The sequence below is a fragment of the Protopterus annectens genome, chromosome 7.part1 (genome assembly GCF_019279795.1).
Source record: "Protopterus annectens isolate FY-2018-M chromosome 7.part1, PAN1.0, whole genome shotgun sequence".
In the NCBI taxonomy this organism is placed as follows: Eukaryota; Metazoa; Chordata; order Ceratodontiformes; family Protopteridae; genus Protopterus; species Protopterus annectens.
In genome coordinates, this window is record NC_056740.1 from 411,977,814 (window position 1) to 412,049,902 (window position 72,089).

Consider the following 72,089-nt stretch of genomic DNA (forward strand, 5'->3'; position numbering starts at 1 on the left):
CCTCAGCCTTTTTCTGAGACTTGTTAGCTCTCCTGCAGAAGCCCACAGCTGGAGCACTTTGCAAAGAGTGCAACAAAGAATCTGGTCTCTTCCTGACACTACATTTGAGCCCCACCATCACCTGCTCTGTCGTAAAAGGATATCAGGAAAAATGGCAGGGAATTGGTGCCCCCTTTAGATCTCACATGTACAAGCCCATGCACAATGACAGACAATCTTACTAACTGCATTTGCACAATAGAAAGCAGACAAATGGTATGGCAGAGAATTTGGGTATGATTTCTTCAAAGTGCACTTCAGGTGTGAAACATGGCAGGGATTGCTGGTCATGCATGATGCTCACTGTATTTACTCACCTTCTAGAGTAACTTCATATGCTTTTGCTGATGATTGCCCTGTTATATTTGAAACGACTCATAATGACACACCTGGCCATACTCTCTGGTACTGTGGCTGTTTATCATACATATACTGTTGTGGCAGATAAAACATGACATTTGCAATTATGTTGCTAATAATCAGTGTTGTTAATAGATGCATTTTGTATTAATTGGGACATAATGGGATGGTAGAGCTTACATTTTACAAACTGTGACTGATAGCACATGGGAATTGAACCCATGAAAAAAATGGAAGCTTAACTAGTACGTTCTGCTTATTAACTGTTGATGCCTCAGGAGTACTGACAGCTCCAGGCTGTAACAGTTATACAATAGATACATTTATAAATATATATATATATATATATATATATATATATATATATATATATATATATATATATATATATATATATATCTATATGAACATTAAATTTTACCAATTCCCATCCTGTTAATTCATTTTTAAAAACAGTATAAACCATAAAGATGTTACTACAATAGTAATACACAAAACAATATAAATGGCCATGTATATTTATATTGTTTTGTGTTTTAATATTTTTATAAATGTATCTATTTTATAACAATTTTTTATATAATAAAGTTTTAGTTTTCAGAGGTTTTTTTAGGATTTCTAACATAACAGCTGTTTATATTAACAATTGCTGAAAGCTCTTTTACATATATATTTATAGTCTAATAGTTTTTAATATATACGTTGAGCATGTTATTTTAATTCTATGAATTTTAGTAACAAAGAATTTTTATGTAAGGGACCTTAAAATTGAAAGTGTCCCAATAATTGATTAATTGATTAATTGAATATGATATATATTTGTTTGGTAAGTTGAGTTGAGTTGTCTGAAGAAGTTGGGCATTGAACTCAACGAAAGCGCTAACATTAAAAGTATTTTAGTGAAGTAACAGCAGCCAGCTTGCTTTTTTGTGTTTAAAACTAGGAAGAAACAAAAGGCTTGTATTTATCACAATTAATTTCAAATAATAAGTATTTAATAATACAGGTCTGAATGAACATACATCTATTACTCCTATACTTAAGATAAGGGAAGCTAAACTTTGAAACAAAAGTATGTTCTTATTGATGTACTACATAAAATAAAATTTTCAGTAGTACTATTTAGATATTTTTCTTACCAGTACCAGGTTGGCATTTATGTGATTTTATTTTTTGTTTATAGTTTTTATCAGTCTTTAAATGTTTCTACATGTATTAGCACAAATTATTTTTAGGCCGGTATTTTGTTGAAGAATTATTTTAACTGTTTTCTAATAAAAGTGTTTTAACACAGATAAGATAGCAAACAATTCATGTAAAACATTAAGCCTTACAGAATATTCCATTTTTACTGACAGGTTTACTTTAAGAGCTCTGTATTACTTTATTGCAAGTCATTTCTCATTGGTTGTTTTATTTTCAAAAGTCTTTATAAAGTTTGGTTCTGCTTGCAAATAGTGTTCTGATGAAGTCCTGAATGGTGGGATGAAAGCACTTAACTGTGTTTGTTCCTTCAATGCAAGTTATTTATTTATCAAACTTGCAATTTCATGTTTATTATTTCATCATTTATCTGTATTACAGTTTGTTCTTCGACTCCCTGAGTGTTTAAACCAGAATACATCAGCTAGAAGGGTGTTGTGCTACTACAGCTATTACAGTTATTGCAGTGTAATACCATCACACAAGCTAAGGGGGCTACCATTTCTCTTCAACTGAAGTCTCCTGAGGTACTATGTGAGGCTTTTGCCTCTGTCCTACAAACTTAGTGAGTCATACTTTATTGCAATAAATATCTGTAACATTGTAAACATGCAAGTGGAATTTAAATTAGCTATCATCATTATTATGTTTAACATACTTCGCACAGACTATAGCTAACTTATTTAGCATGCATTGTACAAAGTTGTCTTGCAAGTTTCAGTTGGTAACTTCATAACTGTACTTTATGTTCAGTTCATAGGAACATAGGAGGTTACTAGGCTAATGTCCCTAGAGTATTTTTTCAGCCTAATATTCCAGATTGTCAGTGCCCACAGGTTAAAATGTCTTTGGTATATGCCTGTGACTTACAGCATCTACAAACTGCCCTTATCTGTAAGGACCATGGGCAACAAACCAGGGGTGAATTTGCAATTCCCCATCCATTGCTCCAAACTGCATGTGACTAGACTTAGGGAAGAGCTCTATTTCACATTAATGACAATTATGCTACAGAGAAGAGGTAGTCTCTGAGACAAATGCCAGTCCCTCCAACATGCATAGTTTATGCCATAGACAAGGTTTAGAACCTTGTACTGGATAATTGCACTGCTGTTTGTTTTGCAAATGTGTAGCAGATCCAGCAGAGCTGTACTGGAGAATGCCTTGTAAGTTAGGCATAGTTCATCCCTCAGTAGTCTGTAGGAGACTGAGTACATGGACAGGGTTTTAGGTGATCCACATAGGACATATTACTTACACCCTGTACATTTTTTAGCTAGGAACTCTTGTGGCCACTCCAGCTGTTGCAAATACCTGGTTGGGTACATGCTGAATGGTGCATTGCATTCAATTATTGGTCTAAAGAGGGCTGAGTATAGTGGGGCTATGATCTCCTTAGATCTGGATACCATTCTCGTACTTATAAGTTGCACCATGTAGAAGAAATTTCTCACTAACATGGAGACATGGTGAACTAAGTTCAGGTCACTGTCAACCTTAGTTCCCAAGTCCCTTACCACTTGGTCTGTCTATTCTTAGGGAAGTGTTATCAATGCTGTAATTTGCAGGCATGATCATCTTCCCAAAGGGTATAATTATGCATTTTTTTCACTGAGTTTCTGTGCATGGTTCTTGCACCAGTTATTTGTCTGTGTCAAACCCTCCTGGAGGACATCTACATCTATAGGTGATTCAGTGGTTGCACTCAGCTTGCAGTCATCAGCAAATGTGGTCAGCTAAAGGCACTCAGTGAAGTATATTCCAAACAGCAAGGTCCTAGTACCGGGCCCTGTGGGACAACACTAACAACTGGCCTCTTGGTGGAGGTAGATTCCCCCACCCTAACATCATGTGTCCTATCTAGATCAAACCCTGCATTACTTTTGTTCCTACTCAGACCTTACTGCATTAATATATTGAGTCAGAGAGAAAGCTTTATAACAGATATATTTTCTGCACTCAGTACTGTCCATAGTGTTGACTGAATTGCACCGGCACCAGCCTCATTTGCAATGAACTCAGAAAAGTTGCAGTAAGCAGTAGATTCCAAGCAGTAGAACAATTTAATATAATTAAACATTCTTGTTCATATCATGAATCACAGACTCCACCAAAATATTAAAGCAAACTCACACAACTTATTTTAAATCAAAAGGCATCTTGAATATGTGACATGACCTACCCAATAATTGCTGTAAACAAAACAATCATATGTTAAAATAGCCAATCGTGGCAATATAATATATATATTTAGAAATATGCAAAAATACATTGCTAAAACATTATTCTATTTTAAATTATAAAGCATTAAATATCAGAAATAGGGTACTAAAAACATCAAAAGTTGACTTGCTTTTAAAGTCAAAACATTTTTAAGTGAAACCTTATCATTGAGACCCAAGGGGTGGGTGATATTCAATTTAATTTGCCACTAGAATTTCCTGGCCTCAGATCTTGCTTCTTAATGTCCACCCCTATTTGGTAAGGTATCCTTTCCAAAATATAAAGCATTTTTTTTAAACCATTACAGACCCTTGAATGATGAGACAATGCTTTTGTATTGTCAAATTATAGACAAATGCATATATAGATTTATTTTATATATATATATATATATATATATATATATATATATATATATATATATATAATTTATATATAAAAACATGAGAAATATTAAGAGAATGTTATGTCATCCTAGAAATTATAAGGAAGGTCTTAAGAAGGGGGTCAGTGTGTGTAAAAGCTGTAACTTTTGTCAATATGTAGACACCACAAACAAATTTGTCCACCCAGATTTGGGTAAAACTTTTTGGTTTCATGCAGAAGGCACCTGTGATTCTGAACATTTAGTATATCTTGCCTATTGTGTGGCTTGCATGGCCTTCTATATAGGCAAAACAGACAGGAAGTTTAAGTTTAGAATAAGGGAACATTTATATAATATACAGAAACAGGTCACTACGAATGCCTTAGCAAAACATGTAATGAGCACTTCACATGCACATAACTTTAGGTTTATAATAGTAGAAAACACAAAACTAACTAGAGGACTTGGGGACATTAAGAATAATACAGAACTTAATGAAACTAAATGGATAGCAAGGTTGAAAGCCCATGAAGGTAAAGTGCTTAATGATAAAATACCCATTAGACCTGTTTTAAAAAACAGACCACTAAAAACTTGACTTGAGTGAATATATATGGCACAATTATAGATTTTATATATTTTATATATTTAAGAATGAATTTTATGTATATGTATTTATATATTTATATATATTTATATGTTTTATTATCACTTTAAATTTTTAAATTGTTTAATTGATAAATTGATTGCTCAAGGATATATAGTAGATTAAATAGTGTGTTTGTCATTATGTCTGAAGAAACAGTGGAATACACTGTGAAAGTGCTCACATCTCTTGTTCAATAAAGAAGTTATTCTACAACTTTGTCATCGTTCAGCCACAGCACTAGAACTTTTTTGCTGTACTGCGTTTTTGCATTTGTTGGTGCTTTGGCATTTATCCAGAGGGTACAGGTTTGTGGTTTTTCTGTGTGACTCTTATATATATATATATATATATATATATATATATATATATATATATATACTCACAAATATACCTAAGCTGCCATTCAGTCTTACCAACATAGAACAATGGGCATATCAAACATAAAGTAATATTCACCATACCTTTGGTACAACCTTACCATTATTTGTAAGTACTTATGGAAAGAGATGGAAAGAGGTTGCACTAATGCTGGCCCCATTATAATTAAATAAATTTACATTGGGAACAGGTACCACATATATTCATACCATACTTAATACTGTATTCTCTCACACTTTCAATAATATTTTTAATATTTTACCCTTATTGTAAACTAACCTAGATGCTGTCCACAACCCAGCTGTTATCCCAAAAAGTCAAAGGAAAATTTCCGATTCTTAATAATACATTTCTTAACATTGTTACTTTGGTCCTTGTGACCTCCGTGCACTCAAGTAGCCACATTCTTTACCATTAACACCACTGAGGGGCGTCCATATAGGGAAAGGATAATAAATACACACACAGTAAAGTACAATTTCCCTTAAGAGCACACAGAGATCACAGTCAGTCTGGGGCTGGTTTCTCCCTTTCTCTCCAGGTCCCCAATAAGAAAACCCACCGGCACAGCTATAGGGTCCAGATCTCAGCCTAGTGGGCAAGCTACAACCTCCAGCACGTTCTCTGTCAAACCAGTGCTTCATGCCCCTGCCCAAGTAGCTGACACACACACACACACACACACACACACACACACACATACACACACACACACACACACACACTCACACACACACACACACACTTTGAGATAAGAGTTTATACAACCACACAGACACTCCTGGGGAAGGCTAGCACAGGTCTTCCAGCTGTGCCCCTTTTACCGAGACTATACAGTAGAAATCACTGCCACCACCCAGCTAATATTTATCAACTACTCAAAGGCCCTTCAAAGATTGTCCAATTATTACTCTGCAATATTATTATCCAAATGGTGAGTGCAACCTAAAAGTCAAGACTTATTTGGAGTGACTTGGTACAGTATCACTATATATATGTAATGTACTCTTAGAACTTAAATGATCTCTACACAAAACAGCCACAGTTGAAAGCTTTAAAAATATTTAATAATAAATAATAAAAAGACAAGACAATACTTCATACTACACAATGCTAGTCAAGAGTTGAGAGATCACAGAGAAATACTTAAAATAATACAGTAGAAAAGTTCTGACATCGACACAGAAAAACACTTAGTCTAATCTTCCTAATTCCTAGCTATTTCTAAGAGAAAACACCGTTTTAAAATCTTACTTACATACAGACACAGGCAGAGATCTGGTGAGTTGGATGTTCTCAAGACAAATGCTCTAATGCTTTCATTCTTTCTGTCCTTAAATTGATAACACAGTACCACTGATTCATTTCAGATTACATCATTTCTTTCTGGTTCCCAGGATAACAGATTCTCACAGGTTAATAGCTTTGATCTTGCAGCTGGTCAGGAAGGTAGAACAATAAAATAATTTATACATCAAAATACTAGCCATTAACTCTGGCCTCAAAAGAATAGGCAGAATTCCTTCATCCAGACATATCGGTTCCGAGTTTTCACATCAACAAATTGACTTGTCAGCTTTGTTACAGCAGAGTGCACTGTTGTTACATTTTTGCAGTTTTCCATTTAACACCATTTTTTCCCATTTAAGAGAACAAGCCTGTGGCTTATATTAATATTTACAAATGACAGAATTATCTACAACATACTATCTGGCTAGGCTGGCAGCCTTTACCTATCTTCACAGTCCCTACATGGTATAGTTACGGGACCCTCATAATTCTCCTGCATTAGTTCCTTCTTAGTCTCACCACAATCAATAGGGTTAAAATTTCATAAAATCAGGGGGTACATGTACTCAAGGGGTACATGTACTCACAGGTCATCATCTTCATAATCTCAAAAACAAGATCCTTAGGATGAGCTTCTCAATAAACAAGTTGGAAGGCATATCAGCTTCCCTTAAACAAACTTTGTTGTCAGAGACTAACCTGGACAAACTAAAAATCTGAAAACTGACCCTTGACCAAGGTTTTATTGTGCCATAGGAGGTGAGAGCTAGTAAAATACAAAAAGCTATTTGAAAATATTTGTTCCCTATAGATATTAGATTTGTATTCATACCATTAATATCCTTCTCAACAACAATATACAAATAATTAATGCTAACAAATTCAGACTATGTAAAATGTAAAAATTCCACAATCAGGTTTAAATACAATAAAACTCATTTAATAATATATTGCTACCTTTCTAAAAATCAAAATGTCATTCAAAATATAAGGTACAAGAAGATGAGGTTCCGGAAGCATGGCTTGGTAGCCTATAGTCACTCCCAGTACTGTCCTGGACTATACCAAGAGAAACACCGTGGGGCTCAGATGTGTCTCAGGATGGTATAAGCCTATTGTTGACTAGCATATTATTATCACTGAAAAAATGATGCACTATTAGTAAAAGATGATTGATTTCAGCATATTTTCTGTTGTCATTCTAAAGGGATCCAATATTTATCATCTTGGAAGGACATGGTTAAATGACCACATTGCTTTGCCAAGGATCATCTTATACCTGTCAACTCTAGGCTTTTGAATATCAGACAAAACATTATCTACCCCAGAGTGCCTTTTTAAGCAATGCAAAATTGAAAAACCTACCAACAGAGCAAAATCAACTCAATTGGACCACAAGGTGATACTGCTCAATGCCAGGACCTAAATAAAAAAAGCAATATTTACAGATCAAACGTTATCCACTCACAGAGTGCCTTTTTTAAGCAATGCAAATTTGACCAACTTACCACTACAGACAAAATCAACTCAACTGAACCTCAAGGTGTTGCCACTCAATGCAAGGAGCCTAAATTAAAAATGACCATCCCTGCAAGCCCTCCTCACACTCGGGAATACAGACATCTGTGCAGTTACTGAGACATGGTTTAAGGAGGTAGGGGGTACCCTAGCAGTGCAAGGTTTTGGTACCTTCCACACTTTTAGACCAGTAGCTGCACAAACAAGGGTAAATATGGAAGTGTATTGATATACATCAATAACAAGCATACCCATAGACTGGTCAAACAGTGTGAATTGCTGGAGTTTCTTCATGTGCAGATTACCATAGACAAAATCTTGTACCATATTCTAGCCATCTATAGGTCACCCTCCATGTCCCAAGAAGATCACAATGCATATTTGGACCTTCTGGAGACACTTACCATCCAACCTAACAACCTACTCATGGGAGACTGAATTATCACTTTATAGACTGGGAATTCTACACAGTCTCAAATCTACAGGCATAGAGGTTCCTGCACTTTGTAAATGCAAACATCCTTGACCAAATACTAAATAAGCCCACTAGAGGTTCCAACATTCTGGACCTCATGCTCACAAATATGACAGAATGTTGCACCCCCAATGTCTCATCATTACTGGTGAGATCCAACCATAAAGCTGTCTCCTTTGAAATCAAAATCAACTTCATAACCTTACTAAAACCAGTAACAGGAACTATTCCATAGGATCATAGGAGGATACTAGGCCAATGACATCAGGGCCCGTCCATGCCTAGCCAAATTCAACCCATGTTCTCACAGGTGTCTGGTTCAAGCAGATGCTAAAATCAGCAACAATTGCCCCTGTCCAAGAGGGACACAGGTGGAACCCCTGGGGTAAAATTCCAGTTACCCATTCAATTGTCCAAACTGCACTTAAATAGGGTCAATGAGAGGCTTTGCTTAACATGAATAGGAACCTTGTTCCAAAGATGGGACAACCTCTGGTGAGACAAATCTGTCTCTCCAGCAAGGTCTGTTGATGTCACATACCAGGTTAAGGTCCTTTGAACAAGTGACCCATGTGCCATGACAGAATGTTGCACCCCCCCCCCAATGCCTCATCACCACTGGTGAGGTCCAACCATAAAGCTGTCTCCTCTGAAATCAAAATCAACTTCTTAACCTTACTAAAACCAGTAACAGGAACTATTCCATAGGATCATAGGATCATAGGAGGTTACTAGGTCAATGCCTCCAAGGCCCTTCCTATCCTAGCCAGGTTCAAACCATGTTCTCACTGGTGTCTGGTTCAAGCAGATGCTAAAATCAGCAACTATTCCACCTGTCCAAGAGGGACACTGGTGGAACCCCTGGGGTGAATTTCCACTTACCCATCCAATTGTCCAAATTGCACTTAAATAGGGCCAATGAGGGGCTTTGTTTAACATGAATAAGAACCTTGTTCCAAAGTTGGGGCAATCTCTGTGAGACAAATCTGTCTCTCCAACAAGTTCTGTTGATGTCACATACCAGGTTAAGGCCCTTTGAACAAGTGACCCATGTGCCATTTGACTTACAAATGTGCAGCATTTCCATTAAAGCTAGCTCAGACACAAACTACCTTTTATTAAGTGATAGCTTGTCAAAATTCAGTGCTCCTCCAAACCAAGAACTAACCCCCAAAACAAACCGCCTGAGTGACATCCCAAGTTAAACAGGATATACAACTGAAGGCACAAATCAGGAAGGCTAATTGTCATAAAGATAAAAACTCTCTCTTCAAATGAAATAAGCAACTAAGAGGAATAATTAAGTCAAGCAAAGCCAACTTTGAGGTTAAGATGGCCTCCAAGATAAACATAAGGCCTCCTTCAGGTATGTCAGAAACCTCAAAGGCAGCAGACTGTGATGTGCTGAACTATTGGTTAATGGTGCTACATTCACCAAGCCTGGTGATAGTGAACCTGTTAGTGGACAAATTCAGTTAAAACTTTACCCCTCTCTCACCTCCAACCATCCCCCAAAAAACATAACTTCACCAACTATACCTAGGGAGCATGTAATGGTTGTGCTTGTTAACCCCAAGAACATTGCCTTAATGGGCCCAATAACATCCCAGGATGCCCCCTGAACAGGCTGAAATACAACTTATCAAGACCCCTGGAGTCATTCTTTAACTATAGTCTTAAAAACAGGCTTTGTACCACAAGAATAGAGGACTGTGATATTCATCCCCCTTCACAAGGAAGGACATTCAAAAGATCCTAGAAACTACAGACCATTAGTCTGACTAGTCTTATTTGCAAAACTATGGAAAGAACTAACATGGAAATTATCAACAAGAACAAAGGAGACCTCCAGACACTGGATCCATCCAAGTTTGGCTTTGTCAAAGGAAGGTCATGCTTACTGAATCTGGTGGACTTCTTTAAAAAAGTCACTAAGGCAATGGATGAGGGGAAAACAGTCCATACTGCCTACTTAGATCTGTCTAAAGCATTTGGGATAACACCTCACTCAGGTATTGTCAACAGACTCACAGAAGTAGATATAACCTCCTTTAAAACACTTTGGATAGCTAGCTGACTCATTGATAGGACCTAGGAATTTGGATTCATGAAGCCACATCCAGGTTTACGTAGCATATGTCTGATTTTTTTTTTGTGTATTTCTTCTTTATTGTATTTTATTATTATACTCACAGGTGAAGCTGCCACCAGCACAGTGGAGGTCCTATCACCTTATGTGGGAGTATTGCAGCCCAGCACTGTAGAGATCCTATCACTTTATGTCGGAGTATTATAGCGTCTGATGATGATGATGATGGTAGTGATGAACAGGCACAGTCTGGAGTTGCAAACGGTATATCTGACACTGATATCATGGCTCCTACATCATCTCGTCAGAGTCCGGGGCTCCTACATCATCTCCTCAGAGTTCGGGGCTCCTAAATCATCTCCTCAGAGTTCGGGGCTCCTACATCATCTCCTCAGAGTCCGGGGCTCCAATATCATCTTCTCAAAGTTCAGACATGGTCAGTATGCCTATGCTTACCCGTGACATGGAACCATCTGAGATTGGACACATTGAGGGTGACACAGTTGATCAGGGTAATGTGGTTACCTCAGTTTCATAATTGGCAGAGTCTCCCCCTAGACATTGTGATGGTGAAATACCATACAGGGAGTTCAGTAGAGGTGCTCAGAGGAAGCATGCTTTCCCCCTTCTCCCTAATGTTGGTGTGTCGGTGGGTATCCCCCCAAGGTTTGTGTAGGGCCATTGTGGAGGCACAGGCAAGTTCCACCAGGTTCTCAGATGAGATAGTCAGAGCACTGTATGTCATACATTCATATATGTAAAACTACCTGAACCATGTGTGTGAGTCTTTGGACCAGTTGAATGACACACTGGATCATGCACTCTCTGCTATGGAACATCTGCTAGGGGATGGTCAGCATCCAGGTGGATGAGGAGCCACTACATTATGCAATGGTAGGCAAAGTGAACATGCCAAATCCCAGTCCTGCTACTTCCACCACTCAATCAGTGATTACAGTGTTCACACCCAGATGTGGTAGACCATGTAGTCATGGTTGTGGACGCAGTCATGGTAACAGCTTGTCTAGCAGACAACATTCACTTTCAGGTAGCACCCCGACTTCTAGCCAGGGTAATGGAACTAGCAGTGCACCTCCTGGCAGAGGTGATTCACGTTACTGGGGATGGTGATTGTGAACTGAATCCTGTACCATGCATGGCTCACACCTGTGCAGGATACCAGGGCATAGTGCATGGTGAACTGAATCCTGTACCATGTATGGCTCACACCTGTGCAGGATGCCAGGGCATAGCGCATGGTGAACTGAATCCTGTACCATGCATGTCTCACACCTGTGCAGGATACCAGGGCATAGTGCATGGTGAACTGAATCCTGTACCATGCATGGCTCACACCTATGCAGGATACCAGGGCATAGTGCATGGTGAACTGAATATGTACCATGCAAGGCTCAACCCTGTGCAGGATACCAGGGCAAGGTGCATGGTGAACTGAATCCTGTACAGTGCATGGCTCACACCTGTGCAGGATACCAGAGCATAGTGTATGGTGAACTAAATCCTGTACCATGCATAGCTCATACCTGTGCAGGATACCAGGGCATAGTGCATGGTGAACTGAATCCCGTACCATGCATGGCTCACACCTGTGTAGGATACCAGGGCATAGTGCAGGGTGAACTGAATCCTGTACCATGCATGGCTCACACCTGTGCAGGATACCAGGGCATAGTGCATGGTGAACTGAATCCTGTAACATGCATGGCTCACACCTATGCAGGATACCAGAGCATAGTGCATGGTGAATTAAATCCTGTACTGTGCATGGCTCACACCAGTGCAGGATACCAGGGTATAGTGCATGGTGAACTGAATCCTGTACCATGCATGGCTCACACCTGTGCAGGATACCAGGGTATAGTGCATGGTGAACTGAATCCTGTACCATGCACGGCTCAGACCTGTGCATGATACCAGAGCATAGTGTTTGGTGAACTGAATCCTGTACCATGCATGGTTCACACCTATGCAGGATATCAGGGCATAGTGCATGGTGAACTGAATCCTGTACCATGCATGGCTCACACCTATGCAGGATACCAGGGCATAGTGCATGGTGAACTCAATCTGTGCCATGCATGGCTCACACCTGCGCAGGATACCAGGGCATAGTGCTTGGTGAACTGAATCTTGTATCATGCAAGGCTCACACCTTGGCAGGATACCAGGGCATAGTGCATGGTGAACTGAATCCTGTAACATGCATGGCTCACACCTATGCAGGATACCAGGGCATAGTTCATGGTGAACTGAATCCTGTACCATGCATGCCTCACACCTGTGCAGGATACCAGGGCATAGTGCATGGTGAACTGAATCCTGTGCCACGCATGGCTCACACCTGTGCAGGATACCAGGGTATAGTGCATGGTGAACTGAATCCTGTACCATGCATGGCTTACACCTATGCAGGATACCAGGGCATAGTGCATGGTGAACTGAATCCTGTAACATGCATGGCTCACACCTGTGCAGGATACCAGGGCATAGTACATGGTGAAGTAAATCCTGTACCGTGCATGGCTCACACCTGTGCAGGATACCAGGGCATAGTGCATGGTGAAGTGAATCCTGTACCGTGCATGGCTCACACCTGTGCTGGATACCAGGGCATAGTGCATGTTGAACTGAATCCTATGCTGTGCATGGCTCACACCTGTGCAGGATACCAGGGCATAGTGCATGGTGAACTGAATCCTGTACCGTGCATGGCTCACACCTTTGCAGGATACCAGGGCATAGTGCATGTTGAACTGAATCCTGTACCGTGCATGGCTCACACCTGTGCAGGATACCAGGGCATAGTGCATGGTGAACTGAATCCTGTACCATGCATGGCTCACAACTGTGCAGGATACCAGGGCATAGTGCCTGGTGAACTGAATCCTGTACCGTGCATGGCTCACAACTGTGCAGGATACCAGGGCATAGTGCATGGTGAACTGAATCCTGTACCATGCATGACTCACAACTGTGCAGGATACCAGGGCATAGTGCAGGGTGAACTGAATCTTGTACCATGCATGGCTCACAACTGTGCAGGATACCAGGGCATAGTGCATGGTGAACTGAATCCTGTACCATGCATGGCTCACACCTGTGCAGGATACCAGGGCATAGTGCTTGGTGAACTGAATCCTGTACCATGCATGGCTCACAACTGTGCAGGATACCAGGGCATAGTGCTAGCACAAATGCTTTGGTTGTGTTCCTGCAGCGCCACACACAGAATGCGTCCATCTTCATGTTCATGTCCATGCCACCTCAGACACACTCACACACATACACACACATGCTCACTCACATGGAGGTTTATACATCTTTAATTTTTGACTGTTTTACATCTGGTCCTTCTGGCCATGACAATGCATACTTGCTTTTAATCTGATTTCTCACTCACACATGCAGTATTCCTTGGTGTCAAGCTTGGCCTCCTGGAACACCCCCACATCCAACCTGTGCAAGTGATGTTGACTGTGCCCTGCCATTTGCACATTTCTTTGTGACTTAGGATTGCCAATGTCTGATGCATGGAGTAGATAGTTAATGCTCACTCAGTCAGATGCCTGCTTTTATCAAGATTATGTACTAAGCTGCATTTTTGTGTTATTTTGCTCAAGTGCACTGGTGCTAGTATGATATTCTCCTAACTGGCATTGGTAGTAGTATTTGCATTAATACAGTCCTATTATGATTTACTGCTTGCCTAGCACCTTGTGCAGATGATGCTGAGATCGCCCTTATCACTGTTGGTTTGTCTAACTTAGGTAACTTTTATGTACGCTGCACAGCAGTGAGCAGGCTAAACATATGTGTTTGCATAATACATACTTGGTTTACTCTGTTGGATGGCATATTCTCATTTGTGTCCTAAGTAATTATGCTGTATTTTCTATTTATTAGGAATGCATAACTATGCTTGATCATGTACCTATGTGGATGATGCTGAAATGTAATGAAACATTGTGTTTGACATTGACCTGTTTTGGCTTGACACACAGGTTGTCTATATGTGTAGGGAAAAGCCATTATATACCTTTAATAGCTTTATTATTTTTCTATTTTATGTTGCTTGTATCACTTTTAAGTTACTGTTGACATTCCTGACAACTGAGCAATGTTTTCTCCTAGTGAAGTCTGATAGTTACATATGAGGTTAATCATTTCTCTCTTCTGTACAGATACACCACCTTCCTAGGTTACTGCTGCTTATAAAATGTGTCTGTTGTGGAGATGACTCTGATGCTCACAGAACATAGCCAGTACATGGGTAATTAAAGGCTGATAATTTTCCATGTTCATGATTACTTCATCTGCCATGCACCCAGTGAGTGCCAAGAGACTCCTACACAACCCTGCATTGTATTAAGCAGGCACTCACAGCATGAATGACTCCACTTGTTGATATATATATATATGTGTGTGTGTGTGTGTGTGTGTGTGTGTGTGTATGTATGCATATGCATATGCACATTTATAGGATATTAAAAATGACCTGCATTCTGTCTGAAAGGGCAAGCTTAAGGTGTGGAAGTTAAAAAATTCTGTTACCTGGGTTCATAATGAATAAAATAAGAAAATAAAATTATTCTGTAATTTTTTTAAGATGTTATGTAATGTATCTGTCATGTTTTTTTTCTTACTTTTATTGAAACTTGCTTTTAATATTACCCCCAGAATGAACTTTCCAAATAGAGAGAGAGAGAGAGAGAGAGAGAGAGAGAGAGAGACAGACAATGCCATATAAGTCTGCTGTACATACACTTGCCATAAAAATCAATGGTGCAGAACGGGGTATATACACACAAACACACATACGCAAACACACACACACACACACACACATATATATATATATCTATATATATATATAGATATATATATATATATATATACATATACATATATATATATATATATATATATATATATATATATAGAGAGAGAGAGAGATAAATTGTGTTACACTTTGGAAAAGTGAATGTTCACATGAGCAAATGCTTTTTCATGCTGTAACAAAAAAAATCAGTCATGTAAGCAAACATTCTTCCAAATGGAGTCTCTGCCCGCAGTCTTTTGAATGGGATTACAGTAGATCAAGTAAGGGAATTTGGCCTTACCCCACAGTTGTGCAATGTCGGAGTTAGTATAAATAATTAGCAGGAGATGTGGCGGTGCAGGGGAGGCACCTGCAAAAAAATAGAAAATAAACACATTCTCTCATATGACCATATGAGCATTCACTCTAAAGTAATTGGTCTTTTGAGGTTTGCTCATATCAATGTTCATTCTTTATTGGGGCAGTCATATTTATATATATATATATATATATATATATATATATATATATATATATATATATATCTTGGGAGATTGTATAAACACACACACAAGCACACACACACACACACACACACACACACACACACACACACACACACACACATATACAAATTTATTTTCTCTGTCTTCACTGTATCATACATTTGCACACAAAGCAGCCAAAACACTGAAAAACAAATATCTGTCTAGATATCTATATCTATCTATCTATCTATCTATCTATCTATCTATCTATCTATCTATCTACATATATATTTCTATACCTATCTATCTGTATATCTATATGGGTGTAGTTCTCAATAACAAATGCATGAAATGACCGAACAATGAAGCAAAAATGTTGGAAAATGGAACATCGACAACTACTGCACATGTTCTGTTGCTTAACCTTGGAGCAGGCAAAACTAAATATTTTTGCACTATACTAACTCTAAGATTGCACAATCCCTGTGTAAAGGGCATATTCCTGTACCAAAGGATCATTGATGTCACCCACTTTGATGATCTGTTTCTGTTATACATATGTGGGTCTACTTTGTTTCATTGAATCTCATTTCACCCCGACCACATCACTGAAAACTCATTTCACTGAATCTCATTTCACTCCACTGAACTTAGTATATATGGCACTGTGTAGAGTAAAGTAAGGCAAGTAAAATGTATATTCCCTTTTCTCCACTGTTACAACACCAATGACTGTCTCCAGAAGACAATATATACTCAAACTAAATGAGGGGCTACACTCCCCACACCCCCCAATGTGAGGGGCTGTGCCCCCCACACCCCTTAACTATATATACTAACTCCAGGATCACACTTCAGTGGAGAAAAGAGCATATACTTGCCTTACAGTACTCTACACAGTGCCATATATACTAACTGGACTTCAGTGAAATGAGTTTTCAGTAATTTGAGTTTTCAGCGAAGTGGTCAGGGTGAAATGAAATTCAGTGAAATCAGATTCAATGAAACAAAGCAGACCCATATATAGGTCTAAATGGAGAGATGACAAAATCAGCAAGAAAGGCAGAATAGTATTCTGCAACTGAATTCATCCTGAAGTCTTGGTTAGTACCTTCACATGGTGGGTTACATGTTAAAAGATCGAACATTGGAAACATCGAACTGCATATGGTCAATGTTTCAAAACATCGATCTTTTAACATGTCTAAAAGTAAAGGAAATAAATTAGTTAGAAGACTGTTATACAGGGGGACAAGCCCCCCTGCACCCCCCACACCCCCCTACTTAAATATACCAACTCCAAGATCGCGCTACAACAGGGAATAGGAAAACTTCCTGTTCCACGCTGTATTTTCAGTGTAGCACGATCTCAGAGTTGGTATATTTAAGTAGGGGAGGTGTGGATGTGCAGCCCACCACATGGGGGTTGAAGGGGGGCTTGTCCCCCCAGCATTACAGTCTTCTAACTAATTTCTTTCCTTTACTTTTAGACATGTTAAAAGATCGATGTTTTGAAACATCGACCATATGGACTCGACCATATGCAGTTCGATGTTTCAAATGTTCGATCTTTTAACATGTAACCACGTGGTGTACTCACTTTTCACAAAATCTCACCAAGACAACACTAATATATAGACTGTATTTTCTATAGCAAATATCATGGAGAGATGTAGGTGAAAAAAAAAAAAGACAACTGGGTGTATGAATCCCATAATAAAAAAAAAAAGTTTCCAATCCTGGCATGTACACTGCTGCCTGGACTGGAAAAAAGGACAGTGTAGAATCCTCAAGACTTGAAAACATTCCTACAATAGGGTTAAACCAGACTCTGGGGGAGGATGCCGTACTGTATTGTAGAATGAGGTTGTAGTCAATTAAGACAGAACCATAAAGATGGTGGTAGGGACTATTCGTAGGTTCATAGGTTGGTACTAGGCTATCAGCCCTATGGTCTGCACAAGCCTAGCCATAACAATTCCCTGGCTATTTCTTCCCACACTGTTCACTTCCCTGTTTACTGAGGATAAGGAAGACATGATGTATTGTTATTATGCAATAAGCCCAGAATGTCCAGATAGAAGACATTCATAAAAGGTAAGACAGAAATTAGAGCAAATAAGTAACAAAAACTTTGAATGCAAATATGTGTTCATTAATGTAACGGATCCATGAAGAACATTACATAGATGAAACTCTGGAGTGTTTTGAAAAAGAAGTGACAGAGGAAGTGTGAAAATATAAAGAAAAAACCTAGAGATTTTTGAAAGGTATAAAAAAAGAAACATGGACACTGGAAAGAAAATGAGATCTGATATGGTGCAATATTTATGAAAAGGAGAAAGCCAAACTAATCAATAAAAAGGCAGCTCCAAATATATTTAAAGAGAAATACAGGCAGAGGCACTCAGATATGGAAAATTTCACAATAAAAAACATAAGATCAAAACAGGGGAATGTAGAACAGAAGATCAGTAAAGCAGAAGTTAAACAAATTGAAGCTGAAGTTATGGAATACCTGCAAAGTGAAGGATTTAGTGTAGAAAGTTTAACACGGGTTATGTCACAGCATGACGGAGCCCAAAGTAAGGAGAAACAGGTGGAGCGGGAGATATCTGAAGAAGAAATGTGAATATGGGAAAGAAAGAGAGATTTAATATGGTGTAATATTTATGTAAAGGAGAAAGCAAAACTGGGCAATACAAAAAGCAACACCAAAGATATTTGAAGAAAAATGCAGACAAAGGCATCCAGATATGGAAAATTTCAGAATACAAAAAATAAGAATACAAAGGGGGCAAGTAAAACAAGAGAATTAGTAGTGGAGAAGTTAAAGAAATTGAAACTGGTTATGGAGCACCTACGAAATGAAGGATTTAGTGTAGAAAATCCAACTCAGGTAATGTCACAGCATGATTCCCCCAAATTACAGAGAAACAGGTGGAACAGGAAGCATCTGATCACTTACCACACAAAGATACTCTGGAGGCTTCATTAGGAAACCAGTAAAAAAGTTCAGTTGGAGTTGCATAGCAAGGGAAGGAGCAGGAACCAGTGGCAACTCTGACCCAGTCAGTGTTGTGGAGTGATATGTCAATGAGTTCCCAAAGGAAAGAGCAATGGATGACGCAGGATGCAGCTGAATATGCCAAAGGAAGATGTTTTAGAACTTTCTTTAGAATGCCACCAGGAAGTGGACAACAAAGAGTGCACCTTCCTTTTTGAAGAAAATGATCTAAGGGAAGCGTTGCTTTTTTAATACAGATAGACATTAAGATCAGTGAAAGAAATAGATTACAATAACTAAGACCCAAAATGTTAGAAGTCTGATAAAACAGATGAACACAATAATCAAGACTATTAACAAAAATTCATGAGATATAACAGAAGTAAATAGGGTGTATTACTGTGCAGGTAAAATTAATAGCAGATAAAGTTTTACTACAAAACACAGAGCAATTAAGGGAAAGGAAGGAAAGAATTGAAATGCCATCATGGAAACATCAAATATAGAAAACTGTAAAGCAATTAAGGCAAGAAGTATCACTGTTAGAACAGTATATAAGAGGGAACAGATCAAGAAAAATACCTAAATATTTATTAATTACAATCGGCACATGGTGTAGTTGAGCATAACCTCCATGTAACATTAATTAGGACAGCGTGATTCCACTCATCCTGACCCAGTAAGCAGTGTCCATACCTCCACTCGCTTACTTATGAAGCAGCGTACCACCGCTCACTTCATTTATCATTTATGAAATTACATATCCAACAAAATAAGCAGCTTACCTGTGGATCAATTGCCTAGTAATCCCACCATCATACCCACTATCCATTACAAAGGAAGAAAACAGTTGGCAAGTAAAACCCCTGTTAATGACATCAATACATCCATGAAGCAGTAACGACACAACTGTAGGCCAAATGACCGTCCATATACCAGCCCCAACAACCCACTTACTTTGACAACAGGCAATGTCAGCCAATCTTAACAGTGTCACACCTACACTTCCAGCATATGAGCCACCTTCCAGAATTTAGTAAATTAGTCTAATCCTGTCACCCATGAAACTGCAGTAATTGCAGCTAAAACCTCCTTCACAACTGAAAACACCCTACCTTGCTCACAAGCCTAAAAAACCTTGCTCAACAATCCGACCCACCACTTTCCTACCCCTGGTGGCTGCAATGCAATTTGACCAAGCTAACACCTCCCCTACCATAAGCCTTACTTATAACACTGCCCCATGATCCTGCAACAAGTATCTAATCCTTCTAACCCAACCCGAGATGCCTCGGCTGACAGCACCAACAAACCATACCCTTGTCATATCAACCAAATGCCTTAATCTGCTGTTTATCCCTAGCCTTCCCCTCAAAGTTTACTTCCCATGTGTTGCCTTTATATCTGGAAATAATTAATACATGGCCTATATGTGCCAGGAATCCCAAAACAATGCCTTGCTTAAGCCTTGTATGTTCTGTGCATCCGATGAAGCACACATTTAGTCACATATCTGCAAAACATCTGCAGACCTAGAATGCTCCATTAAAACCTACCTACTCTTAACAGTCATACATATTCCAAACCACCTCCTATCATTCCCCTGTACAAGTCAAATGGTACACATGGTGCCCACTCTAAAGACCATAATCTGGTATCCAACATTAATAGATCCTGCTTGAAGGACAGATTTTTCCCCCAGAAGCTACCCTTCCTTTGGAACAAATTCCACTTCATGTCAAACAGAGCATGTCATTGGGTCTCTTCAAACACAATTCAAACAACTGGACGGTTAGACATAAATTCACCCCAGGGGTTCCACCTATGTCCCTCTTGGATAAGGGCAATAGGCACTGCATGTAATTAAGTGGTAAACTTGGCTAGGTTATCTTGGCTAGCTTGCAATGCCCCTAGAGCCGTTAGCCTAGTAACTTCCTATGATCCTATGATTGTTGCGACTCCACCCCACTTGTGGGAACCCCAGACCCCATAATAATCCCCAAACCCTGTTTACCCTGCCCCAACATACTTCCTCCTCACTTGCCCACATGCAACCCCAACCACACCAAGTCCAACAGGCCTTAATGAGCACCGACTAAAGTAAGTTTACCTGTGATCTCACTGTACACAACTCCAGCAAATGGAACATCCCCCCATCAGAATCAATTACCTATGACATCTACTTCCTTCAGGCCACTGACAGTTGCTCACTTTTGCTCCCTCACTTGAGCCTCTTTGCGCACCACTCTAGTGACCGGGACATCTACTGTGACAAGCACCATCACCTTTCAAACTCCCTTCCATCAGGTCATAGATACCCTCTCTACGCTTCACCCATCTGCCAAAGAAAAGGAAACTTAAATTCTCATCACACAGATGTCCAAACCTTCTTAATGCCAAGATTCAGCACCACCAGGGGCTACCCTGCTCATCAACTGCACAGCCGCTACACTGCTCGCAGCCCACCCCCCACCCCCCTAGAGAGCACAACCTGAGTAGCTTCACCCCAGCTCTGCTTTGTACTACAACCAACCATAATGCAGCAGGGACATGCCACTGATAGTTAAGATGCCTAAAACAATGAGTGAAATACCTCAGTAACATACCCTTACCTTTCGAGTGCACTGCATCCTGAGGAATGTTTATTTAAGGTTAAATAAGTTCATGTTCCTCGAAGTTCCACTTCAAAGAAATAAAAAATCTGTCAAGCCCAGAGCTGTTGGACATGCTACACTTAAAGAAATCCCAATCCCTCAGATCCACATGCTCCAGGGATCTAAATCTTGTCATCACAATAAACAAAACATGCTGGAGGGATAGGTTCCTGACCCAGAGACTCCCCAGACTCTGGAATAAACTGCCCATACATGTCAAGCAGAGTGCCTCTTTGGCCCTCTTCAAAAGGAACCTTAATGATTGGATTGGAGAAAGGAAATTCACCCCGGGGATCACATCAGTCACCCTGCTAGACAAGGGTCCAGGGAAGTAAATAATGTGGGAAGAAATAGCCAGGGAATTGTTATGGCTAGGCTTGTATAGGCCCTAGGGCCAATAGTCTAGTACCAACCTATGAACACATTCCACGTTAACCATCTAACTGGTATCAGTGGCAAACAAAACCAAAGAATTATTTCATTAAAAGGCCAATACTAGAAGTAAAATCAGCACATTTTTAATCATCCTATGGGCTTTCAAGATAAAGTTGTTAGTGAGCCCTAGAGGTAATGGCTATTGGTCTCGTGCTACCCTACAATCACAATTCAACCTCCTTACTGACCCCCCCCCCCTTCATTCAGCTATCCGTTCTTCATCTGTAGTAGTCTTTATATTTAATTATATTCTTTACAAAACAAATAACCAAAATGGCAAAACATGCATTAGTGCTCGGCTGTGCATGCTCATTAAGCACCCATTAATTGCGAGTGCCTCCACGCCCGTGAAAATTGCTACCCAACACTCATCGTACATGCCCATTAAGCACCCATTATTTGCAAGTGGCTCCATGCCCGTGAAAATTGCTACCCAGCACTCACCGTCCAGCTGAACCACCCTCAAGAATGAACCATCTCCAATGGACACAACCAAAATCACCACCAACAGATGTCAGTAGCCACTGATGTCTAGCCAACTAGCCACCACTTCATTAAATATACAAAGCAGAAAGGGAAAAAAATAAATATACAATCCCAGAATGAACCCCAAATACTACCTCTAGATAACTAGTGATGTAGAGGGAAACTGAAGCACTTGCTGACAAAATAGGTTGACACGCTGAACATGACAGTAAAAGTTTCTTACACTACATCAGGGTTTAGGGTAGTAAGTGCCGACTGACACCAACTACCTGACCTTAGAAGCACCAGGTGCAGCACCCCATGAAGTTCCAACAACACATAACCAAACACATCACTCAACCTCTTTGAGCAAGCAATCTGGACACAGTCATAAATAAAAATGGAACAGAAGCACAGAATTATGAGTAATTTTAAAGATTGCTATTACAAAACTGAGAAAATTTATAGGATAACAGGTTTTGCTTTAGCTTGCAGGTGAGTCTGAAACTCAAATGTCTGTCAGCACTTTTTAAATTCTGCCTTCCGATTTCCAATAATTTGGCAGAAAACCACAGGTTTATGGAGTAATCAATATTACCAAGCAACATCTAGACCTTTCATGAAAATCTGTACAATTGAGAGGTATGCTGATGACTGCTCAGGCACCAAATAACCACAGCAGCAACCCAAATCAGCTCCATCATCCTCACACCAACTCCTTCCTAACTGCCAAAATTTCACCAGATAACTCTCCTGTCGAGATGCACACACTTTAGCTCTCCATCAATGCCTGACCACTCTACTCAACCCGCACTGCATATAGCCAAAAAGAGGGGGGATACAAGCTCTGCAACTCCAGTAGAAAACCTTATTCAGCATGCCATACTCTAATTGCCCAAACTACAAACTGAAGGGGATGGAGTAAATCTGGATTGTTAGCTACCCCATCCACTAAGTTTACTACCAGCTACCTCTAACATGATGATGCAGCTGTTAACCACATACACACATTACCCACAATGTTGGAATCAAATGGCACCTGTAGTTTTGCAACTAGCAAACTAACCACCCCCGATAACTCACAAAGTAATAAATGCATGTTTAACATTTCAGCACTGTTTGGAGCAAACATAAAACAAGAAAAATCTTACCAAGACTTAAAACTCAAACGCAAGTAGAATAGGCAGCTGAAGGAAATCCAGAGCAGATCGAGACCTTGTTCTGTAACACAGCCTACAGTTTTGAACAAAACTTTGTAAACAAATTCAATGCTCCAGGCAAAGCCACTAAAACACTACAGGCAATATCAATGGACAATAAACCAAGAACCAAACACAGCTAGTTAACTTAGAACTGTGTCATCAAGTCCCAAACACCCTCTCGTGAAACACCGTAATACTCTCCTACCCCTGTGTCCAAAGGCAATAAGTATGTGACTCAACGCAGCTGCAAGCAAATCTTGAGAAAACCATTGCTACCATTTACTGTGAGGGGCAACTGCATTAGAAACTCTGGTTCATACCTAGTCCCTATGACTTCATCTGCTGTAAATTGCAGTCCTTTGTTCCCACTCTCTGCACCACACTACACAACTGTGGAAGCTGTAAACAGAATAGAAAGTGCTGGTGCATTTTAACTAATTTCAACCTTCAACTAGATGAAAGAAAATTTCATGCCATTTTACCCTTCCAAAGGTAAACTGGAGAAGCTACCTGCGCCAGCCAACTGCAACCCCATGTGCGGAACCCCCCCCCCCCCTTACAACCAGGAACTGAGCCATTACCAGAAAAACATCCTGAACAGTCCTGTGACGAGGATCTCTCTATCACCCCTTCTCCTTCCTCCTTAATATTTTTTTTTTTTGAAACTGAACCAACCCAGGAACTGTAGCTACAGCCCAATCCTTCCTCACAGTTAATATGACCTACCCGAGATAACCACCAAAGCAGAGATAGCAGTAACTCAAAACCACCAACCGATTTTCTCTAAATGGGGTAAAAAAGAGGGAATACTAAATAACTGCCCTTCAGGGTCATATGAAGACTTTCATCTTGCCATCTACACTTATCCCAGACCTACCTGTCCTCCAAGTTACCTAGGTCATCTTGGACATAAACTTGCCTAGCAAGGTCATGCCAAAATGTGATTCCTTCCCCAGTTACACTTGCCTAAGCCCCTTAAGCCCTTCCCAACCCTTACCCCATTTCCTCCCAATCAACCCTCATTCCCATTTAACCCTTTCATCCTCCCACCCTCTTAATTCTTGCTACTATATTTATTGACCCCACCTGAAGATGTCCCAGGACAAACTGGTTTGTTGCCAAACCTCATTTATATCCACATCCCAAGCAGACGATAATGCTCCTTAAAAGTGAACCTGCAAACTATCCTAAAAACTATAGGCCAATAACTTGCCTTCCAATGAAATATATTTGATGTTGACAGAGTTTATACTCATTTGGACCCCTACTTTTCAATATCTTTATTTTCAATATCTTTATTAATGACCTTCACTCTTCTTGCCCACTCTCTACTATTATTCAATATGCTGACAATTCTACTATCATCTCCTGCTCTAGCGACATTACTCACCTTCATACCTTCACCCAAGACTCCCTCCACTCTGTTGAAAAGTGGCTTGCTACTAACCAACTGGTACTAAACCCTAAGAAAACAAAACTTCTCTTATTTCTCCCTTCTACTCTCCAACACCATAAAACTACCTTTTCGGTCTCATCCTTGAATAACATACCCAGCTCTACTGAGCCTGATACAAAACTCCTCTGCATCACTATTGACGACCACCTTAAGTCTGATCATCACATTCAACAATGCATTAAAAAGACCCACCAAAAACTTGGACTCCTTTACAGGCATAAAAAATTCCTCACCCATTCCGCCAGACTTTCCCTTACCCAAGCCTTCCTTCTCCCCACATTACTCTATGGAGACCCTGTACTCACAAACCTCCAATCTAATCTTCTGTCTAAACTGGAACTTGCTTAGAACCTACCTTTCCACACCCATCACTGTGTAGCCTTAAAAAACATGCGGTGGTTGGAATTTCACCACCACATTCTATTATCCCAGCTCCTCATAGCTCATTCTGTCTTACACGATCCTTCTTTTTGCCCCTCTCTCTCCACACACATCCAGCCATACACTCCCAGCCATGCTCTTTGTAGCTCTCAACAAAACCTACTACAGGTTTATATGCCCAACAAAAATATTGGCAAACTACTCTATGGCTACTCCACTGCAAAAACCGGGAACAAACTTTAACCTCACATTAGATCTATCACTAAATCCAACCCCTTTAAAACTGCACTGAAAGCTACCTACCAGAAGGAATGCCTATGCATTTGCAATAACCCAACATAATCCTATATTCCTATCTTCCAAACCTACCTTAATAGTCTCTTCCTATCTGCTGTTTTCTCTGCCTCTCAATCTCCCTGTCAACAGTCATTCACTTAATTCCTATCTACTATAGTCTTTCACTTATATCCTAACTAGGGGTTGGGAGGGTGGCCTAATGGTTAAGGTGTTTGCCTTACAAACGCAAGGTGCAGGGTTTGAGTCTCACAAGGGATAATTGGCTAGGCTTAAAATGACTCACAAGGGCAGTTAGCTTAGTACTAATCTATGAACTACTATGTTTTTCTATGCTCCTCCTAACTTGGACTACTACTCTGCCTCACCTCCACACTTCAGCCTCTCTCTTTAGCTATTTTCCTATCTCATACGGTTGGCATTTTGTTTCTGTTCTGACTCATCTTCATTCATACTATTCCAGTCTAAAAATATATATAAAATTTTACAGTTTTTAGATTCATGCTTAAAAATTTTTTTTTGTATACTTTATTATTGTTATAATTTTTGATCTCCTGTATCCATTCAAATTTTATGTAATTGTTTTGTGGAGCTTTTCTCCTCTGGTCTCCGCTGAAAAAGGGTCTCTACCCAGTCGGACTAACCCAGTTAACAAATGTCAAATAAAAATAAATAAATAAATAGAAGAAAACTCAATCTTGGCAGTATATCAAAAGGGAAAAAAAAGAAAGTCATATGGAACAAAGGATAGTTTATTGTTAGATAAAGTCAGAATGGACAATTGTAAAAAAGTGAAGACTTTAACTATGGCATGGCTAGATTACAAAAAAGCACTTGATAGCTTCCCACATTCATGGATAAAGGAGTGCTTACAGATCTATAAGATACACCTTACATTGATCAATTACATTACAGTGACCATGAAACAGTGGCAAACCAGTTTGCAGCTAAGCCATGATAAAAGATCAAATTATTATTCCAGGGATAAAAATTCAAGGGGACGGGGTTTATTTCAGTGCAATTTTTTTGTCAATGATGCTGCTGTTTTGCTTTGCCCTTAACTACCTAAGATGTCTACTTAACAGATTAGATCATGGCTATAATTTGGCTCCCGGAAAACAGCCAAGTGTAAAGACTTCGCATCTTCTTTTTCTGGATAATTTAAAACTGTATAGTTCATCAGATGAGGAGCTGAAAGTACAACTGCAAGGGGTCAGAACTTTCTCAGTTGTTATAAGAATGTCATTTAGTCTTGATAAATGAGCAAAACAAAATGAAAGCAGGAAAGCTGCAGCACCAAGAAAATATCAGTCCAGGACAGGAATGTGATAAAAAGGAATGTAAGAAGGAGGGAGTATATAAATATTTGTGAACTGATGAAGGATTGACAATAAAACATGAAAAAATGTACATAATATTTTAGAAAACTACAATTAATACTGAAAACAGTCCTAACATCTAGGAAGAAGTCCAGGCTATGTTTGTGTCTTTCGGCTTTTCCCGGTTAGGGGTCGCCACAGCGGAACTCCGGTCCGCTAATGATTGGCAGTTGATTTTTACGTACTGGCTTGCCAGGCCTGATGCACAACCTTCAACAAAGGTACGCCCATTCATGCATATCTCCACGCAGAAGACGCTCTGGCTGAGATTCAAACCGGACAGCGTCTTTCTGTGAGGTGACAACGCTACCGCAGCACCAAGTCCAGGCTATAACAAACCAATTTGCTCTTCCTGTTCTAACTTACAATTTTTGGGTGACTGATTGGCTCCAAAAGGTATTGGATCAGCTGGAAAACAAGTAAAATGCTGCATGCTTATCAAATGATACATAAAATGAGTATATATATATATATATCAACATTATATAGCAACATTACATATCAACATTGCATATCAACATTATATATCAACATTACATATCGCTTATTCTGAAGGAGGTGTGGGCCTCATTGAAACTGACTACATGTATAGATCTGCAGTCATAGGACTGCATGCATATTTAAACATAGTGAATGTTTTAAAACATGAAGACAAGTCTAAGATGACGCTCCCTGCTTAGTTTAGCAGAAGCATATTGGTGTCGAGCAGGAATGGCAATCAAACCAGAAGTAGACAAAAGTCAGAGAGCAACTGAATGTGACAAAAAATAAAAAAAAAAAACAAAAGAAAGAATATAAGGAGAAGAATCAGATGAGAAGTTAAGAAATGTGGAAAAGGAATACGTATAGTTTAAGTACAGGAAATTCCTGGAATAACCTCATGTTGATCATCATCTGATGCAGGAATGGTTAAGGAGAGGTGAAGTTAAACCAAAAGGTGAAAGGTTAACATTGGTGGCCCAGGATAATGAACTACATACATGTTGGTTTACAAAGTCCATTGAACATGTGGGAGAAACAGACAAAAGCAGGTTCTGTAAAACAGAACTGGAAACATTTGTGCATCTTGTTGCTGAGTGTGATACACTAATGGCAGAGGTGATGTATACTGAAAGGCATAATAATGTGTAAATATTGCAATACTGAAGTAGCTGAGAAGCATTGGAAACATGAGCTTAGAGAATGAAGCTTATATCACATGGGATCAACCTTTACCAAGAAAATAGATGCATAAAAACTAGATATAGTAGTCCATGAAAAGAAGATAAATGTAGCATTGATCAATGAAATTTCTACACCGAGTGATAAACAGCGTCTTATGTACAGAGAGACACAAAGTCATAAAATATCAGGATTTGCAGGCAGAAATAAGGGTAATGTGGAAGAAGGACAGTTCCAATTGCAGTAGGAGCAATGGGTCTCATAAAAATAATTTACAGTTGAATTTTGAAATGCTACCAATACATGTAACTCTGTATGAACTGCAGAAGGAGTCAGTTATGGGCACATTGTAAGTACTATGAAGAGTACTTTTTTCTAACATCAAAGACTGTAACAATACTAATTTCATGAACTTTAATCATACTTTGACTTAGGAAATGTGTCCATTCCCATCATGGTATTAGAAACCTAAAAGACATTGGAAAATTAAACTAATATATATATATATATATATATATATATATATATATATATATATATGGGTTACCTTCAGTTCACCGAACGTCCACTTCCCTGACATGCATTTCACCGAGACCAAAACACCGACATCCAGAAAGCCGATGTTTCCCATGCGGTAAGTAATCAGTAATCGTTTGGCCATCTACTTGAACTTTGTCCCTTACCCCCACAGTAGTGCATTCTCGGAGTTAGTATATTTAGTAAGGGGGGTGTGGGGGGTGCAGTCCCCCATATCAGTGGGATTAGTTTTTCTTCGGGTAGTTCCTTCCATTAGGATGGCTAAGTGTTTACTTACCTTGTGGGAAATGTCGGCTTTGCAAATGTCTGAGATCTGAAGTGTCGGTGTTGTGGTCTCGGTGAAATGCGTGTCAGGGACGTGAACGTTCGGTGAACTGAAGGTAACCCATATATATATATATATATATATATATATATATATATATATATATATATATATAAATATATGCAAACATCTATAGTCAACTGCAGAAGCATTGACCACATATGGTCAAAATCATGGAAGTCGACACTGCACTATGCATTTTTTGTTTTTGGTTTGATATTCAAAATGAAATCCTGAGAAGACTATAACAAAATAATGAAAAGGTTTGGCCTTCATAACAATAAAATAGCATGTATAATGGCAATCTAAATCCATTTAGTGACTTCAGCTACTATTTCTTTTTGTACAGAAGACAAGTGATTTTCTTAACTGCACGTTACTCACAGTGTGAGTAACACTCTATCCAACAGAGTAACCCTGGGTGACATAACAGAGCTCTAATGACACTCATAGTTAGCAGAATTAAGTTGCAATCCTAGCTCAAACCAGGAAACCTGACTCCATGGCCTTGACTAAGTAAACTGAGCTAAACCCTACCATTTGTACTGACACAGCTACAGGAACCTTTCTGTCAAGAGGAAGTGTAAATCATTCATGTGTTCTGGTTTTAAATGACACTGAAGCGCCCACTCAGGGAATGACAAATGTTCTAATGCAGCCTTAAGAAAACAGGGAACATGATTTCAGAAAACATGCTATGGCTTAGTGCCAAAACTGTCAATGTCCTTAAAGGTGTAATACAAAGAAACAAAGAAAATACAAAAATATCCCACACACACATACGTGTGTGTGCGTGTGTGTGTGTGTGTGTGTGTGTGTGTGTGTGTGTGTGTGTGTGTGTGTGTGTGTGTGTGTGTGTGTGTTTGTGTCTGTGTGCACAAGACAATGAGATAGATAATTATGGACAGACAGATTGATTGATTGTAGAAACTTCCAAAACAACTGAAATTAAATAGAAGCATTTCCACTGAATCCCCTCTAAATCTACAGGTATAGGTTAATATTTAGCCAGGACAAAAGCTCAAAAGGAAGCCTTAAACAGAAATATATATATATATATATATATATATATATATTTTTTTTTTTTTTTTTTTTTTCATGGTGCAAGGCCTCTGCACCCCACACTTGTATACAGTCTGTGTTCACACTGCTGTTGGAAGAAAGGGGAAAAGCAATGGAAGTACGCCACCAGCTCAAACAATCAAATACACTGTGATAAAGCAAACTGCAGTATTACTTATAAATCTATAAGAAAACTAATGCCAGTGATCAAAAATTATAAACTTTCCTTATTATTAACATTATAACTGGTAGCATGTAATGAAGACTATTAGATAAGATGTGATTAGATCACATGTGATTAGATACAGTGATAGACCACTCAGTATACATCTCTCCCTCTCCAAATATACACATATAGATATAGAATATATATATATATATATATATATATATATATATATATATATATATATATATATATATATATATATATAAAGAGAGAAAGGGGGAGTCACTTATAGGGATATAATAGAAGCAAACAAAAATACGAAGGTTTAAACTTCTCAAAGTGATCAAAATGATACAGTCTATTTATCATTTTAGTATAGTCAACTACATTTTTAAAACAAATATAAATCTGGTATAATTTCAACAACTAAGGAACGTTAATACAGGCAGTGTACATTCTCATACAGTTCAAAAGTGCAGTAAATTCAGGTGATATATTCCTTTCCACATATTAAAAAAAACAAACTTTCCCTTCCTTTCCAACCCATTTCATTTCCTAATAGAAAAGTAAATATGCAAGCAGGATATATGAACATTAAAAAACTGTTACCCTTGAAGAAAAAAACATATTCCTGCTCTTTATAGACATGTGGTGCTCATAAGAATTGTTGATATTTCCAAGGAAAGAGAGATTCATGGTGAAAAGAAGTGAATCACTATATGTTGATGCTTACACTACTAAATGTTTTGTAAATTTTGTAATGATCATTGCTTCTATCAGTGTTGCAGTTAGTTCCACATACATTCTATGTTAAAGTATAAATGTTTTTATATAATTTCTGTTTACTGTTTTAAGTCTGAAAAGCAGCTGAAAGACATGTAGAACATGTAATAATAATTTAATGTGCGCTTGGGGGGGGGGATCCTGCACAAGATCATATTGGGGAGAAAGTCAGAGGGTCATGCTGAACAGAAAGATGAGAGATGAGAGGATAGGGTAGAGGCAGCAGATTATGGTTACTAACTACTGACTTCATCATTCAGAACTTTTTCTCACAGACAGGGTTACAGACCCATTGAATGGACTACAGGAATATGTAGTGAAAATGGACCCCAAATAAGCATGGGGGGGGGGTAATGGGACTGCTGTGAAAGGGTAAGGGAAATTATATGGTTGGAGGAAAGAGAGAATATTAACAGCACTTAAAAGGAAATCCTAAATAAGCGTGTCTTTTTTGCCATGAGGCAGTAATTTCTTCATGCGCTGATGATGAAAGAATATTTCACAAAAAGATTGTTGCTAATGCAACCTATACTGGTGTGATACCTGTTTAGAAAGTAGCATATCTCTAAAGTATGTCACACAGAAAATAAATCTTTGTAAATCTTACACAGCTGTACTAGAAACACTACTAGGAATACATATCAAAGATGAACATGGCAGTCGGATTTAAAAGGGTGATGCTGAACATTCTGTTTCCAGCATGGATAGTTAAACTGAAAGGGACTCTGAAAAGTAAAACTGCCTCTGTAGTGTATACTAGCATTGGAGTGTAGCCTGATTGTAGTGCATCTTGGAAGTGGATGACCTGGTTGTAGAATGCCTGTGAGAAATATGACTTTTTAAAAGGTCGCTTTGTTGAACAGAGTCACTGTAAAAGGGATATTTAGGTACTCAGTAAGGATGTGAGAGCAGGTTATAAAACTAGCAGAGGTACATTGGATAGATACACTGTATCTTCAGCAGTGGTGTGGTACTTTGCCTTTATAAAAACACTTATACGAACTAGGTAAATCACATTTCATTTGCTTTTTCTGATCAAAGTGAAAGTAATTGTCTTAGGTTTTGGTAAACTTATCCTGGATCTATGCATGCTTGTTAATGCAATTTTTGAGGTATGCAATACATATTTAGCTGTTCTTTAATTGTCTGATAAGTGTTTTATGCATTTCTGAGTCACTGGGAACTGAATCATCTTCCACAGTTGGTGGGTAAAAGGCATATAAAACAGTCATAGAAAGGAACACATACAGACACACACACATGCACACGCACACACGTGCACGCGCGCGCGCGCACACACACACACACACATACATACACACACACACACACACACACACACACAGTGTCTCTCTCACACACACACACACACACACACACACACACACACACACACACACACACACAAGCACGTGCACGCACACACACACATACACACATGCACACACATGAACACATACACATGCACGTCTATTACAGGAACACATACAGACATACACACATGCACATGTGCGCGCATGCACACACACACACACACGCACTCACACACACATGCACGTGTGCACGCGCGCGCGTGCACACACACACACACAGTGTCTCACACACACACACACACACACACACACACACACACACACACACACACACACACACACACACACAGACAAGCACGTGTACATGCACACACGCATGCACATGTGCACACACACATACACACATGCACACACATGAACACATACACATGCACGTCTATTACAGGAACCCATACAGACACACACACACACATGCACACGCGCACGCACGCACACACACACACACACACACACACACACAGACATGCACGTGCGCACACACACACACACACACACACACACACACACACAAACTCAAGTCATACATAACATGTATGTCTATGTACATGGTTTGAGAAAATTCAGGGCAAATGAAAAGTAACTGAATAGAGGCGTGCTGCAATGTCCACATGGTGACAGATCACAGGGCTTATGTTAGTATCACTAAATATGTAAGTGTTTATATTTTAAAGGATATACTAACATTATTACTTTAAGATTAAGCTTCTCTTAGATTTCCAAAGTACGTCCATATCTTTGGGTAGCTTTGAGGTGGGAGGGTGGCATAATGGTTAAGGTCTTTCCCTCACAAATACCAAGTACCTGGTTTGATTTTGGCCTCTGGTAAGTGGCAAGACTTGTAATAGCTGAGAAACTGATAGCCTAGCATATACCTATGAGCACTATCTCCCAGTCCAAAAATTTGTGAAGCTACAACATGATTTTGTTTTCCAGTATTAGTTTGAACAATGTCTAAAACTTGAGGATGGCACAAAATTAACTCAATTTCTAATCTTTGTACATCCTTACTAATGAGTGCTAACCCTACCTGTAACCTTAAACCTACACTTTACCTTAAAAAAATCACTTTCCCTAAAACTACCACTATTCAAACAAAGTAAGTTTGAATTTAGTGGGTGTTTTTGGTTAACTGATCATAAAAGATAACTGTGTTTATTTTCCTTTTGATTTTTGATGCCTCTGATGTGTCTTAATTTAAATATTTCAGATCTGCTTTTATATTTCATTATTCTAACTTGTGCAGAGAGTCTTTCGAATGAGTCAGCCATCTCTTTGTCCATTTTACTTTGCCACTATTGCTATGATTTCTCTCTGCTTAAAAGCTCTACTATCTCTGTTAATATCATGACCGTCTAACAGAGCTACATAGTGTTTTCATGTTCTTAATTACTCGTTTGATGTATGATATGAGTTTCTGCATCAATCTCATTGTCTTTTCTACAAGTTCTTGTTTCTTAAGGATATTATCTGATTGCAAACTGTGTTCTGCTACTTGGCATCTATTCCAGTTCCTTTAGAACTAGAGTTATTACTTCCAAACAAGGTTTCATATTCCATCAGGGTGGCTTGTGTTTTGAGTTAGTTCTTCTTATTAATGATGGGTATAGCTGCCTCTTTGCAGCTATTAATGTGCTTGTATATGTTTTTTTGCAAATGGATTTGTGTGGGTAGTAGTGCTCTTGGGATTTGGTTAACAGGGATTCTAGGTTTTATTTTTACTTCAAAGGAGACCATTTTGTAGTCTGACATCACCAGAGATGATCCAGTATGTTTGCACATCTGGTCTGACCATTGACAGTCTGATCCAGGGAGTTTGTGTTTATAAAATCCAGGAATCTCTGTCCTTGTACATTTGTTGCCATATTTGATTCCCAGCTAATAGTTGGGTAATTAAAATCACCCATGAATATGGTATTGGGTTGGATGGTGAATGTTTCCAGTAAGTAAAAATATATGTTATGGCTTTCCTGAGACATAGAGGGGGACCTATAGCTTGGTGATTTCAGCATGGAGAAGCTCAAATGCATCATACTGCTTGATCAGCCTTAAGGAATATTTATTTATTCTGAGCTGCAATAATTAAGGGAGAAGCAGTTACAAGCCTTGCTGGGATCCTTTTAGAGATCTTGAGAATTAGGCTATTTTGAGTAAACATGTTAAAGATGGATAAGATATCATTTTGAAGGGTAGAGTAAACGGTTCCCTATTAGAAGAAGACGCATTCTTTCAAATGCGTCTTGGTCGAACTCAAAAGCCTGAAATGGCAAAATATTGAAGCAGCTTTTAAGCAAATTCTTTCCTTGGGAAAGAATTTGCTTGGCCGCTTCATTACTTTGCCGTTTTCGGCACTGTAGTGCGATCTTGGAGTTAGTATATTTAAGTAAGGGGGTGTGGGGGGAGGTGTAGCCCCCCCACTTAATGTAATATTTAAAGTGTTTTATTTATTTATTTTGTTGGAACAGTGATTTTTTTCCTTAGGAAAAAAATCACTGTTCTGAGAGTTCGAAATTGTAAGCTTTCGCTTACATAAGGTCGATTAATCACCATTCACTTTTTTCAGCATTCAGTGATCTAATATAGACCTGATTAAACAGAGGTGGGGGGAATCACTTATGTGGATAATGTTGTAATTTGCATAAAGGGTCAAATTGTCTGCAGGTAGGCAAGTGGCAATGTCATTCATAAAGAGAGATAGAATAAAACAGGTCCTTGAACAGAGCATTGAGGGACTCTGTTGGACAAGATGCTATGATCTGTTGCAGACTGCCTGAGTTAACAGGAATGTTTCTATTGGTCAAATAGTTCCTAGACCACGTTAAAAAATTATCAGAGAAGACTAGTGTACTTAATATTTTCACAGGGATAGCATGATATGCACTTTTGCCTGTTCTGCAGAGATCAATGGAAATTGTCCCAATGAGCCAGACTTTTTCTACAGAGGAGAAGATTTTGCCTGTCACCTTATAGGTTCATAGGTAGGTACTAGGCTATTGGTCCTAGGGCCTATAGAAGCCTAGCCAAAAAGGTACCCTGGCTTTCGCCACCCAAGAAAATTATTTTCCTGTGCCCCTGTCGAGCAGAGCCACAGAAGTGATCCCCGGGGTGAATTTCCTATTTCCCATCCAATCATCAAGATTTTTTCTTGAAGAGTGCTAATGAAGAGCTTTGTTTGATATAGATAGGTAGTTTGTTCCAGAGTATGGGAAGTCTCTGGGACAGGAATCTATCCCTCCAGCATGTTCTGTTTATTGTGGTGACAAGGTTTAGGTCCCTAGAGCATGTAGCTTGGAGGGATTGGGATTTCTTTAAGTGGAGCATTTCCAACAGCTCTGGGTTTGACATAGCTTTGTATGTTACGCAGAGATCACCTCTGAGTAGGCGGTATGCGACGGATTGTCGTTTGGATATTGCACCCACATGTGAATGCATGGTGAGGGTCTATAAGAAGGCCACATTTGTTCGGGTGATTTTCAAAACTTTTAGTGACTGGGCATAGAGTGAATATTGAATGGAAGCCATGGGGGGGATGATAGCTAAGGGAGACATAGCAATGAGGATGTTGAATGAGTGTTTGAATTGTGTTTGAACAATTCCAGAGGTGACTAATAGTTTCAATATGTGGCAAATGGGTCTGCGTATTGGTTTGCACACATTTTAAGGAAGACTGCAGGTATTCTGCTGCAATTAGGAGTGACTTTGGTGTTGAGTTTTTGAAGTTTTCTGAAGGATGTTTTTGACTGATAGAAATTTCTCTGAAATGGAAAGTGGGTGTTCTGCTGGAGTGTATTGAGAAGAAAAGAGAGGGGATTTGGGGGGATGGGAGATTTGTGGAGGTGGGGGTGATGGTGTTGGGGATGGAGGGTTATTTCCCATATTACTGTTGGTTGCACCACTGTGGTTTGCAGTGGTTGTAAAGGAGATGGGAAAAGAAACGCTGCTGCTTACGTTAGTGGTCGTTACGCTACAGTGGCCTCTCCTAATTAATGAATAGACAGAAGAGCTAATAAGGGTTTTAAAGTCATTGAAAGAAAGAGAGAGAGAGAGAATATATTACCTAAGTTATAGTTGTTATTAGTTCTAGTACTGGAGAAATGTGAAATATTCTTAATAACATTCCATAAATATCTGAGTTGAATAACTGTGGTTTGGAACTTTCAGTGCAGATATGAGGATGTGGTTTTCTATATTTGGAGTTTTTAAGTGTGGCAGAGGGCTAGCAAATATTGATAGTTATCTAAACTTTGAGACTATTTAAAAAGTTGCAAGGCTCTTTACCTGTCTGAAATAAGCCTTTTAGGCTAGTGTCCAGACATGGACATCTTTGACCTTTAAAGCATCTTTTGGTGCTGATAAAGTGTTTACCCAGGACAGCCTTAATGAGGGCACTATAAATATGTAAAGCAGTGGATGGTCTGTATCAGTGATACAAAGGAGACCAGTCCAGTGTGTTCATATCAGACAGAACATCACTGATATATGGGGTAATAACACTGCACTTTAGTTTGATTTTCATCCATGAGCTTATAAAAGGTCTGTTGAAATCTAGAGAGGCTAAGATATCCTCTGATTATACTATTCACATCAACTAATTAAAAGCAATTGTCTCTAGTGAACACTTCACCATAAAGTGCAACTTTCCTTTATTCAAATCAGTGAGAGGGGAAAACTATTTATGCAAAATGGGCTACACATTTTTAATAGCATCCAGCTACTCCCCAAAACATTCTAATGATTTGTAGTGCTAGAAATAATCCAACTTCTCACAGCTTCCAATTTTTCTTCTTCGAGCATAACAATTCACACTACCAATGACATACCCTATACATTTTACCTCTGAGTTGCCTCACTTGCTCTCGGATGCATTGACAGTCATCCTGGCTTGTTTCAGAGAGTCTAGTATGGCCTGTATCTTAGCAAGACAGGAGCCCTCCTCGCGGATTATATTATTATGTCATCTAGATAAGAAGCAGCAGGTTTGACATGGAGTTTTTGGACTCGGCATTAATTTCGGCAAGGTCACAGGGAGAGTTAAGTAACACAAAAGTTAAGACGGTGTACTGGAATAAGGTCTTTGGTATTAAAAAAGAGAAGGAGTCAGAGAAGACTTTTTCAAATTTATAGTGAATCCCAGACTCTGAAGAAGGCATATGGCAAAATGAAGATTTCGCAAAAGGGTCTCTGGAGAGAATGCCTGAATCAACAGGTAGTCCAAGTAAGGAAATATTTGTATTCCTTGAAGTTTTTAAAAGGCAATCACATGAGCAAGGCATTTGGTGATCACCCTTGGTGCAGTAGAAATTCCAGAGGGCAAAGCAGAGAACTGAAAATGCCAGGAAGCAACAGAGAAATTATTTATTTATTTTTTTATTTATTTTTCATTTGTTAACCGGGAAAGTCCACTGGACACTGTTCCTTCTTCAGTGGAGGCCTGGGGAGAAAAGCTCCACAAAATAACAATAAAGTACAAATGCAGTAGATACATAATAATAGTGTCAAGAAAGAAAACAGAATGCACAATAATTGTGAACATGCACAGAAAGAAATCATCATTTGCAAGTAGATACAAGTAAGTTGTAATGGTACATACAGATATATATGTAAGTTTGAAAAGACAAGTTTTGCTATGTAGTCGTCCTACTTTTACCCTTTGTGCAAACACATGAGCTATTAACCATCATAAACTGAGTAGGTGCAAAAACTTCCTGAAAAGAGTAGGGATCAGAATATGGAGATAAGCATCCTTGAGATCCAGAGACACCATACAGGCCTGAGGGAGCAAGAGAGGAAATAGAATCTGACGAGACAACATCTAAAAGAAAGGTACCTTTAGAAAAGTGTTTAGATGAGACAAGTCTAGAATAGGTCCCCAAGTGCCCTCTTTTCTGGGCACTACAAATAGTCTGGAGTAGAGCCCTTCCCCCTTTGGGAAACAGGCACTTCTTGAATAGTACCCTGAGACAAGAGATCTTGAAGAACCTCTAATAAAAAGGGAAGATGTAGCCTGAGGAATGCCCATAAACAGAGGATGGGATTTCCACACCATGAAGTACGCTTGACAAAGGATCATTAGAACCCAAGAATCCTGAGTGATCTGAAGCTAACGTGGAAGAGAGAGAGAAAGGTGACGAGAAAGAGCAATGTGGCTGGGAAGGGACTGATAGTCACACAGCGCCTGGTTTGTCCAGAAAGGAAGGCTTTGGAGTCCCCGAAAATTGAGTAGCCTTAGGAGGAGGAGTCCGCTTGCCACTCTTCCTACCTGTAGTAGAAGGATGGGATTGCCTTCCAACAAAGGCAGGCTTAACAGGGTGGTTTCTCAGAAATTTAGGCACATGAGAAAGAAACACATGTTTAAGCTCCTGTAAGGCTTTACTCTCATCCTGAAGGAACTTAAACAAACCAGCAGCAAGTTCCCCAAACAAAAGTTTATAATCTGAATGAGCATCCATCAACTTAGCTTTAATATCATCAGGTAGAAATTGAAGCCTAAGCCAAGCATACCTACTCATAACTGAACCAAAAACAGCAGTCCTACAAGAGGCATCCACTGCATCGCAACTACATTTAATAGAATGATGAATTACTTGAGAAGAAGTCCCGAGCAAGGAAAGAACAGAAGTTTTACCCTCAGAGTCTGGAAAATCAGAAATAAGTTGACAGGCCAGAGAAATAAGAGCTAACTCATACCTAGACACATGGGTCTGATAACTAATAGCCCTAAAAACTAGGGTAGCAGAAGTGTAAACCTTCCTACCCAAACCTTTCCATAGTTCTGCTGTCCTTGTCAGAAGGCAATAACTTGGACAAAGGAAGCAATTGAGATGGCTTATCAGAGGCTATAGACACTACCAAGGGGTCAGCAGCAGGACATTTATATAAAAAAGAACAATCCTCAGGAATCCTATAAAACCTATCTGGTTTCTTGGGAGCAGGGGGGAGAGAATCAGGTACTTGGGAGGCATTGGAGAAAGCATCCAGTAAAGCAGCCAAGCCATAAGGAATCGCCACAGGTTTAGGAGAATCCAACTGCAGCAACTCATAGTACCTCATACAGATATTAGAGACTTGAGTACAATGCCACTTAGAAAAAAATCCATCATCCTAGAGAGTGTGTCCTCAAAGGAAATTTCCTCTAAAGGAACACCAGAACTAATACATTCCTCCTCCTCTGAGCCATAGTCCAAAGAAGAAGGAATCTGAGTAGAATAAGTTAGGGATTCATCAGTGAATCTGACTCATCCTCAGAAGAATCCTGGTCTCTAGGCCTTTTAAGAGGAGTAGAAGACCAAGGAGGAGCAGGAACTGAAATCCCATGAGGAGGCTTTAAGGACATTAAGGTGGAAAATACCCGTGGGTAAAAGCCTGCCACTCACTTTGTGGATCCCCAGAAGTAGAATAAATATGTTTAATTATTTGTTTCTTATTTAAGGGAATGTCCTGAGAAGGCTCAGATCCAGGACAACAGTTGAGAACCATAGCAGGAACTTCTTCCCCAACTAAAACCTGTGGAACTCCCTTAAGTCCCTCAGGAAAAAATCAACCGAAGTTTCCTCTGGACATCCTAGACAGATGCCTGCAAAGGCTATTTGGACATGCTGCCAGCCAGATCCTCACCAGCCTCCAACACAGTCACTGCAGAGAAATGCGACAACACAGCCACCCAAGCCTCCAGGTTTATAATGACCTCGGGAGAAACACCTGGCAGAGGCTGTACAGTGGACGTTTCCAGTCATACCTTTACCTTTTTCACCTTCTTCTTCCCTAATGGCTGACCCTCAGGGCAGGAGATTCATTCCAAAGTATCTTTAGTGAGTAGCTTAAGATACTGGCTCTAAAGATACAAGGAAAGAGAAGAAAGTCTACAGCGAAGGGTTTTTGGGAAAAAACGCCTGACAACTAGAGCAAGACACATGGTCATGAAAAGCACCTAAGCAAAAAAAAAACACTTATTGTGGCGGTGGAATCTGTCTGCCACACTGGCATTTACCTTTCCTGGATGACATTAACCTCAAGGAACACAAAAACACAAGAAAAGCAAAATCCTCAATGGGGTATGTGATGACCGTGCCCTGGCCCAGCAATCAAGGAGCCTCAATCCTCACCACTAACACTAGGGAGGTTGTCTGGTAGAAGAGGAAAGGATAACTAATACACACAGTAAAGTACAATTTCCCTTAAGTGCACACAGAGATCACAGTCAGTCTGGGGCTGGTTGCTCCCTTGCTCACCAGGTCCCCAATAAGACTCCCCACTGGCACAGCTATAGGGTCCAGGTCTCAGCCTAACTGGGCAAGCTAAAACCTCCAGTACCCTCTCTGTCCAACCAGTACTTCATGTCTTTGCCAAGTAGCTGAATCAACACACACAAACTTTGTGATAAGTATTTATACAACTTCACAGACACTCCTGGGAAAGTCTGACACAGATTCTCCAACTGTGCCCCTTTACCCAGACTATATGGTAGTAATTACTGCCACCACCCAGTTAATAATACCAGCTACTAAAAGGCCCTTAAAAGGGTGTCCAATTATTACTGTGCAATATTAATATCCAATGGTAGTATGACTAACAGTCAAGGCTTACTTTAGAGTGGCCTATTACAATAACCTCTATAATTATGCAATGTACTCTAGAGCTTATCTCTACACAAATCAGCCACAGGTAGAAGGTTTTAAAAATATTTAATAATAAACAATTAAAACACAAGACAAAACTACTACACCACAGAAATATCTAAGAGTTCAGAGATCACACAGAAACTTAAAATAATACAGTAGGACAGGTCTGATTTCAAAGAAAAATACCTAATTAATCTTTACTAGCTTTAACTATTCCTACAAGAAATCACAGTGCTAAAACTTACATGTCAGCACAAGGCAGAGTGCTGATAAGTTAGATGTCCAAAGTCAAAATACTTTGAGGTCTCTTGTGAAAAAAAGTATTTAAACATTACTAACAAACATGTCTCTAAGGCCCTCCCAAAATTACATCATTTTTGACACTTAGGTTTTCCCAGTATTCATATTGCATCATCTTAACACATGGTCTGAGTTCTCAGGCCACAATCTGCATTATTTAGCAATCTAACACCTCCTCAGAAACTTGCAACAATGCAAGACATTTCACATGTATATGCTAGCAGAAACCAGAGCAATAAAGCACCTTCCACATCTAAATTCTGGTCATAAGCTTTAACCTTAAAACAATGGGCATGAAATCTTCATCCAGCCACCCTGGAGCCAAATTCTAACATGAAAGGGTACAACATGCTTCACTGGGCCAGTAGAGTGCAATGTTGTCACATATTTTGCAGTTCCACATTTCACAATATTCTTTTACATTCAAGAAAACATGTCTGTATTTTACATTTATTTACAAATTCCAGAATTATATATCAAATTCCATTTGACTAGGCTGGCAGCCTTCGTCCATCTCTCCCCAATCGTCGCATCTCCCCCCCCACCCCTCCACCCCCCGGGGAACTCAAGCAAGTTTTCCAAGTGCCCCTTGAGAAACATCTCTTGAGAGTGTCAGGTCTATCTGGGTGAGCCTCACCCCATTCCCTGTAGAGCCCATCTGCATTGGCATTGCCACTCTCACTGCGGTGTTCTCTGACATATCATTTGCTTGCAACCCCAGACTCCATCTTATCAACCTGGCATTTTGCTGACTGGCTCTGTTTAACCATGTTAGAGGGTTGTGATCTGTCATCACAGTGAATTTTCTTCCATACAGATGAGGCTGAAGTTTTTGTAGTGCCCACACTATGGCTAGACATTCCTTTTCTACCACTGCATAGCATTCCTCCCTGGGTTGGAGCCTACGACTGAGATAAACCATTGGGTGCTCTTCTCCCTCTGAAGAAATCTGGCTATGTACAGCCCCCACCCCATAGTTTGAAGCATCCACCTGCACAACAAAGTCATTGTTGTAATCTGGACTGGCTAACACAGGGGGTCCTCCCAAAGCTTCCTTAAGCTTCTGAAATGCCTGCTCACATGCTGGGGTCCACACTACTTATCTAGCTTATTCTTCCTTGTCAGGTCTGTGAGGGGAGCAACTATGGTACTATAACTGGGAACAAACTTTCTGTAGTACCCTGCTGTCCCCAAGAATGCCCTCACCTGCTTTTTGGTAACAGGTGCAGGCCATGCCTGAATAGCTTCCAAGTTGGCAGGTTCGGACATTATCTTACCACTCCCCAAACTATGTCCTAGGTAGGAGACCTCTGCCATACCCACCTGACATTTGCTCAGCTTAATGGTCAACCCTGCCCTCTGCAATCTGCCCAGCACCTACCTCCCAGACATGTTGAAGGTGCTCTTGCCAGGAATGGCTGTAGATAGCAAAATCATCCATGAAAGTAAGGTCAAACCCTCCTGCTCCTGCTAAGATATGATCTACCAGCCTCTGGAAAGTCACTGGGGCATTCTTCATCCCAAAGTGTATCTTTGTGAACTCATACAAGCCAAAAGGAGTCACAAAGGCCGACTTCTCTCTAGCAAGAGCACCTGCCAATAACCCTTGGTAAGATCAGTGGTTGTAAGATACTTAGCCCCATCCAGCTGCTCTAGGGCCTCATCTGTCCTAGGCATGGGGTAAGCATCTGCCTCTGTGGACTATTTAATTTCCTGTAATCCACACAGAACCTGGTGCTGCCATCCTTCTTTGGCACCAACACCACTGGTGAGGCCCAGGGACTGTTGGACTCTTGAATCAACCCTAGTTCCAACATCTCCTGTACTCCTGTCTCAGAGTCTGTTTGACTCTCTCAGGCACCTTATAAGGGGCCTGGCTGATAGGCCTCTGGGGTCCTGTATCCACCTGGTGCTGCACCAGGTGGGTGCACCCTGGTTTCCTGGTGAATATGCCCCCAAACTCCTGCAACACTGCTCAGATTTCTCGAATCCGGGTAGGAGATAGCTGCTGGGACATTGTTACCCCTTCCACCGGGGTGTCAGCCCAAGCCTCACTGAGGCGATCAGTCACAAGATTTCAATCAGACTCCTCCTGCAATCCACTGCAAATGCTCAGCACAAGGGCTTCCCTATCATGGTAAGGTTTCATCATGTTAACATGGTACAATTTGTGCCCCTGCCATCTGCTTAGCAATTCCACCATGTACCATCACTTAACATCACTTACCATGCACCATTAACATCACTTACCTTTCTTACCACCTTGTAAGGTCCCTCCCAAGCTGCCTGCAACTTGTTGTGTCTGACAGGAATGAGAACCATCACCTTCTGCCCTACAGCATACTCTCTAGCTCGAGCACTCCTGTCATACCACACCTTTTTCTGTTGTTGGGCTTCTGCCACCTTCTCCTGGGCCAAGCCCATGAGTTCCCTGAGCCTTGTTCTGAGGTTCAGGACATATGCCACAACAGACTCCTTGTGAGACTCACACTCACCTTGCCACTCATCTTGAATTAAATCTAGAGGTCCCCTCTCCCTATGCCCATACAGCAACTCAAAGGGTGAAAAACCTGTGGATTCCTGGGGAACCTCTGTAAGCAAACAACAGATGTGACAAATATTTGTCCCACTCCCTCTTAAACTGATCTGCAAATGCCTGTAGCATTGTCTTGATTGTAGAGTTTAACCTCTCAACAAGACCATTAGTCTGGGGATGGTAGGAGGTGGTCTTCATGTGCTTCACCCCACAGGACTTCCACAGACAAGCCAGCAGGTCTGACATAAAATTGGCACCTCTGTCAGACAGTTTTTCCTTTGGGAAACCTACCCTGCTGAAAATATCTAGAAAAACATTTGCCACCTTCTCTGCCTCAATGGAGGGCAAAGCCACTGCCTCAGGGTATTGTGTAACATAATCTACCATCACTAGGATATACTTTTTCCCTGTAGAACTTGGGGTACTCAGAGGACCCACAATATCCATAGCTACCCTCTGAAATGGCTCCTCAATCACAGGCAAAGCCATCAAAGGAGCTTTCACCTTGTCTCCTGCCTTGCCTACCTTTTGGCACTGCTCACAGGTCCTGCAGTACCCTGTTATATCTCTGGAAATTCCAGGCCAATAGAAGTTTTCCATAATACGCCTCTTTGTACGTTTTATGCCCACATGACCTGTAAAGGGAACATCATGGGCTATGGCTAGAAGCACCAGATGGTAAGCTCTAGGCACTACCAACTGCTGTACTCTCTCACCTTCTAGCCCTCCCTCAGGGGTCCACACTCTGTACAGTAACCCTTTGTTCCAGTATACAGATTCCCCCTTCCCTTGAGAATTAGGTGCCTCTATAGCTACCTGCCTCAGGCCTTGCAATGTGGGGTCTAAGAGCTAAGCCTGTCTCAAGTCTCTCCTTGTAACCCTTCCCAGCTCCCCTTCCACAGGAAGTCTGGCATCCTCTGACAGCGGTGCCTCACTGTTAGCCTGGGTACTACTACTCACCTCTACCTTTGCAGTTACCCTGTCCAAGGGAACATCAGTACCCACAAGCAGCTCTGGCACACATTCAGTCTCACTGCTACAGTGTAGCTCACTCCCTGAAGTAACCATCTCAGCAGTCCTGGTTGCAAGTATGCAGTCTGTCTGGGTCTCCCCCAGGCTACCAGACCTACATGCTTGTCTCCTAGCCTCACTGCATGTAACTGCATATGTACATAGTACTGCCTCATCCAAATCCTTCCCTCCCAGGACATCTGCAGGATGGTAGTTCCATACCCCTGTTGTCTCAAGATGACCTACTGTTGGCATTTTGTCTTTCCCACTTACTGGCTCCCTCAACTTTGGTTCCCCACCTTGCCTCCATGGACACCTGTATGCCACATGGCCCCACTGGTTGCAATCAAAACATTTCACCCTAGGTCCTGGACGTGTAACTGGACTAGTGGCTTCCCCTGCTACTGGTGGATTCTGTTGGGTAGTCTGTGCTGCCCACAATGGGTTCCTTTAGTCCCATGAGCAGTATCGGGGGTCCCTTTCCTGTGCAGGGCTGCCCTGCTTGCTAGGTATAGGTCTCCCTTCTTCCCCAACTCCTCTGAAGTAGCCCACTGTTTATCAGCTAACCAGATCCTCATGTCCTCAGGCAAAGTGCTAAGGGCTTGTTCCCTTACCAAAAGGTCTGCCAGCCCTTCAAAAGTGGTGACCTGACATCCACTCACCCAGCTATGAAAATAAGTGCTCAGTTCAGCAACATATTAACATACATTTTCATCTGCCTTGCGTCTATGCTCACAAAATGTTTTCCTAAACATTTCAGGTGTTAGCTTAAAACATTCTAATAAATGTCTTTCTACAGCAGTATAATCAAAACAGTCAGTGTCTAACATTTTTGCTAAAGAAGTTACAGCTTTACCATGGAGTAAGGGGGTCAGGAACAGTACTCAGAGCCCTTGGTCAACTTCATACTGTTTACATACCCGCTCAAACATATGAATGAAGCTATCAAAATTATCCCCCTCTTTAAACTGTGGAAGAAATTTACTGACCTTTTGTGCTTCTGGGGTCCAGTTACTCCCTTCCCCATTACCTCCATGACTCTGATGAAGTGTCAGCATTTCCCTCTCATGCCTCCTCTGCCATTCATTTTCTCAGCTGCTTCCAGTTCCATACTCCTGGCCTCCAACTCACGTCTCTTTAGCTCCAGCTGGATTTTTAAGTCCACTGCTGAAAGGTTGAGCTGTCCATTCTCCGAGGATATTGTTTCTCCACTGTCAGTCTGATTGTCCTCCAGGCTGCTCTTTTCTGATGCAGCTGTAACTAAGGCTGCAATCAGGTCTGCTTTAATCAGGTTTCCATGCACCAGTCCCCCTAGCCTGGCACATCTCCTCCAGCTGGCTCCTTGTCAGCTTTCCATACTCTTCTGCTGACATGCTGCCTGCTCACCCTGACTAACACTAAGCTAACAAAAGAAATAAAACAATTGTGATCTGAACTCTTAAGTATACACTGCATGGCTGTTTTAGAGTACAAAACACTTTTAGAGATCACTGTACATAAGCTACAGGAATTCGCTCTTCCCACACCACTACAAGCCAATCAGTATGTGAAGTAGATCCCATCACTGCCAAACACTTGTGATGACCGTGCCCTGGCCCAGCAATCAAGGAGCCTCAATCCTCACCACTAACACCAGGGAGGTCGTCTCCTAGAAGAAGAAAGGATAACTAATACACAAAGTAAAGTACAATTTCCCTTAAGTGCACACAGAGATCACAGTCAGTCTAGTGCTGGTTGCTCCCTTGCTCACAGGTCCCCAATAAGACTCCCCACTGGCACAGCTATAGGGTCCAGATCTCAACCTAACTGGGCAAGCTAAAACATCCAGTACCCTCTCTGTCCAACCAGTGCTTCGTGTCCCTGCCAAGTAGCTGACACAACACACACACACTTTGGGATAAGTATTTATACAACTTCACAGACACTCCTGGGAAAGGCTAAAACAAATTCAACAGCTGTGCCCCATTACCCAGACTTTACAGTAGTAATTACTGCCACCACCCAGTTAATAATATCAGCTACTAAAAGGCCCTTAAAAGGGTGTCCAATTATTACTGTTTAGTATTAATATCCAATGGTAGTATGACTAACAGTCAAGGCTTACTTTAGAGTGGCCTGTTACAATAACCTCTATAAATATGCAATGTACTCTAGCTCTTATCTCTACACAAATCAGCCACAGGTAGAAGGTTTCAAAACTATTTAGTAATAAATAATTGAAACACAAGAAAAAACTATTACACCACGGAGATATCTAAGAGTTCAGAGATCACACAGAAACTTAAAATAATACAGTAGGACAGGTCTGATTTCAAAGAAAAATACCTAATTAATCTTTACTAGCTTTAACTATTCCTACAAGAAATCACAGTGCTAAAACTTACATGTGAGCACTAGGCAGAGTGCTGATAAGTTAGATGTCCAAAGTCAAAATGCTTCGAGGTCTCTTGTGAGAAATAGTATTTAAACATTACTAACAAACTTGTCTCTAAGGCCCTCCCAAAATTACATTATTTTTGAAACTTAGGTTTTCCCAGTATTCATATTGCATCATCTTCACACTTGGTCTGAGTTCTCAGGCCACAAACTGCATGATTTAGCAATCTAACACCTCCTCAGAAACTTACAACAATACAAGACATTTCACATGTATATGCTAGCAGAAACCAGAGCAATAAAGCACCTTCCACATCTAAATTCTGGTCATAAACTTTAGCCTTAAAACAATGGGCATGAAATCTTCATCCAGCCACTCTGGAGCCGAATTCTAACATGAAAGGGTACAACATGTTTCACTGGGCCAGTAGAGTGCAATGGTGTCACATATTTTGCAGTTCCACATTTCACAATATTCTTTTATATTCAAGAAAACATATCTGTATTTTACATTTATTTACAAATGCCAGAATTATATATCAAATTCTATTTGACTTGGCTGGCAGCCTTCACCCATCTCTCCCCAATTGTCACAGGGGACTTATCCTGTAAAAACAGCAAACAGGCATAGGAAGTCACTGGAGAATGAAAATGCATTCAACTGGCAGAAAATGGATGCAGATAGACAGATGGTGTAAAAGATATGTTCAGATTGGTGGCAAAGAAGTTCTATTTTTGGTAAGTCTGAACATCACCTTTATGCCCTACATTATATGGTGATGTTCAGCATACCTTTTAAATTCAGAAGTCTTTAGAAGACTGGCCGGACATCGGGCTTCTGTGGCAAGGAATCCCTTATAGTTAAGAATTCTGCAGCAGTGAATGTCAGGACATCCACTGTGTGTGTGTGTGTGTGTGTGTGTGTGTGTGTGTGTGTGTGTGTGTGTGTGTGTGTACGCGTGCGCATATGTGTGTGTGTGTGTGTGTGTGTGTGTGTGTGTGTGTGTGTGTGTGTGTGTGTGTGTGTGTGTGTGTGTGTGTGTGTGTGTGTGTGTGTGTGTGTGTGTGTTTGTGTGTGTGTGCATACATGACTGCTTGAGTGAGTGTGTCCCTTTTCTTGTGCTTGATTTTTATATTTTCTTCATCAAGTCATGTTCTTTTTGTCTTGGCAGCTTTGATGGTTTCCCTGTGTTCTGTCATATCTTCATACTTGTTTATTACAGTCGTTTTGATTTGTAGTGCCTATTTCATGAAGTCCAGAACCCTTATTTTGACTTCCTAGACACCATACTTCATCTGATTATAAATTGAACCTACAATGAGGAAAAGAGTTTTACCACTGGGGGTCTCAAAGAGGTCGATGGAGAGACTGCCCCACTCACTCAGTATCTGTTAGTATCATTGCAGAGGAAAAGTGTGCATCTTGTAAACAATACTAAGATTTGCTACAAAGAATAAATGCAAGAAAGAGTAGATAGAATGAAAGAAAGCTAGCAAAACGATCGAGGTTATCTAACAAGGTACAGTATGTGGCAGGCTGAATTTTATTCAAAGAAATCCAAAGTAATACGTTTTGTGAAGAAAGACACCAAAGACAGTTTATACACCATGGGTTGAAGTTTTGACAATAACAGTCATGGAAAAGCATTCATTTATTAAAATTATTGGAAAAAAGTAGTACGAAAAATGGGAAGAAAAGGTGACCTTTGTACACAGGATGCAGTATTACTTGTAGAAAGAGGCAGCTCTTAACTTCTCTTTCATAACATCACATTTGGAGTAATGCATGCAGCAGTCCTCATTTCCGGGAGGAAATTAATATGAGAAAAGCAATTTTTAGAAGGGCTGCTTAGATGGTGTACAGTCTGTGCCAAATATCTTAACCATTCAGATGTAGGAAAGTACATAATTGTTATTGCTCAGGAAAGTAGGTTCTACAAGCTACAGACAAATAATGAGGCTCAGTTTAAAAACATAGCAAGGAAGACTTGAGCGGTGATGCTGTGAAAGCATTTTTCTCTAAGACAGTGGTAGAAAAATGGAGGATCATTCCACAAAGGTTTACAGATTCAGCGCTTGTCTAATAATTCAAAGTGGTATGACAAGAGGCATAAACTTATCTTGGTGAAAGTACATTAAAGTTCAAATACATGTCATAACATACATGCACCCTGATCACTGAAGCTAAAGATTGGAAATAGATTAGATGGCCCTAGGTAAGCCTCTTTGACTATACTTTTGCTTAAAAGTAATTCTTCATATCAGAGGAAGGAGAAAAGCATTTTACAACAAAAAAAAGATGAAAAGCAGTAACCTGTAAAGTTAGAGTTTCAAGTCTTAGGAAGGATCACTTCACTGAAAGGGATGTCTGTATCTTCTAGCAGAAATATGACATTTCAGTTTTTTTTTTGCGTAGGTCAAGGAACTGTCACACAAAAAAATGGGAAATGGGGTTCACATAACCATGCCGTGATATAAATAATGAACACACTGATAAAAATAGTCAAAGACGCATTCCTTTTCTGCCAGCAGATCATGTGTCTCCATGTAAGTCTATATTTGTTTCCTGTTGATCTGTTTTCATTGACAGTGTCTGTGTATGTACTTGTTCCTTATCAGCTGTGTACACGCAAAGTAAATGAGTCACTGTTATAAATTGTTTTATAACTGTCAGCAGTTACTTCCTGTTGTACTTGTTTTCATTTTTAGAGAAATATATTTTAATTCATTAATTAATTAATTATGGTTTTCTGGAACTGATGATAATGATGATGTTTGCAGATGTTGCTAGCATGTGGTGTGAATTCATATTACAGGCACAGACTGGCAATGAAGCCTTGGGGACATAGCTCTCAACTTCTCAGAGCAAGAAGTGTGGAAAAAAAACATGAATAATGGGGGGGGGACAAAGGCCTAAAATTAGGGACAGTTTTTAAATATTGCTCTTGTAAGTATTGAAAGTTGCTAGACTAACAGATTTTGCATTAGCATGAATTTTCTGAATAGTATGAAGTCTGAAACTCAAATGTCTGTCATTTTTTTTTTACTTCAATCCTTAGAGATTTGCCAGAAAACTTAATATTTTAGGAGGAAAAGCCCAAACCCAAGATGCAAAACTCTGGACATTCTGCAAAAATCTGTACATTTGAGAGGTATGCTTTGGGATTTCTTTAGATACTGTGTCAGTAAGCAATGAAGATGGCAAATCCTTAAGTTGTGGGATTGTATTCTACATCTGCACTTCCATGTACCAATTCTGTAGTACAGAGACATGTCTGTGACACACCTAACTAAGGTTTGATTTGTAGTGGGGACACTGGAAGAACTGGCTGTGAAGGGCTAGGATTGACAGGATGTCACTGGCCAATTCTGATGGGAGAAGAGGTAACATCACCTGCTTCATAGCTACCATCATGGAGTGACCAAGGTGGTTAGCAGCAGAGCAACAGACAATGACAGACACATAGTTCTAAAAAACATGGCACTGTATCTGGGGCAGTTCAGCATGATGACAGCCACATAGTTCTAGCAAACATGGCACTGCATATGAGGCAGTTCAGCATGCATGAAAAAAAAGCCCACCTCAGAGACTAAGACAGCAAACCCTGCTTTGTGAAATACCCTGTGGCCACCAAGGAAAAAGGTAGAGAAAGTTATAATGGCTAGTTCTTGCCCTCACCATCTGGTCTTCAGATGAGGTCTCTGTGAAGGCGAATCTCTACTGAAAAGAGAATCGTCCCATGGGGTGGTATTGGGTGCTGTAATTAGCAGGGTGTGATAGCAAAAGGGTTAACTGTCAGTCCGTAGTGGAGTAATGGTAATCAGAGTAGGAGAGAAAATACGAGAAAAGATCCAGTCGTATGCTATGTGATTCAGAACAACTCAACTTATCAAATGCTGTGAAAATGGACAAAATAAATGTTAGGTATTGTTATGCACTTAAAGTAATGAAGCTTCAAGCTACTTGGACTATTGGGTAAGCAATCAGTAAATTTAAAAGAAGATCTTTATAGGTCAATGCTATCTTGTAAGTAACTGTGCTAGAATAGAATGTCGTAACAGAGACTCTTTAATTACTTCAGTTGATGCAATACTTGCTGAAAAGAGTGGTATTTCTATATTTCTGTGCTGTTTGTGATTGTAAACTACTTGTATTCTTTAACAAAGAAGTTTGCTTGAAAAAAAAGCTTCATGAATACAAAATATCCAATTACTGACTTATTCATTCCGACATATTTTACACCGCCAACACTGGAAACATTCCAGCTGTCTGCTTACTATAAATGTTTTCTGAAAAGAGTACTTGATTTGCCTGGAAGTTAAAATGTACACTTTGTCTAAGGCAGTCCACTTACAGCCAAAGCATAAGTGCTGAACATAAATAACAAGGAATTGATACTGATCTCTTGAGGGAAAAAAATAGAGCAGTAACTCACAGTTTATTCCAGGGCAAACAATTTTGCTACACAAAGAAACCTTTAATGTGTATTTCTGTTGTTTTGTGAATGTTTGCTCCAGCCCACAGTCATATTCACCCTAAATTCATATCATACAATGTATAGTAACTTGGGGGGCGGGGGGAGGGCTTCTCTCCGTTTTCACTCCAAACTGGCCAAATGTCAAGTCAAACAGAGAAGTGTAACAGACAGAAAAAAAATAAAGCAAGAGTCAACTTCCTATAGTAAAAGCATTTAGGCATACAGCAATGACTTGCTGCCCTCTTGTGGTAATAAACAGTAGTGTAAGAAATATATCTGAAAGATCCAACAATTCAATTGGGGTTTTAAAATACAAGTTTAGAAGAGTTGGCATTATTTGTCTTTTTGCAATTACTGGAAATACTTTCATTTTTTTGAACTTACATATTTACATTATTGGAGTATGTAATGGAAATGGGCATTTTTTGTATCATGAGAATGCTTCAAACGTGTGTGTGTGTGTGTGTGTGTGTGTGTGTGTGTGTGTGTGTGTGTGTGTGTGTGTGTGTGTGTGTGTGTGTGTGTATAAAATGGAGAAAGTATAGTGTCCATTATCAGAGGGAACCATGTGAAAAGGAAAAAAAATACTATTGAAAATACATCATATTTAGAAAAAATTATAATGTACAGTAGTGTATAACTTAGTTTAGGCAAACACATTTACATTCCTGTAAAGTACAATATAACCTACAAAGATGATATACTACAGAAACCTTGAGAAAATGCCATTAACAGCATCTAATGATTTTTAACACAGTTAGCCCTACTTTCCTATTACGAATGCAACATTATCTGGATTAAAACACTCTTTTCAAGCAAAGATAATGCAGTCGATTTAGTAATACAGTTTGTAACAGCCTGAGTTTAGTACAGTACAGTACATTACATTGCCAAAGATAGTGACGGTTGCACTGACAATAGAATATGGTATGTTTAAAGCATCAGGTAAGTGTAGAATCCATAAGGGATTTTGTTTCTCTCATCAGAATTTAGCATCTAGGTCCTTTTATTTATCATTTCTGAATATGGCCTTCAGGTAAAAATAGCACAACCAGACTTGAATAAAGCATAGCTTTCAAGTAGAGGAAGTACTGTATGTACCTAAAATTATTACAAGTTTTGCAACCTAAAATATAATCTGTTCCTGTAGACTGTCTATGGTGTTTGAATCTGAACGCAGATCAGCTCTTCAGAAGAATATTGCATGTAAGCATATTAACTGATGGCAGTTGAAGTGTTGAACATATATTTGACATGCAAAGACCAGTGAAAACTTTAGGAAAAAGGCCAGTTCTCTTTTACTCTACTCCTGGAAAATATCTCCCCTTATCGCAGGGACAGCTAGAGCTACAACAGGCAAAAGAGTCCTCCTTGCTCGACTCAAACATGGGCTCCCCATCATAGCCTCTAGAAAAACCCATGTACTCTTCAGTCCATTGAAAACAAAATTTGCTGATTCATTTCCAATTTCTCCCTTCAGGAACACCACTGCATCACCCTCTCCAAGGGAAAATGGCTACCAGTCTCCTACAGAATCAAGCTACTCCGAAGGTACCTTGTTTTCAAACTACTTCAACCACTTGCCTTTCAGCTGTTTGCAACCAAACTCCATAATAAAACCATGCCCTATAACCTCCACGACCTCTCCTAATTAATTCTCTCCCTCCAGACACCTCAAATCAACCTGCCCTGTACTGACCATTCCTTCTCTATTGTTGCACCCAAATTCTGTGAATTCCTCCCCTTCACCTTAAAGAACTCTCCTCTTTCCCAACCTTCAGAGCTCAACTTGAGACACCTTCTTCAAAAATCTGACTGCGAGTGCTTTTCCTAACTCCCTCCTCTCCTGCATCACTTCTATTTTAATCATCTATTCTCAGCTGCTGTTTCTCTCTCATATTTACTACTAAAATTAATTCACATTTGATTTTCTACTCTACTAATATTATTTATGTATTGTATCATTTATGGGATTATCTACCTTCTGTGATTACGCTGAGCTTTCTTCACCCTGTCTGTGCCTCCAAATGGTCAGTAGGGATCAGTGTACTACCCTGTTTAACAAACTAAAATAGAAAATAAACTTTATTGAGCACTATGGATGAAATTTATAGGGTTGCATAAATTCCAGCACAAACACACATACACACCAGAATACATACATACATACATACATATATACATAATGTACATAAATGCATGCATACATGCACATGGGTCTACTTCATAACATTGAAATTTCATAACGTTGAATTTCGTAACACTGAGACCATAACATCAAAAATTCAAAACACTGAAAACCCAAAACATTGAAAACTCAGAACATTAAAAATGTGCTTCATTAACATTGAAAATGACATTGCATAAGTAAATAATATCACCTCCACCTACAACACCACCTAACTAACAAACACACTTTCTACTACGTTTCTGCAGGGGTCAAGCCACCCTGCAACCCCCACCCCACCCCGTAAATTAATTATACCAACTCCAAGATTGCACTACAGTGGAAAAAAGTTAATTTCCTAACCTCACTGTATACAGTGGAGGAATTATACAATCTCTGCTGCACCCATCTCAGGCCACATGAAAATCATGGAGAACCCATCCCATGAAAACAAAGGTATCTTTAGCATTATAAATACTAGCTGCTAGTACTTTCCAGAGGCCCACAGGGGATATATTAGTGGTGTCACAGGCATCAGCTTCTAGAACATTTAATCAGTTTTTAAATGCAATACGGCTACATGCATGGTAGCATATCAATTTCTGACAAACACCACTGGAGAAAGCAAGAACCATGTAGGAATTGATGTAAGAGAACACTTCCCTGAAGTGTTGGAGCCATAGATTGCATGCACATAGAAATAAAATTTTCCACCAGGAAAATAGGGAAGGAAGTACTTCAACAGAAATAGTTTCAACTCCATAAACTGTCAGGTTGTCTGTAATGCCCAAGGGATCATCTACAGTGTTTGTGCAGGTAACCCAGATAATGTCCATGACTCACACATATGGCACACCTGTGAGCTGTACACCAGGTTTGCTAGTGGTGACATCCAGCAAAGGCATCTGGTGAGGGATGCAGGTTATACACTGGAAACCTGGTTAATGACTCCCATGAGAACCCCACACAACCCCACTGAGCAAGGATACAATGAGGCCCATGCACAAACTAAGAATACCATTGAATGTGTGTTTGGTTTGCTTAAATCAAGGTTTCAGTGTCTAGACACTTTGAGAGGTGCACTGCAGTATGACCCGGGCACCTCTGCTGAAATACTTACAGTCTGTGTGATGTTACACAATATAATACTCAGGAAACAGCTTCAACAAGGACAGCAAGGGGCTGGACCACAATTTCAAGGACCACAGGCAGGACCAGCAGCAGTAGGTACTTATTAGGCATCTGAGGACTAACCACCTGCTACAGATGGTGCTGCCAGATGGATGTGTGCCCAGAATGCCATGGCTCTGACTAAAAGGCAAATGACAGCACACACAATCAATATCTAGATCAAAGCCTAAGATCCCATGCACATACAAATATGAAAAATGATGCCTGTCAGATTCCGTACAACCTTTCCTTAACCATGTAATGGCTGTGTTCTCATACATCATTTGTCAATATTCACATGATGTATGTAGAAGTGCAACAAAAGGGAGATGCTGCCAGCACAGCTGTCTGGAATTTTGTAAATGATTATGTATCATCTGTGAATATCGACATGATTCATATGCTTGTGTTACAAATGTATTAGAACTGTATGTCATATAAGATGGTCTGTACAGACATGTGTGCTGAAGAGATATGTCATAGAGTACTCAGCTTAGAGACGTGTCCACAGTGTACCCTACTGAAAGAGAACATAAATGTAGATAAACTATTGTAAACATGTAAATCTATATATTTTAATAGTGGAAACTGGAACATAGAGGGTTAACTTTCAAAACTTCAGAAAAAAAAACAAAAAAAAAAAAAACATATATACTACTTCTAACGTTTAACCAGAAATTATAGAATGTTTTTCTTTATAATCCTCATGTAAACTATGTGTGGAACATAATCTTTGTATAATCTGTATGTAGAACATAATCTCTGTATAATCTTTATGTGGAGCTTTTCTCCCCAGGACTCCATTGAAAACGGGTTCTTTTGGCCCAATGGACTATCCTGGTTAAACAACTGCAAATAGATAAATAAATAAAATAAAATAGTTTAAAAAATGGTTTCAATGCAGCAAGGAGACAAGATGTCTAAAACTAGGGAAACTTCTGCATTGTCTTGTAAGTGTTTTATTGTTTTATGTCTTCCAGCAGCTGCAAACATCCGAGGACTATGTATTTTCATTTTTACAAGGCGATGCTAAATGCTGACAGTTTCTAGCAATGAGGGGGTTAGCTTTGGAACTAAAGTCAGATGGCAAAAAGTGATGTTATCATGAAAGCTAATCCAGCAGTAATATTTGGTATATTAATTTAAGAACTCTCTGAGAGAGAAACTGTGCATTTTGTATTTTGTCTTTGACCTGACAAGAACATCCACTCACCACATCTGCCTACTTGTTTTTTTCTGTAAGTAAGTCAACTAGGGTACAGTAATTTCTCTTAGATACAGGCAGGAATATACTGAAGTATAGCTTAGATGTTTTCTTTATTTATTTGAGACTGTGCTGCAATGTTGTTTTAAATATTTCCTGTGATATTGAACTCTGGTGTAACTATGATTATTTACGGAATATTTTCTTGTTCTTTTACTATTTATTATTAAATATATTTAAATCTTTCATTGTGGCTGATCTGTGTAGAGACATATTTAAGTTCTGGGAGTACTTGCATATTTATTTGCTGACACTGTGTGGGACACTCCTAATAGCCTTGCTCTTGGTCAAACTACCATTTCTATTAATAGTAACATTGCACAGTAAGATTGGACCCCCTTTGTTAATGGCCTTAAAGTAGCTGATAAAGAGATGGCTGGTGGCAGTGATAACTACCTTATAGTCTGGGCAAAAGGGGGCATAGCTAGTAAACCTGTGCCAGCCTTTCCCAGGTATGTGTGTTTGTGTATAAATCAAATCTCAAAGTAAGTGTGTGTGTGTGTGCATGTGTGCGTGTGTGTGTGTGTGTGTGTGTGTGTGTGTGTGTGTGTGTGTGTGTGTGCGTGCACGTGTGTGTGTGTGTGTGTGTGTGTGTGTGTGTGTGTGTGTGTGTGTGTGTGTGTGTGTGTGTGTGTGTGTGTGTGTGTGTGTGTGTGTGTGTGTGTGTGTGTGTGTGTGTGTGTATGATCTACTTGGACAGGGACATGAAGCACTGGTTGGACAGAAGGTGTTGGAGATATTGGCTTACCACTCAGCTGAGATCTCAATTCTATAGCTGTGCCAGTGGAGAGTCTTATTGGGGATCTGGAGGAAGAGAGAGAAACCTACCCCAGACTGTCTGTGGTCTCTGTGTGCTCTTAAGGGAATTTGCACTTTACTGTATGTGTACTTGTCATCCTCCCAGTGAGTACTTCACCCATTGTTGCCAATGGTAAAGATTGAGGCTTCTTGATTACTGGGTCAGTGGTGGGGCATCATAATTATAGCACTGATTACTCCCATATCAATATATATATATATTTCCCCTATGAGCACTTCCAATACCCCCAATCCACCAGCCCCCCCACACACCAACCACACCCTCTACACTAACCACCCAATCCAACTCATCTCCCCCACACCATATCCTGCTACTCTAATCTCCCATATCAACCCTCTGCAAACAATGCACATAAAAATAAGCATATTTTGAACTCAGTAATCAGCACAGATTGTAAAACACCTCTGTAATGGAGATAACACAAGTTTAAACTTTGCAATACATACATGCATTAACAATTTAACAAATATCAGTGCAATATTACATAAGTAACACCAAAATGTTGTAATGTCCTTATCTACTGCAGTGGATTCCAGTGTGATAGAAATATACAAACACAGCACATCTTCCTTTTCCTGCTAACACAGATAATAACACCAAACCTTCCTACATATATGCGATACCATAAACCTCTGTTTGTCATCATGTAAACATGGTTCAGTACCTAAGGAACAAAGTGAAAAATTTAGTTTAGGCTGCATTAGGTAGTGAAAACACACCTGGTAGCTTTGCATGTCTGGCAACACTATGGATAGTAATCTTTCAAAAAAATACACCAGTCAATTAACTTTCTCTGTGGTGCAAGATGTAACTGAGGTGAATCAACAGAAATAAGTTACATTAAGTGTTGTTTGAATCCTGTTTACAGACCACTTTGCCATAATTTGAGATATTTACTTTTCCATTATTTTCCATTCTAAGGTACAATTGCTCTCAAAAAAGTGAAAATTTAGTTTGGGGTACCTTAGATTGCTCAAACAAGCCTGGTGTTGTTGCACCCCCCCCCCCAACAAGGAGAGTGCTTACTTTAATCAATGCCCTGACAGATGTCAAATTCGGAGGTACAAGGTGTAACAAGTGAATTGACAGGAATAAGACATATGAAGCATTATGTTAATCATATGTAGAGATCACACTCCTATTTATCGCAATATAACTTTTTATAGGTTAGTACTAAGCTAGCTGCCCTTGTGAGCCATTTTAAGCCTAGCCAATTATCCCTTGTGAGACTCAAACCCTGCACTTTGTGTTAGTAAGGTAAACACCTTAACTGTTAGGCCACCCTCCCAAGCTTTAATAATCAACGCTGCCAAGTGTAGAACCCACAACTCTATACACCATAGTCAGAGCAATGTACCACTACACCATCTAAGGTGCAACTTTTTTTAAAGGTGTATTTTGCTCTACATTTGGCGTCTCATTCACTGCTTAAGGAAAAAAGTGAAAAATTAATTTAGGCTGCCTTAGGTAGCTCAAATATGCTTAGCAACAGTGCACTGTCTTTAGCACTCTGGACAGTGCTGAGAGAAGAAATTCTACCTGTTAGAGAGCTATCACTATGGCACAAGCTGTAAGACAAATGAATTTAGATAAATATTTCAAGCTATTGTGTGCAAATCCAGCTAGGTGATACTTTTTAAAAAGGGTGTAAGAAGCAAATTGTCAGAAAGTTTTTAATAGGACTGTAAAAGTAATGAAATATGATAATGTTAAACATAATTATTGCAATCAATTTATCAGGAAGCCTTGCATAATAACAATGTGCTTTTTTGTATATATGACTAATGTATTACATAAATACGTAACCTAATATATGTCCACCTTTCTAAGACATGACAATAATTATATGTCATACAAATTACTAGCATATGTATGTTGAGCACAATGCTTTTGTTTTAATCATCATGACTCATCATATATTGTAACTACCTGTTTAGGGCCCTTATGTCTTCTGACGTATGCATGTAACATAAACCAACCTGAACAGATCAGCATGTTCAGTTACATCCATGTGAACCCTACTTACTTATATTATTACTAGTAGGCAGTCCATTGTTGAACACTGGAATTGTGACAATGGGTGGAACATCACACCTGGCACAGATCAGTGCCATGTGTCACAGCTTTACTGTTATGTGCTGTAAGTAGTGCCAATCCTCTTTCAATGGGTCCATTTTCTTACAATCATGCAAATACAGGTAGCAAGACTTTGCGTGTTTGAGCAGTACCAGTAATATGTAAGATCTGAATTAGGTGCCAATTCATACATAGTTTGTAAGCTTGACTTTGCAGACATGGCTGGCAGTCATAGCCGGCCTTGGGCATAGGCCAACTAGGCAGCCGCCTAGGGCGCCGGTCTAGCAGGGGCGCTTTTCCAGTATTTATTTTGTGTAGGTAGACCAGGATGGGGGCACCAGGTAGTGTGGTGTGGAGCGTCATGGAGCCCTTTTGCCTAGGACACCAGTTGACCTAGGACTGCTCCTGCTGGCAGTGGAGAGAATGGTGCTAAACTTAGAGCACAAAACTGGACAGTTAAAGAGTCCAGGATATTTGTAGCACTCCTTGTGAAGCACTGCAAGAGGTTAATACTGGGTCTCATTATAAGGCTGAGGCTTGAAATAGGTTATCAAATTCTGTCTCCACTTCAACTGGCATTCCACACAATGGGGAACAATGTTATCAGCACTTCAATGTCTTTAAAAAGCACAAGCAGGACCTTCTAAGTCAATGGGGGGCTGAATGTAGGACTGGGAACACCCCCTAGTTGTATAAGTGTTCTGACTCATAACCTGTCTATGGTATGGCAGTAATTATCTAACCCTTCAACACAGTTAATCATTTTGGTTTCATGTATATTTCTGCTGTAGAGGTGATTGTTGTAAACTGTGAAAACCGTGAGGCAAACCAGGATAGATTAGGCCACCTCAGAGAGGAACACGGTACGTATGAATCAAGTAAAAATTAAAGTTATAATATTTTTTAATTCCATGAAGCAATAGCATCTCAAGCAGGCATAGGTCATCAGTCATCTCAAGCTTGAATGCCTTCCTAAATAAGTGTTACTGCTTGCATTTGGCATTAGAATACCAGGTTTACTGTGTCTGGGTTCAGTACCCAACCAGGTTTACTGTGTCTGGGTTCAGTACCCAACCAGGTTTACTGTGTCTGGGTTCAGTACCCAACCAGGTTTACTGTGTCTGGGTTCAGTACCCAGAAGCAGCATGTTTTTATAAAGTTATAATCATTTATAAGATCTTAACAACAGTCTGTCAGGAAGAATTACATCATGGTAAATGTAATTATAAGTTAGACTGCATAAGTCCAATCCATCATAGTGAAAGAATGGCAGCTGTTTATTTAATACCATATAAATACCTTTCCATCATATATGGATGTTTCAAAGGTGTGCAATAGTAAATTATCACAGTTGTTTATGTATTGCCAAGTGAAAGTTTGTTTAAAGCATACAATACTGTTACATGACTTATATTGAATTACTTTTTTGCTGCCCCTCCCCCCACCTTGTCTCTCTCTCTCTCTCTCTCTTTCTCTCTCTTTTTCTTTTTGTTTGTTTTTTGAGGGAGGGGTTATAATTCAATAACAATCTGCTGTTTGCATAACTTGTTGATAAACATTATTCATTAGCAGCACAGAGAGGTACACTGACCACTGCGGGTCAGCCTGCCATACATCCACAGATGGCAGCACAAATACCCAGCACTGCAGGGTCACATCTGGCAGTGTTGCCTCCGCAACCCCTGCCTTATCTGCACCAAGCACATTAGGCAGCTCTGCCCCAGCTGCTGGTGCAGTGGTATTCTCTGGGAGCAGTAGTAGTAGCGTAGGTGGCTATTTTGTCACTCAGCAGAAGCTGACAGGGCTGGTGGAGGATATTATGGATAGGGCCTCTGTGTACATATCAGCAGGGATGACAGGGTCCTGTGTCACATTGCAATAATGATGCCACATCTAGCACTGACTCCAAGATCTGCTGCAAAAACTAGTGTTAATAGTTCTGACAGTGAGGACTAGATTCTAACTATTTTCATGTTGGATGTATGTGCAACTCCAAGGTCCCCTACCTGTCCCCAATCATGGTCCCCAACCTTTTGATTCCTTCACCATCCCTGTTTGTCTTGCATGTCAAGTATGTCTGTCGTTGCTTCCTAACCTACCCTTCCTAGCTGACCCTCTCATTCATAAGCACCTTTTCCAACACTCCCCTCTCCCCCTCAAAAAAATGGGCATCTGTCCTCCAAAAATAATTACGCCCAATACATAGTTCTCAACTTTGGCTATGTGTCAACCTGTCAGAAGTGATCTGGTCCAATTGGCCATGCAGTATTATTCCACTGTTGTCACCCATCACTGATATGGTGACTTTGCAAAGTGATGAAATTCATTGTAAAAGTGTAAACTAGCTATGCTGCTCACCCACGACCCTCCTGCAAATTCCTGTATCCTTTTCCTTCAGTGCTACCCTCTGCTTATCAACCCAGTTTTTACCACTATCCTATCCACCCCTTTTTCACATGTTTAATCTGATCAAAGGTTCATGAGTTGATAGGTGTTTACTAGGCTAATGACCACAAGGTCCTTTTAAGCCTACCCATGCATGCCAAATCTCTGACAAGTTCTGACACCCTTGATAAATGTAAGCATGTGCCTGGGAGATGAACCATTTACAAGTTACCTGTGTTAGACACATAAGTGCCAAACCAGGGATGAATTTCTGGTTTCCCATCCAATTGTCCAAGCTGCACTTGAATTGGGTTAGGGAAGAACTCTACTTCACATGGATGGGGAGCCTGTTCCAAAGATGGGGTATTCTCTAGGATACATACCTATCTCTCTAGCAGGTCCTATTTATATAACAGGCAAGGTTTAAGTCTTTAGAATGGGTAATTCTGGTGCTGTTTGTTTTGTGAATATGCAGGAGGTTCATCAGAGTGGGGTCTGACAAAGCCCTGTATGCCAGGCATAGATCTCCCCTCAAAAGTCTGTAAGAGACAGAATACAGGGATAGGGCCTTGAGGCAGTCTGTATAGGACATTTTACTTATGCCCTGTAATAGGACATTTTACTTATGCCCTGTAATAGGACATTGTACTTGTGCCCTGTAATAGGACATTTTACTTGTGCCCTGTAATAGGACATTTTACTTGTGCCCTGTAATAGGACATTTTACTTGTGCCCTGTAATAGGACATTTTACTTGTGCCCTGTAATAGGACATTTTACTTGTGCCCTGTAATAGGACATTTTACTTGTGCCCTGTAATAGGACATTTTACTTGTGCCCTGTAATAGGACATTTTACTTGTGCCCTGTAATAGGACATTTTACTTATGCCCTGTAATAGGATATTTTACTTATGCCCTGTAATAGGACATTTTACTTATGCCCTGTAATAGGACATTTTACTTATGCCCTGTAATAGGACATTTTACTTATGCCCTGTAATAGGACATTGTACTTATGCCCTGTATTCCCTTAGTGAGGAACCTCTGTGGACATTCTAATTGTTGGATTTGCCTGGTTAGGCACATACCAAACGGGGGTACTGTACTCAATGATAGGTCTGATGACACAGTGGAACAGTGACTTCCTTGGACTTAGATGTCATAATTTGTTTATAAGTTGCGCAACACAGAATGATTTCCTCACCCCTGTAGACACATGATGGTCAAAAGTTAGATTACTATCTATGTGTGTCCCTAAGTCCCTGACTACTGGGTCATCTCTAAGGAGTGTGTTGTCAATATGATCATTACCATCGGTGGGAGGATGGCATAATGGTTAAGTTGTTTACCTTACAGACACAAGGTGCAAGGTGTGATTCTCACATGGGGTAATTGGCTAGCCATTAAATGGCCCACAAGGGCAGTTAGCCTAGTACTAACCTATGAACCAGGGATGGATGACTTCCCAAAGGATACTATTATGCATTTCTTGGCATTTAATTTTAGTCCATGACTCTGCACCAGTTGTTTGTCTGTGTCAGCCCTTCTGGAAAACATTTGGGTCAGTGTGAAATTCAATGACAGTTCCTAATTTGCAATCATCTACAAATTTAGTCAGCCAGAGACCACTGACATTGGCCTTGCCTTCTGAGAAGTAAATGTCAAAAAGGAGCGGTCCAAGGACTGAACCCTGAGGGACTCTACTTGTGACTGGCCTCTTTGTAGAGGTGAACTCCCTAATGTTAACTTCTTGGGTCCTGTCTGTGAGCCAGTTGGCTATCCACTAGGTGACATATAAGTTTGTACCTAAGCTCTTGAGTTTGTCAACAATGCCCCAGTAGGGTATTGTGTCAAATGCCTAGGCAGTGTAAATGATTTTGCCCTCATCCATTCCTTTGCTGACCTTCTCAAAGAAGTCCACCAGGTTGAGTAGGCATGATCTGCCCTTGACAAAACCAAACGGGGTTGGTTCCAGTGTCTGGAGGTTTACTATATCTTTATTGATCATTTCTATGATAATTCATTCCATTGCTTTACATATAAGACTAGTGAGACTTATGGGTATGTAGTTTCCAGGGTCTGTGGCTGGCCCACCTTTGTGCAGAGGGATGACTGTTGCCTTTCTCCATTCATAAGGCACAAAGCATGTTTTGAGGCTACAGTTATATAATAATTCTAGAAGCTCTGATAGGTCATGTTTCATGCTATTTAGAAGGCATCCTGGGATATTGTCAGGGCCCATTGATGCAGTGTTCTTGGTCTTAGAGAGAGCATTAAGGACCTGTTCCCTAGTGATAGTAGGTGGAGTTACATTTGATAATATTTCCTGAGGGAAGGTTGAAGGGGAGTGAGGGGTAAAGTTGGAACTGAATTTATCAGCCAGTAGGTTTGCTATATCTTCTGACTCAGTATAGGTTGCTCCATTTAAAATAAGCTCTGCAAACAATTGTGTATTGCCTTTGAGGTTGCGGACATAGCTAAAGAATGCTTTGTGGTTGTCCTTGGCCCGGAAGGCCAAACTTACCTCAAATCTGGCTTTGGTAGACTTTATTTGTCCTCTGAGTTGTTTGTTTAGTTTGATGAGAGTGTTTTTATTCTGCTGGGTGCTAGCTCTGTTAATTTTTGCCATGATTTTCTTCCTCCTATTATACAGCCTATTGATTTTGTTATTCCACCAGGGTGGCTTGTTTTTTTAGTTAGTTCTGCACTTCTTCCTGGTGGGTACAGCTACCTCTGTGCAGCTATTAACATGCTTGTACAGGGTTTCTGTGAACAGTTCTGTATAGGCAGCAGTGTTCTCAGGGTTTAGGGGGCATGAAATTTTGCCAGGTTCTCATTTAATAGCAGGAGATATAAAGCAGAAATGGCACATGGAAAAGCCTTCTCTTTATCTCCTCAGCATTTGCACAGAGTTTTGCATAGTGCAGCAGTGATGAATGACAGTCAACACTGTTTAACTTCTTACTGCAAAAGCTGATGATTTTAATTTAATCTGCAGTGGTCCAGTTGCTTCCACACAAATGTGCTTAAATCCTCTATGCTGTGGGAATACAGAATAAAGGCATACTAAAGACAGTACTAAGGTACAGATAATTTGACAATAATTGGCTGCTGGATGTATTCGACTAGGAATTCCTATTTGGTGTGTTGTGATAGTTACCCTGCTTATAGCCTGCTTTTTGCCATAGTGTTGTGGGTATGATTACAGTAATACATCAGTATGTTACATCATGGCACTTCATTTTCCTATCATAAATTTAATTGCAAATGTCTTTATTTTTCTACATATAGTACATTTCTTTTACATATATTTCAACAAGACATCATTCTCAAAAACACTGCAGCCCCAGCAGGGAGACTTAGTAAGCCAGCCTTATCCTGGTTAGGTATTCATGTGTATATCATAACATCAACAGCTTAGGTTGTCAAATCCAAAATCATCGACACCTAAGCGTCGAAAGCTAAAAACAGCAAACAGCCAAATCATTGAATTCTTTCCTAGGGAAAGAATTCACTTGGCCATCTGCAAACAAAATAAACAAACACACCCAAACATAGTGGAGGGCTTCGCCCGCTACACCCCCCCCCGATGTGGGGGGCTGCACCCCCACCCCCCAACTAAATATACCAACTCCGAAACCGCTCTACATTGGGGAAAGGGCAAATCTACGAGAACAGCCATGTAAATTCTTTCCCGAGGAAAGAATTTGATGGTGTGGCCGTTCGCTATTTTAAGCCTTCGAAGTTTAGGTGTCAATGAATACGCATTCGACAATCTAAGCTGTCGACAAATCAATAGGGAACCAGGTATTCATGGTTATTGTACTATTCCATCCCTTATTTGTACCTGTAGCAATCAGTTTATTGTACTGAGTCAAGACTGATTACTGATGATTTCATAAGTAAGACTAGCACAGTTTGCAGATGTTCCTACATGTCAAACAAAACATATTTGTGCCATTTCTCTCTGCATCTATCTCTAACTTTCTGTGTTCGACTCTCCTTCTTCCATACATTTTCAATGTGCTTCAACAGTTTTATTTTATGGCCAGGAAGTGATAATTTGTTTGTGGCATGTGGAGCTAATGTTATAATGTATAGCAAGATTACAATATCATGTTCTATTCCAACCACCAGCTAATTGTTAACTCATTACTTCCAAGTGACACCTCCAGGTGCATCTGCAGTTAAATCCTACTGATGTCTCTAGGCATCAAATATTGCTTGTTCATATTAGCATCAATAATTCCAAAACCATGCCATCTACAAGGTTTTAAGAGATTTCATCTTAAAGCTTACACAATGGCAAACTCAACTGCATTAATATTCAAACTCTGTCTAGTGCAGGTAAATAGATATTAACTGTTGTTCTTATGATATTAATTTATATAGATATAATTTTTCTAAGTATCTCAACTACCAAGTAACACATACAGAACTCCTTAGCCTCATATGAATGCTCTCAGCTAGATGAATAAAATGCTGCTGACAGTATGTGTGTGACTTGAATGGTTGCTGAGATATTGTAAGCTGTTTACAAAATATTACAAATGTAATAGCTACTGTGTTTACTGTAACTTATAAAATTTGGTTTAAGACTCAGAACCTAAAGAATACTACTATTATAAAAATTCTTTGTGCTGAACGGTTTGCCATTTATACTTTTTTCATAACCCCTATGGTTCCACAGATATGAACATTTGTTTGAAATGTGGGACATAATTTGATTCTGTTAAAAGGCTTAGGCTCTGCCCATTGGAAGTTACAGTGCAAACTTCTTGCGCTCCCTTGGAGAGAATGAGTTAGTAAGTGTTTTGGTTCGGTAATGTAGCTGTACCTGTTGGCTACAAATTGTTGTGAGGCTCCATTATCCTTCTTCATTGGTAAATAATTTTGTCCCTGCCTCCATGTCACCATGGTAATGTATCAACCCTCTTCGATATTATTATGCTCCTACCTCTACATCTGCCCAATTTTTGATGCCGGACAGCAAATGTAAATAATCCATTACTTTTTCTCAATTTGCACTGCTGTGCTAAGCTGTGTTTATTCAGTTTATTGTAAATTAAACAATATAAATAGTTGGATACGCAGATTGCAATGATCAGTTAGGTAGTAAAGATTTTTACATAGAGTCATGTTTGCTGAAATCCATTGGTAACTATTAACATTTCACAAACATACGTTTACAGGGATCTACTTTGGAAGCTTGAACTTTCAAAACTTCAAACTTCATATGATTGAGACCATAACATCAAAGTTTTGAAAGTTTGAAACTTCAATAAAAGAAATAACATTTTTTTTTTTTTACGTTTATACAGGGAGGCAAGGCCTCTGCAGCCCCCACACCTCCTGCTAATTAAATATACCAATTCCTAGATCACGCTACAGTAAAGAGAATAGTAAATTACAAGTTCTGCACTCTATGGCGATCTCCACTTTAACCATTCAAAGTTTCAAAACTTTGATCTTATGGTCTGGACCATATGAAGTTCAAAGTTTTGAAACTTTGAGGTTCTAAAATAGACCCATTTACAGATATTGAGCTAAGATAACACCTAAGTCTGAATTACTTAATGGAATGTTAAAAATGTTCAGATACATATGGATGACGGCATGTTTCACAATGTTTTGTCTAACTACTGTTTCACTACATATTGCTAATCCTTTACTTAGCACATCTTTATCCTGCGGTTACACTAATTTGCCTGCTACCTATTGTAAACGTAGTCTTGTAAAGATCACTGTGTAGGAGTCGACACAGAGCAGCATAGAATACTGCTAACTACTGTGCTAAGTCCAATATTTCAGTTTATAATTACGCATGAGATAACACTTTGTCATGAGCAGTGCAAATCAGCTCAATGGTGTTTTGCTTCAACAGCACAAGAAAACCACACTGGGGAGCATAGAATCATACTTTTCTCTTGCACAAAGTCTGTATGGATTATCATTTCCCAAAGATGAACATTCTTTGTTAAGGATGTTAACTCAACTAGTTAATTATGAGGAAGTAATGTGTCTGCTGTACAGTCATTACACATGTGCACTGCGTTACTAGCTTGGTTAACCCATTCTAATCACATCCATCACTGTTATTCTGCAGTAAAGTGTCCTATGTCAGACTTCCATGTTGGTCCTGCTGTCACATAGTGCATGTATGAGGCAATACAAGTGTGCAATCATGAAGTCACAGGAATGTTTGCTTGATAAGCCACTTGTATACAACAGTCAATGTGCATGTCATCCCATTATGTGTAACATGTCAATGTCCTTCACAGTACCACAATGTACAATAAGGATACTTTGTACATTGCATTATCAAGGTATGTCATTACATGTGAAAATCATAGTGATGTTACATTGTCCTGTGTACACATACGCATTTGCTGCATGACCTGGGATATACAGTACTATCCCTTCTGAACATCGACCTTTGCAAATATTCCAATGTCAAATTTCAGATAAGCGTTATGTGTATTTCCTTGTGGTACTTGTGACTAGTACATGACTCTCCAGATTGTGTAATCTAGGTGGGTAGGAGGTTCAATACCCAGCATGTCAGGCTTTTTGCATGTGTGAGACTATGTGTATCATTGGGGGGGGGGGGTGAATCTACTTCCCCTAATAATGATGCATTTAACTTTTCTGTCAGTTCCCATATCCCTAAGTTTATATTAACATCCTGTCTGACACACAATGATGAGGTCACCTTGACAAAAGTGCTATCTCTGCCTTCAGAGTCAGACTTTGCCTGTGGCACTTGTGAGCACTATATTGCTCTGTTGATTGTATAAACTAGGTAGGTTGGGGATTTAATATTCAGCATGGAAAATGTGTGTGTGTGTGTGTGTGTGTGTGTGTGTGTGTGTGTGTGTGTGTGTGTGTGTGTGTGTGTGTGTGTAATGATTGCTGCTGTCTCCATTTCCCCTACAGAGGTTGTATTTAACTGTGTACACAGTTCCCTTATAACAACTTTTACAGTAACATTCTCTCTGACACACACATATTGTTGAGGTCATGCTGACTAACATGCCTTCTCTTCCACAGGAGTCATACTTCTTCTATGGCACTTATAAGTTTTGTAGTGCTTTCTAGATTGTGTAAACTGAATAGATTAGGAGGTTTGATACCAGTCATGGAAAACTTGTATGCATGTGTGTATTGTTTGTTGCTGTCTCCAATTCCCTGCAGAGGATGTATCTAAATGTGTATATAGCTGCCTTAAAACAGCTTTAATGGAAACATCCTGCATGAAAAACATAGATGAGGTCATTCTGCCATAAGTGCTATCCCTCCCTTCAGAGTCAGACTTCAACTGTGGTGCTTGCTTGTATTACATTGCTCTCTAAATTGTGTAAACTAGATAGGAAGGATGTTCAATACCCTACATAGTAGAATTGTGTGTGTGTGTGTGGTTCTTTAGAGTTGGGTGAGCATGTGCACATTTAATCTACACTCTGAGTAAATTTTCAAACTGAATGATGACTACACACCACTGCCTAATGCCACCCTTCACATCAACAACTTCAGTGTTACACAATGCTGTAGCTATGCATATTCTTTGTAATGTGATGAGTACTATTTTTTATGCATTACAAAAATGAAACTCTCTTATTTAAGCAGTGCTTTGTCCACAAATGTTAACCTTAATACTTAAAGTAACAATGCCGTGGGCTGAAAGATAACCATTTAATCTTTTTAAAGGGGAAGTGATGCAAACATTTGTTATGTGAGGAGGGTGGTAAAAGTTTCCATCCTTCTCAAATCTGTTTTTTGTGTGTGTGTGACATCAGTGAGAGCATACAGTTACACAGTTATATTGTTTGCTTACACCAGTGGTGAAATAACACTGATGAGGTCATTGTTTTCCAACAGAACTGAAGATATTTTAACGTCAGATTTTTACTGTGGTGCCTTATTGTGTGACAATATTCTCAATAATGTGTAAACAGCTAGGTAGGATGTTCAACTACAGCATTGTTTAACTTTTGCCAAGTGTGACTGCCATTGCAGTTATGATTTTTTTTGCACACATAGGTAGTGACAACTTTTACAAGCCCTGATTGGCTGTAAAACTAATTTTTCCAGATAAAGCTACTTGACAATACAGTGCTGACCTCCTTCCTTAATAGATGCGACCTGTCCCAAGTGCATTCAGCATTCTGCTGTGGTGCTGACAGCTGATAATGTGCAGCATAGATGTTGTAAGTGCGCAGGTAGCTGGTTTTATTCCATCGCTGCTTCAAAAGTTATTGCAGTCATGTAATGTTGGCCACCTCATAGCCACCTTTATGTATACATCTAATTATGGCTTAGAATTACAGTGGCAATCTGTGACAAGTAATTTACAGTATCACCAGGGAGAATAACATTTTGTCCACACACTGGTTATGTACTGCTCACATACCTGTAGTATGTCACATTTGGAGTGTACATTCTCCTGTGTTGAGTGACTTTGATAGTGTGCTTTGTACACTGTGTAACTACATATACAGGAGGCTTGAATCCAGCTGTGGGGGTGTTCTTTGGTGCAACTACATATGTAGGATGCTTGAGTCCAGTTGCAGGGGTGTCCTTTGGTGGAACTACATATGTAGGATGCTTGAGTCCAGTTATTGGGGTGTCCTTTGGTGTGACTACATATGTAGGATGCTGGAGTCCAGTTGTAGGGGTGTCATTTGGTGTAACTGCATATGTCGGATGCGTGAGTCCAGCTGTGGGTGTGTGCTTTGGTGTAACTACATATGTAGGATGCTTGAGTCCAGTTGTAGGGGTGTTCTTTGGTGTAACTACATATGTAGGATGCTTGAGTCCAGTTATGGGGGTGTCCTTTGGTGTAACTACATAAGTAGGATGCTGGAGTCCTGCTGTTGGGGTGTCCTTTGGTGTAACTGCATATGTAGGATGCATGAGTCCAGCTGTGGGTGTGTCCTTTGGTGTAATTACATATATAGGATGCTTGAGTCCATTTATGGGGGTGTCCTTTGGTGTAACTACATATGTAGGATGCTGGAGTCCTGCTGTTGGGGTGTCCTTCACCGTCTTACTTTCCTGCAAGAACATAAATTATATGTAGCTGACAGTGTTACTGTGCAATTCAGACACATTTTTATCATAAACATCCAGCTTATAAACAGTGGTAGTGCCGTCCATTTAACTGTGAACTGTCACAAGATAAGATAAGATCATGCGGTGCTTGCATTTCAGGCAAAGAAATTTAGCTTTTGATCTTGGGTAGTTACTTGAAATTCATCTATTCATCTTCAGAGTACGTTGTGTCAGTGTTATTGTGACTGTACATATCACTAATATAGGCCCTAGGGCCGATAGCCTAGTACCAACCTATGAACCTATGAACTTATGAAAACATGACTGACATGTACCACTGTGATAATGTGTCCATTGACATTGTGACAGGCCACCTCCACTGTGGCACTTGTGGTTCATCCAGATACCATTAGTAGAGTCACATTGCTTGTTCAATTCCTGACAGGGGGAGCAATATATGAATGAAATGCGCTTACAAAAAACACATTCATATCTACTTTTTGTTATCCATTTTTATGTTGGACAATGATATATCATCACAGTTTGTGAGTACATGGCATTGAAATGTTTATTTGGGGCATGTCATCCTGTGAGTCCACCTGTGACAAGTCATTGAGTACTGGCATTTATAGCATACCTAAACAGATATACTGACAGTTCTGGGACATTGTGTCTCCTATATAATGAGAATACCTTTCTTGTCAAAGACAATCAGTCATATTGTAATGCTCCATGTTGTGTAGACAGTAATGTGTAGCTTGTGTCTGGCATTATCACTAACTCTAATTGTTCATATGATAGCCACACTTTCTGTGTTGACACACACATTCAGTTTAGTTATTTGTGACAGTCTCCACTACTATTTGATGTGGAACAAGTAGTCAATGCAGGGTTTGGAGAATGTCTTCTATAATAGGCAGGGGTTTGAATCTGCTATCATCTGTCTGTCAGACTACAGTAGCTTACACACTCTCACGGGCCAGCTTTTTCATGCATTGTCATACCATGTAGGTACACCTTATATGGTATGACAGCGCTGTCCAGCCTTTGGGGATGTTCTTCCTTATATGACTGACAAGCATATGTCTGTGGCATCCCTGATTGTTATACATATCTGTGATATCTTTTCAAGCATGTGTTCTAACCTGACATGCAGCAAATGTTTCTTAGGTCATTATTTGCTCATATGCATTACCTATTCACAAAATAATTATGCCCTGTATTACATGTTGTGCCAT

At 39.8% G+C, this 72,089-nt stretch overlaps 1 long non-coding RNA gene across 1 annotated transcript in view; it reads right to left on the reverse strand.

The window, feature by feature from the left end:
- Window positions 1-70,288: 70,288 nt before the first annotated feature.
- LOC122807543 overlaps window positions 70,289-72,089 on the reverse strand; it is an 89,211-nt gene continuing 87,410 nt past the window's right edge. Inside the window, exon 3 of the long non-coding RNA XR_006365699.1 lies at window positions 70,289-70,854. This is a non-coding gene — a long non-coding RNA (uncharacterized LOC122807543). The remainder of the gene's footprint in view (window positions 70,855-72,089) is intronic.